General features: G+C 38.6%; 1 long non-coding RNA gene across 1 annotated transcript; it reads right to left on the reverse strand.

The window, feature by feature from the left end:
• Nucleotides 1-27,660: 27,660 nt before the first annotated feature.
• LOC132345839 (uncharacterized) lies at nt 27,661-48,573 on the reverse strand. Its single transcript, XR_009495423.1, has 3 exons — nt 47,998-48,573; nt 46,291-46,450; nt 27,661-27,741 (listed from the first exon to the last, which is right to left on the reverse strand). It is a non-coding gene; the product is annotated as an uncharacterized lncRNA (long non-coding RNA).
• Between the last annotated feature and the right edge of the window lie 12,375 nt (nt 48,574-60,948).

Genomic DNA, 60,948 nt, shown 5'->3' on the forward strand with positions numbered 1-60,948 from the left:
AAACCACACCATTCTCTGTGAACAATGACCCCAAGGTTGTCTTTCACAGAAAAAACACCATCCAGCCTGTCCTCAAGTCTGTGGGCCCTTCAAGAACAGGGCCCGTTCCCTGTAGATTTCTTCTCTTTGGTCGCAAAAAAAAAAAAAAATAGTAGGAATTTTCTAGAGAGAGAATGACTTTCATAGGAATACTGACTTCCAGCATATGTCTCTCTATATAGGTAAATTATCTTTCCACCTTTAAATTGTGTATCTTGGCAGGATGTTGACAATAATAACAAACATGGAGACCAGGAAATTATATAGAAAGAAAAACAAAACAAAGTAAAATAGGAATATAAATATTTAGTATATATATGACTCACCTTGTTTTCTGCCAGTTAGAGTCAACTTTTTTTTTTCCTTGAAATAGTTGAAGTCAAAACAGAAGAAAGTGTTATGATGGTATAACACATTTAATAAAGTCTTTTGTTTAAATCACCATCACACTTTTAAATTACACTTTCTAAGTTTGACTTCACATCTCCACGATACCTAATGAGAGCTGTGAATCAAGTAGTTGCATAGATTTTTTTTTCAGAATTATAACATTGTATGCTTAATGTTACTCATAAGCTTAAAACAACTATGATGGAATTCTTTGTGATTTATTTAGACCAGCGGCTCTCAAACGTAGTGGGTATCAGGGTCACCGAGAGGCTTTGTTAAACACAGATTGCTGGGTCCCCATCCCCAGATTTTCTGATTCAGTAGCACTGTGTAGTATTTGAGAATTTTCATTTGTTAAGAAGCTCCCTTAGAAAGGCTGAAAGTGAAGTAAGTAGTGAAAGTGTTAGTCGCTCAGTCATGTCTGACTCTCTGCAACCCCATGGACTATATAGCCCACCAGGCTTCTCTGTCCATGGAATTCTCCAGGCAGCCATTCCTTTGAGTGGATAGTCATTCCATTCTCCAGGGGATCTTCCCGACTCAGGGATCAAACCCAGGTCTCTTGTATTGCAGTTGGATTCTTTACTGTCTGAGCCACCAGAGAAGCCTCATCCCCAAAAAAGGCTAGTCCTGCATATTTTGCAAACCACTGGTTTATGCTAATACTAGTCTGAATCCTTTCTTTCTATTGGTGTAAAGAGCCATCTTAACATATAAGCAACCTCTGACACAGACCATCTGGCAAGAATCAGATTTGGATTTTTCAAGCGTCTGGGGAAAATTATTGCGGACAATTTCAGTTTGCCTCTTTTCAACAAAGTCTCTTGATCCAGGTGAGCCTCAAGTGACTCCCAGATTGATTGTAAAATCTAATTCCAAATCCTAGGATATTTGGAAAATACAGTATGTTTGTAAATGCAATTGATCTTGTGAATACATTACTAGTGTCCTTAGAAAAGAACAGTTCATAGCTCATTTATGTGAATACTGCTTAATGTTCATAAAGTGCAAATAAGAAATACTGAAAAGAAAGAAGCAGCACTCAACAGTTTGGTTATTAGAAACTACCTGGGTGGCACCCTTCATTCAGCCTTGCTCTCATCCTGTAACAAAGTCAGTCTCTTTGCCAAGTAGTCAAAATAAACATTAGCCAGACAAGAGAAGAAGGAAACAATGTGGAAAGACTTCCATAAATAATTACCTTATACCTATTTGTAACATTACTGCAGTTTTTATGCACAATAGAAGTAGTCCCAGTTTTTCTTCCATTAAAAGAGATCAGAATGGTAAATATAAATCATGCTCATTTACCTCCTCTGTGACAGAGGCAGCTTCAACAACACAGCTTGCTGAGATTTATTGCACCAGACAACTGTTTAGGATCCATGGAAGCTGTTCGGGGCGCAGATAAGCACAGCCTAACCTGAGAAATGCTAAGTCTACTTCGGTGTGGTCTGGATGAATAGGCATTCTTCCTGGACTATTTCCTGAATGGAAGTAATCTGTTTTGCAGTGGGTCTGAGTGCCTTTTGTTACAGACACTCTATGTTCTGAACCATAAGCAGGAACTTCAGGCTTCGATGCCATCAAGCCTCCCCTGAAAGGCCAGTTAACAGCTGTGAAAGAGTTAGTGAAAGCGTTTGTCATTCAGTCGTATTCAATTCTTTGCGACCCCATAGACTGTAGCCCACCAGGCTCCTCTGTCCACGGGATTTTCCAGGCAAGAATACTGGAGTGGGTAGCCATTCCCTTCTCCAGGGGATCTTCCTGATCAAAGGATTGAACTCGGGTCTCCTGCATTGCACAGCTATGAAAGGACTTAATAATTTAAAGTGAAAATTCATGATTATGAGTCTTAAGACCATAAGTGCCAAAAAGCATTTTAAACAGAAGACTGACAGGCCTGTCAAGCAGTAATACATCTGTATTTGCATCTGATCTGAAAGCACTTATAAAATCTGCAAAGACAAAAAGAAAAGAAATCAACTAAGGAAAAGTTGTCTTGGAGCAAAAGGTTAACGACGCAGCAAACTGCCTAATTCTGGCAGGAGAGCCTGTCACCCCAGCTTTTCAGTTGTCACCTAGAATTAGATATCATTTGGAACAAGCTGTCTTAAGGGTTATACATTTGTTTTCTTATAGGATAAAGTAAGGGAAGGGGGATGAAAAGCATACACTTCCTGTCTTCTTCACTGCGATGGAGCCACAGATGCGGGGTCTAAGATGCAGACTTTGAGCAGCCTGTCACCTCGGGTAGACACCTCCTTTGTCACCACTTTTGCCACCAGCTTCCTTCTGGTCTCCTGTGGTATTCGTAATTATTTCTTAGAATAAGGGGTTGGTGAAAGGTCTCAGTTTTATTAGATCGACCATAGGTCAAAGTCTCTGTTGATAAAGTGTGGACAGTGAAAGCCTAAAATATTTGAACCTTGGACTTCTTATTTTGTTCCAGCATAATAAACCTATATATGAAATCAATCAACTAGGTCTTACCAAGGCCTATGCCAGTTTAGAGGGAAAACAATTAAAATGTTTCTCTTATCATTATCTGCCCATTATTCTCAACTGGCACCATGTCTATAACATAATGTGAATTTACTGGGTTTCATTGGGAATTTGAAGGTAATCTTATTACACTATATACTGTAAGTGTGGTAAATTGATCACATATATATGCCTTTGTAAGAAAGAGGACTTTAGAGTAATTTTACACTATCTTCCAGATATTCTTAAGTCCAATTTGTGTTGTAATTAACATAAGGAGAGCTCTCTTGAAGCTATTTACAGAATGAAATGTCTCTAGGGGTTAGTAAATTGCATGCTTTTGAGGTAATTTCCTAAGGAAGAAGCTTTTATACCTAAGGATGAAATCTCCTGGACACCTCCCATCGAGCTACAGTTGACTTTCATGTACAACATAATAACTACATGTCAGAGAGAGTGATAAACTGTGTCTTCAAAGAAATAGAAGCCCATGAGCTTTCTTGCTTTCTGTCGACACGATTAACATAAAATTAGCCCACAAAGATGTTGGAAAATGTATTTTCTTTTGCAAAGATGGGTGATCGCTTTTAACCTTACAAAGCAACCATAGCTCCTTGTTTAAAATATTGTATTACTGTTTGGTTGGGAAAGAAAAAAATTCTTCAACAAAGTAAGGGTTTTATAAAAATATAGACTTTAATAAAAAAAATTGTATCATGTGTAATGAAAAAAACAAGTAAAAAAAAATCTCTTGGTTGAAGTTTCCAGGAACTTAATAATTATAGGCTATAAAAAAGTAATTCCTATATAGGAGCCCAGATCCTGTATATCAGAACTTTGAAAATCCTAGATACTTTTCATGTCTTCAACTAGCATATCATGTGGCGTTCTAGCCTATCTTCTATCTGTCCTTCCTGCAATGCTTTTCAAATTTACACTATAAATGAGTATTATTGCTATTCATGAAATGTCTATCTGTGGTAGCTTAGTGTGGATACGTATATATACATATATATATGTATATATTACAGGCCTGAGAGTTTTGTTTTTTAATTACTGAGCTATTCTAAGCACAACCAAATGCTACAAAAGAAGATCTTGAACAAATTATCCTACTAAAAGCAATTTATATAAAAATATAAAGTAGTTGGAATGACCTTGTCTCAACAGCAAATATTTCTAGCCATAATAGAAACCAAAGGAATAATCATATTATCTTGGGAAATTAATTCAACATAAAACAAGTTTAACTCCTTAAACTTTAAAAAGAAGGTTTTATTTGAGAAATTGGGTGTCATAAGAATATATTAACCTTCTGTAGTGTTTCTTGAGTTTGTAAAACACTTTCATATACATTACCTCTTCTATCTCCATAGTAGCTTCATAAGGTGGGCAGCATAAATCATCATTTTGTATGTTGGGAGACTGATGCCCAAATTAGTTAGGTTACTTGTCCAGGTTTATGCAACTCTCAGCTATGCCTCTGATTCCAGCCAAGTCAGAGTGAACACTTGAGTATAGATGTTGACCCACTTCCTGCTGCTGATGACCATCCTCAGACATAAGCTGCTGAATGATCGCTTCCTTCCATAGGTTTCTCTGACTCTTGTAGGGGATGCTGGTTTCAAGGGAGCCCACTCAGCATCCAGAGTTGAGCCACCAGAAGTGTCAAGAAAGAAATACCAAGTGGGACAATCTTCAAAAAAATGGGAGAAGGTGGACAATGGATAAAGCCTCTTCCTTTTGTGCTCTGTGAGAAGTCTTTTAGGTGGAGATTTTGTGAGCCTTTATAAGACTTCTGAGAAGGCCACTGGCAACACGGCATTCTCTACCACCCTTAAAACAACACTCTCTCCTTCCATGTCCCCTCTGCCTGGTTCCCAACTTCTGTTCATATCCCCAGATAAACTGCCGTATCTCAGACTCTACTTTCTAGAGAGAATTAAAGTTAAAAATGGACACCTAAATTAAAGTCAGAGTAGGTAGTTGGAAATAATACAGCTTTGGACCTCAAGAGAGAAGTAAACGTTTGAGACACATAATAATTGTTTAAAAGTAGTATGTAGGGAATTCCCTAGTGGTCCAGTGGTTAGGACTCTGCACTTTCACTGATAAGGGCCTGAGTTCAATCCTTGTTCAGGTAAATAAGATTCCACAAGCAGTGTGACGTAAAGCTTTAGGAGTATATGGTAGAAGATAAAGACAGAAGAGGGAGAATCCTGGAAAGAAAGAAGGGCTACAGGCAGAACCATAGGGAAGAACAACATCAATGAAGGACAGAGAGGAAAAATATCTAACAAAAGAGAAAGAAAAAATAGAGAGGTAAGGAAACCAGAAGAAGATAGTCATGGAGGCCAAGAAAGGAATTTCTACAGAGAACCATTTTCCACCTGGGTTAGTGCTGTGTTCCAAGATGTCCAACATGAAAGACTAAAGAAAAGTCGGAACAATACAGGAAGGAGAACCAGTGTACTTTGCAGAACATATATTTGGTTTCGTGTTACAGACTGTAGCACACGAGCAAACGGATGATTCCAGGGCTTCATCCCAGTGGCTAGCAGATTCGTTTCTAATTGTGTCTTCCTATAGCCTCAAGCTGAAAAACGCAGTTCACAGTAGGTATCTCTAGGTATTTTCCTGAGCATGCTTTACAAAATAGAATGCCAGCTGTCCAGGGAGTTTATCATCCTATCTGGTCAATGACAAAGTGATCTAGAATACCACCATGAAATAATTTTTCAATGTTATTAGCTTTCTTTGTGAAAGTATGTGCTGAAATCCTCTGTGTGTGTGTATGTGTGTGCATTTAAAAAGTTTGGAAAAACATATACCAACATAACAGGGGCAATCATTTAGGATGGCTGGAAATTTTTAGTTTTCAAAAAATTTTTTATGTATTTTCTGAGATTTATGGGAAGGGTATGTTTTTCTCTTAGAATGAATATAAAATCTATAGAAGAGTTTAGCCTAAATTGAATTATGGAAAAAATATTTCCTCCATAAATTGTTGACTGCTTAAAACATCTTCTCTTCCATATGTTGTCAGTTCTTCTATCTGAAGCCCAGATAAATGGGGTTTTGTTCCAAAGTAGTTATCTGCAGGTGGAAATAAATGTGGTACAGGAATGTCTCCTTGCTGGCTTAGTATAAATACATCAAGGCAGGAAAACTGCACATTAAGGCAGCTCTTGTTGTTGGCAGATTAAAATATTTTGGTCTTTATTGTAAATATCTGGGGCATCAACTGGGGATTAATTTTCCCCTTTAAGGAGAGGTGTCAGGGGAAACTGACAAAACTTAATCCTAAAACTACCCAATTCTGAATCAGAGGTATTCTCCTCAGAAGGTGATGGTTGTATTTGTTTTTTTTTTGTTTGTTTGTTTTCTTAATTCCATTTCTTCAGGCTAATAGATGTGTCAACTTGAATGCTATCATTTGAAATTCTGAATGTTGAATGAGTTCAGAAGTTAGTTGATTTTCTCTAATAAAAACCTGACATATTTTCTCTTTCGAGAGTTTGGACTCTATAAAATGGAGTATAAGAAAAACTCTTCATCTAAAGGCTTTAATTTACAAGAGATAACTTGTGTCTTCAAAGACACGGCTTTGAACCCTCTAAAGATTTGATGTTGGGAAAACTCTGAGAGCAGTAATAGTCTTTCTGGTTTACTGTACAGGACACCAAATCTCTCCTATCAGTGATTTTTAATTCCTCAAGGCTAAGAACTCACTCTACCAAAAATGGAAAAAAGACAGAACTCTGTGTAATATTGATAGTTGCTGATTAGGGAAATATGCAATGTCAGAAAGCTATTTGACAGAAAACAAAATTCATTATGTCTTTGAAATAAAGGTTTTATTTTGGAAAATTCCATCAATATCCACATAAAATGTAAGTCATTTACCCGAGAGTCTAGACAATGAAGAGGCTTCCCTGGTGGCTCAGAGGTTAAAGCGTCTGCCTGCAATGCAGGAGACCTGGGTTCAATCCCTAGGTCAGGAAGATCCCCTGGAGAAGGAAATGGCAACCCACTCTAGTATTCTTGCCTGGACTATCCCATGGAAAGAGGAGCCTGGTGGACTACAGTCCATATGGTCACAAAGAGTCAGACATGACTGAGCGACTTAACTTTCAACTTTCTTTCTAGACAATGAAAACATCAATAATGGAAATTTCCAATTTTTCTCTATGATCATGAAATTTTTTACATCTCCTTTGCAATAACTGAAGGGCAATTTGATATAATGTACGATATGAAAGGAAGATGTCATTTTGTAGGAGCAAATCAGCAACATTGACAAACATGGCATTTGTCAACTGTATGGCATTTCACGCTACTAAAATGCCCACACATTGCTCTTGCTCTTTGTATATTTTGGCAAGTAACAAATGTTTTAAAGATTTAAACTGCAACAGCTAAAATGCCTATTTTTATGCATCTTCTTTCTTTCTTAATCTATATAATAGAAAACCCAAAAGAATACATCCAGAAAATTTGGGGTATGCTTTTTTCAAATTGACCTATCGAAATTTTGGAATTAATTTGAAGGAGTTTATTTTCATCTAGTCTGAATAAACACTGTTCTACTTTGGAAGATGTATGTGGAAGGGGAAGTTTTTGAGACCTTACTGTCTATTTTGTCTCTTTTTGATTTTTCCCTCCCCTGCATTGTGGTCATGAAACACATTACATCAGTGGAGACCAAGAGTAAGGACTCTCTCAAAGTGAAAGTCGCTCAGTTGTGTCCGACTCTTTGCGACCCTATGGACTATACAGTCCATGGAATTCTCTGGGCCAGAATCCTGGAGTGGGTAGCCATTCCCTTCTCCAGGGGATCTTCCCAACCCAGGGATCAAACCCAGGTCTTCTGCATTGCAGGCAGATTCTTCACCAACTGAGCTATCAGGGAAGCCCTAGGACTCTCTTAGTCACAGTACGAAGTGAAATCACCACAAAAGCTTATTGATTGGCTTCCCTAGAAAGTCCAAGCATGGCTAGAACCGAAGTTCAAATGTTGTATCTCGGCCCATCTCTACTCTGCTTTTCTCTGGACTGTTTCCACTGTCTTGTGGGCTCCCACACCAGCTCCCAGCAACTCCAGAAAGAAAGCCTCTATCCCTATAGTTTCATCTGTCCTATACTGGGTCTTACTGACCTGGCTTGGGTCTTCTGTGCATCTCTTACCCATCACTATGGTCACGGGGATAAAATGCTCTTGTTCATTGGAATTGGGTTATGTGCCCAGCCCAGCAAACATTCTTCCCATATAAACCAAACAAATTTACAGTAGGGAAGAGGTATACTTCCCAAGGAAACCAAGGTGCTGTTACCAAAATAAGGAAAAGTTACTGGGCAGAAAAAAAGCAAATATGTTCAAATCTCATCTCAGAAATTTTTATACAAATGAAAGCAGATGTTGCTTGAAGACCACATTCTGACAGATCTTGAACCATATGGATCCAGGCAGCCTGGATCCAGAGAGCAGTAAGCCCTGCAAGGGAACCAGTAGGAAATGCAGGGGCCTCCCCATGCTTATGTGCTACACACAGACTGAGGACCCTGGTACAACCAAGGAAAAAGAATCCCAGTGATGATTATGACAGAATTTCCCATCAGCCTAGTATGTTAGGTGCTTGGTATTTGATAACTAAGATTTATGTGACCACCCATATTATTCAGCAACGATTCTGTACATGTCTGTTAGGTCTAATTGGTCTTTCCTATTGTTTACATTCTCTGTTTCCGTATTGATCTTTTGTCTGGTGGTTCTCATTGACCTTTATAAGTCTCAGTTCCTCATCTGTAAAATGATGAGAACAGTACCTACCAGCCTACAAGTTGATATAAGCGTCAAAAATGCTACTCCTCATAAAGTGTAAATATGCTTGACATGAAGTAACTGCTCTTTAATGTCAGCTACTACTATTAATCCCCAAGAAAGTATGTGAAGGTCGGAGTATATCCATCACCATATTTCAAACATCAATGCCAAATGCTTTGCCAAAAGACCAAAAGGTGTAATTAATTGCATTGGAGAAGGAAATGGCAACCCACTCCAGTGTTCTTACCTGGAGAATCCTAGGGACGGGGGAGCCTGGTGGGCTGCCATCTACGGGGTCGCACAGAGTCGGACATGACTGACGCGACTTAGCAGCAGCTGTAGCAGCAGCAGCAGCAGAAGAGGAATATGACTAATTTTATTTGTATTTGTAACCCCGTTGTCAGCTGGGAGCCTTCCTATATCCACCTGTAGCCATAAACCAGTCAAGAAGTCTCTGGCCCTCACCTAGATGCTCTAAGATTTAGGAATACTTGGCATAAATTCCTAATCTTCCTGACCTAGAAGTGTCCAGTGCCCTGCCCAAGCTCCCTACCAGTTTCTAGCAATTTGAACTCTGATATTTTCCCTGAAATTGTGTAGGATGCCTTGTTTCAGGTCATAGTTCCAAAATTCAGTTTCTTAGCTGCTTTCCACAAAAGATCAATTTGCAACACAATTTCATGCATTCTAAAGCTTTCCTAAAGTTTCACAAGGTCATGGGAAGAGGTCACATCCCCTTCTACTATCTTGCTAAGCCCACCCTATTCACTTTTTTCTTTCTTTTCTCCATCCTCTCTAGAGTAATAAACAATCCTTACTCATAATCTTGGAATGAACTTTTTACTTTCAAGTACAATTATCAAGATATATTTTCCAAATAAATATAGGTTTCTTATGAGGAATTCCATTGCAAATATTAGACAAATAATGTTTTTAAGTCCATGATTTTCTGTTAGGCTTTATTATATACTCCCATTTGGTAGATAGAAATTGTATCCTTTCTTTATAAAAGTTATAGGGCAGGAGTGAGAGTTCCCTGCCCCCCACCACAACGCACAGCATGTGGGATCTATCTCCATTGCCCAACCAGGAATCAAACCTGTGTTTCCTGCAGTAGAGTGCAGAGTCCTAACCACTGGACCACCAGGGAATTTCCAGGAGTGAGACCTTGGGCAGAGATGCTACTGCAAATGAAATAACATTCCATCTCATTGTGGACTTCCCTGGTGGCTCAGATGGTAAAGCGTCTGCCTGCAATACGGGAGACCCAGGTTCAATCCCTGGGTTGGGAAGATCTCCTGGAGAAAGAAATGGCAACCCACTCCAGTATTCCTGCCTGGAGAATCCCAGGGATGGAGGAGCCTGGTAGGCTACAGTCCATGGGGTTGTAAAGAGTCAGATACGATTGAGTGACTTCACTTCACTTCTCATTGTACCAACAATGAATGCCAAGAGTATATAAATCTGTAAGAATTTAAAGTGAAATATTAATATGTTTAAAACTGAAAATTATCATGATTATATGTGTTTACAGTTGACCAACTTTTATCTCTGTTTTTAATGCTGATATTTTGTATAATTTGTATTTATTTCATTAAACTCTGGAGATTGTTACTAAGACAAAGAACATGATTTTCTGGCCTATAGGAAATCAAGATTCCCTCAAACTGTCTGTATTTCTGAAAGAAGAGAACTCTGAGATTACAAAATTATTTACTTAGAAAGTTAGTAGATATAAACTCCAGGAAGATAGAAACTTCTGTTCACTGAAGTATTGCAAGTTCCTGAACAGCATCTGGCAGGAACTCAGTCCACTTTGGAAAAATTAATTAACATCTAATAATTTATAGAACTTCATATTTATCCAACACACATTTATTATATGATTATTTTATGTATGGCTATTTCCATGTGAATTAGACTTTCAGTGTATCCAATTTTTAAGTTCTCCAAATATTGAAACTTCCTTCACTTTCTTAGTGAGACTTACAGCTCTTCTAGTTAAGAAGCTTTCCCTGACAATCAGATGTTTCATTTTTCTTTTTATTCTTCCACACTACTCAATCCTTCAGTTTCCTTCTCAGTTGATCTTTACTATGTGCAGTATCTTTTCTGCACTATATGACTTGGGCTGAAAAAAGCATGATATTCCAGCTGTGAACTCTTGAGTCATTTTTGCAAGGACATATCGGTTCTCTGGATTAAGCACAATAATTAGTTCTAGTTTTTGTTGCATTGAGTTTTTATATTTTTCACTGACATAATTGCTAATGAGAATTACCTCTTCTTTTTTAACCTTCATTTGGGGCTTTTTCAGGATGACTGTCTTTTGAGTTTTCTTCAGTATGTTACTTAAGCTAATACCTAAACAACTTCTACAACTAACTTGGAGAGTCATTTTATCTACATTATCTCATGCAATTCTCACAAAATAAAATCTCTGTGACATAAATACTACCATTGTGGCCATGATGTAGATAGAGGACAAGGTCACACAGCTGTATCTGAAATGTGAACCTGTTTGTTGTGACCCAAACCCTTAACCATTTTGCTCTTGTTGTCACACATTAGATTGAGTTTATTTACACTGCCTTTCCTTGACTACTTGTGATTTAATATTTAAACTTCTGTGCTTATTGCTGTTCTATATCTAAAGGACAAAATCTTAGAACTTAATTTTCTCCACGCTTGGTATAGTTATACACATTCAATTCGGAAGTAGATGTTTGTTGGTGGCATACCAGATATCCATTTCTCTTTCCCCTTCCTAAGAGCAACAAGATTTTCCTTTTGGGGATTAATCTCCCATTGTGCAGCAGGCATGTGATTTGAACAAAATTGACCCCACTTCCTGCTTTAGGTGTGGACTCCGAGTGACATCAATTCATCTATTAATGTAATCCCTGGTGGCTGAGGAAGGAACAGTCATTTAGATTACAAGCAGGACATGACACTCATTTGATTTCAGAGACTGGTTTCACTTGGTCTAGGGTGAAATTCAAGTGTTTATGACACGGTGAAGGGAAGAAAGGCCCTTCTCTGTCTCTGGGTAGCGTCGTATATGCAAATGAAACCTGCAATTGCTGCAAATGTTTGGTTATTATGATTGAGACCGGTCTAGACAAACCGAATGCATAAAGTGAAACAGGATCAGGTGAACTGATAGGAATTTTAGCCAGTTTCCTGGTCAAAACATGACTGAGAACCACTCAGTACAGAGGAACTAATAATTGTATGATATATGCCAGTAAATTTTTTCTGACTTTCGTTACTTAGAACTGACATCATCCAAACTGATAGACCGACTCTTGTTTCTATTTCTTTTAAATTTTCCTTTTCTTTTACTTTACCAAGAAGTTTCTCTCAAATTGCTTCTTTTGAAGGATACATTCTACATTTAACTTTGTCCTGGGAATAACATAAGATTTAAAACCTTATTTAAATTAGTTTCTAGAATTCTCTAATATCCTAGTTGTTTCCTTTTTTGGTGAATTATTCACTTGAAATTCTTTCCCTGAAGCCTGTTTATTAGTGTACTGAATTATCACAGTTCAAGGTCATCATAGCAAAGTTGCCTCTTAATTTCACATTGCAAATTAATTAGTTCCTGCCAATAAGATATAAATATAATATAAATATTCCTGCCAGTAATCTGTGAATACAATATGGCTTTGCATCCATTCAGTTCACAAAAACCACATAGTCTTAATGCAAAAGGAGCCTTTGTGGTTGTTTAGTCGCTAAGTCATGTCCGACTTTTTGCGACCCCATGGACTATAGCCGGCCAGACTCCTCTGTCCATAGAATTTCCCAGGCAAAAACACTGGAGTGGGTTGCCATTTCCTTCTCCAGGGGATCTTCCTGACCCAGGGATCGAACCCGCGTCCCCTGCACTGTTAGGCAGATTTTAACCACTGAGCCACCTGGGAAGCCAGAAAGGAAACTTAGAGGTTATTTAATCTGGCTTAGGGCTTCCCAGGTGGTTCTAGTGGTAAAGAGCCTAACTGTCAATGCAGGAGACTTTAGAGGTGCAGGTTTGAGCCCTGGGTCGGAAAGATCCCCTGAAGGTGGGCATGGCAACTCACTCCAGTATTCTTTCCAGGAGAATCCCACGGACAGAGGAGCCTGGCAGGCTATAGTCCATAGAGTCACAAAGAGTCAGACAAGACTGAAGCAACTTAGCACAGCACAGTAATCTTGCTTAATTATTTTACAGGTTGGAAAATTGGAGCCAAAAGGAATTAAATGACCTGTCTAAGGTCACACAGTTAATGACAGGTCTCCTGTGATTCCTGGTTCTTGCCATTAAATTATGCCTCCTGGTGTGCAGTGAGGCCTACCAGAATTGAATAAATACAACCCAGTATTTCGGGAGACTAGTATAATTCTGCAATGTCTGGTGTAACCAGTGTGCCATAAACCATGGAAGCAACATAAAAAGGGCACTGAATGAATTGATTTTCAAGTCTCAGTGGAAATTAATATAATTTTCTGTGGTTTAAACTCTGTTTGAACTTTGACAATCACTGAAAATTAGTTTTTAATACATTTTGGATCATAAAGTTGACTTCTTAATGCTAAAAATTTTTCACTGACGATAAAATGTAAATTTATTTTTATAAAACAAGAGAAATTTTAAGTGCAAAAGAATTTGATTTGGGGTGGACTCTTCTTTCCCTACTTTAAGACAGTGATATTTATATATTAAAATTATTTTTCATGTACTTCTGTAGCACAGATAGATGTTCCTCTTTTTTCCTCCTCTTCTGTGGTATGGCTCTCAAAATCTCTCTAATCACCAGAATCAGTCTGGGAGATTTCTAAAATTGCAGATTCTCAGCTGCATCTAGAACCAGAAACTCAGGAGAGTTCAGATATCTGTATTGTTTTAATAGCTCCTCTGGTGATTCTGCTCGGAGAAGACAATGGCAACCCACTCCAGTGTTCTTGCCTGGAGAATCCCAGGGACGGGGGAGCCTGGTGGGCTGCCGTCTCTGGGGTCACACAGAGTCGGACACGACTGAAGCGACTTAGCAGCAGCAGCAGCAGCAGCAGCTGGTGATTCTGCTAGTCGGACAAATTTAGGAAGTATAGCTCTATAGCATTCTATGCAATACATGTTTAGAAATGTCTTACTGTAAGAAGAAACAAAAATACATCAGCGTACAAACACACACATCTATTCTGTGAACAGTGGATGATGACTACAAAACCTAACATGATAAATAGTCACATCTTCCTTGTTGGTGAAAATAAGTGGGCAAAAAAGGGCAAATTTCATTGACTCTTAAGACACCATTGACTCAGAAGCACCATTATTTCTGTACCACTGAGGGGAAAAAAAGTTAAACTGACAAGCCATCACTTTAAGATGCCTTGTGATTTCAGGGATGATAAAAACATGTGTCTTAAGATTGATGACGTACAGTAATTTCTGCTCTTGTCATTGGAGTTATAATGGTGCCTGCCAGGTTGAAAGTGAATAAGAGAGATTAGCTTCTAGGCTATTAGGATAAGGGGAAATCATATTAGTGCTCCTAGCAAGGCTACTAAGACATCTCTGTGGATCTTATATGCATCAACTTCCAAGGCTTTTCTGATAACCAGAAATCTATCCTGCTGAGGTATGAGCTCCCATGACATATTGGGGAGCTCTGGTTAAAACTTATGTTGAGATGGGGCTTTCATCTACAGATCTTACTTTGAGGCACGTCATCCCTACTCCCAGCCCACCCTACACACACTTCTCAGAGAGGTCACAGAGAAGCAAAGCATAGAAAGCAGAACATGCAAAAGAAAAAAAAAAGTGACTGTTCATAAGAGTGGCATTCAATTGTTATTATGCATAGAGATGAGAGAATCTAATTTTAAAGGGTTTCATATTATTCTTGCTTGGACCAGAATCCTGGTTGTACTTCAGGTTTGGCTGCTCAACTTGGTTCCTAAAGCCAACTATAGAAATGCTTTTAGTTTGTCTCACAAAAGAAAAGCCATGATTTAAATGGAAAGTTTTGGGTTTTAATAGGTGAATAGTTATTTAAAAATATGGACTAAACTTACATTCTAAACAAAGTAAAGAAAGTGAAGTCGCTCAGTCGTGTCCGGCTCTTTTCGACCCCATAGACTGTAGCCCACCAGGATCCTCCATCCATGGGATTTTCCAGGCAAGAGTACTAAAATGGGTTGCCACTTCCTTCTCCAGGGGATCTTCCCGACCCAGGGATCGAACCCTGGTCTCCCACATTGTACGCAGACGCTTTTCCATCTGTGCCACCAGGGAAGTCGTTAAAACAAAGTAAACCTCTTATCCATTCTTCCTCCTTGCTATTCATTGCAAATAACAATACATCTGGGTTTATCTGCCTTCTTTTTTTCAAAACTACCTGTACTAATTTTGTGTACATCATATCCTTCCTTCCTGATTTATAATATTCTTGTTATATATTTTAGCATTCTCTCTGGCTGCCCTGCTAACAGGGTTCCTTTGGTACTGAGGATACTTTATGCTGTTGGCTTTCCTGAGGAGTATGAGACTTTTGGATGGTACGCTCATCTTTACCATCGGGAGTCCTTATCAGATTGTCTTGACACAGCTATTCACGGAGTGTCTTTGGGAGAACATGAATACTGCTGCCGCAGTTTGCACGCCACACTGTTTTCAGTGAGGAAGGGGGCGGGGCAAGATATGCCCCTCGGCAGTGTCTGTTTTCATGATCTCAGGTGATTCCTCTTTTAACCAGGCTTCCCTGCCCATTTTCATTGTTTCTAATTGGAGGCAGACTTCCTCATTGGGTTTTGGGGTCCAAGGAAGGAACATGAACAGAGCTCAACATTCGTTTCTACCCTCAATGATCCTATCCCATGTCCCAGCTATGCTTGGTTTCCTCTAACTCTGTGGCTCACCGCTAGTGCTCCCCTGCACACTGGCCCACAACTTCTCTATTCGACTTGAGGTCATCTGCTTTCCAACATTCATGGGTTCATCATTGGTTTCAGTCTTCTAAGTTTTACGTAATACTGTCATGAGCAGTTATACGTTTATGCATGTTGAATGGGTAGTTTGAGAGGTTCCGTGAAGGAAGGTGGAATGTCAGTTGGCTCTCTTTTCAGCTCTCTGCTTCATACTGCAGTAAACTATGGTTCCTAGGTGCCCTTGTTTGCTTCTGCGTCATTTTGCTAATGACACTGGCCAAAGATTGGAAGATTGGAAGAGGGGAAAGCCAGGGTATTTTTCCTTCTTCTCTCTGTTTCTTTTGGCATCTTTACAATAGTTCTGCTTTCTCTGTGGCTTCAATACCCATGTACCCCCATGTTTTAGGATCCCAGTTAAAGGCTAAACCAATAGCTGTATGTTCTACCCTCTGAGCTTTGTTCCCAGAGCTTATAAATAGTGGCTTCCTGCTAATGTATGCCTTTATTTCTCTCATCATGTCCTCTTTTCCTTCTCTGCGTTTTGAATGTGTGCTAACCAATCCCCTGTACTAAATTCCTTTCATTTAAAATTCCTAGAATAGTCTGTTTTCTAGAACAAACTATTACCTAAAATAGTATGTTTTCAACATAGCTGGTCCATGTTGTCAACCCACCATCTTAAACATTTAGAAATGTTAGTAATATTTTAAGAGCACAGTTGAAGTGCTATTTCAAATCACCTAGGAAAAAATGAACCTATTTTCTACTCTAAGTCTATAACTCCAGAGCTGAGTAATTTGATAGAGTGTTTGGGACCATTCTGGTCCTTACATAGTCCTCCATTTCCCAGCATACCTGCAAGTGTGCTTTAGTGACAATCATAATTATTTATCTAATACTATTTATTTCCATTTTTATATTTGCAACCTGAAAAAAACTGTTTTCAACATGCACTGCACGTGTTTTATGTTCAAAAGAATTTCAATGTCAACTCTGGCCAGTTGATGTCAACTCATGGCAGTTTGGTGCTGCCATGCTTGGCATGAAAGACATTGCTTCAGTTACCCAAAGCCTTTAATTGCATACTTTGATTTCTTTGGCAAGCACTTTTTTACCCAAGAAATCAAAATTGTTGCATTTTCTTTGTCCAAGGAGAAGTTTCTCCTTACAGTGTCCTTGTCTCATGGCAAGTGAGGAAGAGAAAACTTCCAAGGGGCTACTGTATGCAACTGATATTTCTCCAAGGCCCTTTTCTTCTCAAGATTCACTAGTTACTCTTCTCCCAATTTACACCTTGCTTTCAACTGAAATTTTACATGTAAATTGATAATGATGTATTATTTTATATAGAATGATTTATGATTACCCAGTTACTAGTTCAGCATATTTTTTAGCTAGAGATTTTTTTAAGGCCAAGCTTATTTTCTTCTCTTGAATGTTTATACCTCTGAACTAAACAGAAGAGCTTTAAGTCATCCATGTGATGGTTTGTTCCCAGGTAGTTGTAATTAAGCAGATCTATTTTAAAGTGACCTGCCATATGCACCCCACTCCAGTACTCTTGCCTGGAAAATCCCATGGACAGAGGAGCCTGGTGGGCTGCAATCCATGGGGTCGCTAAGAGTCAGACATGAGTGAGCGACTTTACTTTCACTCTTTGCTTTCATGCATTGGAGAAGGAAATGGCAACCCACTCCACTGTTCTTGCCTGGAGAATCCCAGGGACGGGGGAGCCTTGTGGGCTGCCATCTATGGGGTCACACAGAGTCGGACACGACTGAAGCGACTTAGCAGCAGCCATATGTGGACACATCTTATACATGAATTATAAACATCTATTATAATAAAACAGGACAACTAAAATTTCAGTTTAGATCTTCCTTCTCTAAATTTCTAAAGCAACTCAGATTTTTTTTTATAGGACCTGAGAAAGTGCAGTTTGATAACCATTTAACAGCTTTTGAAAACACATAACAGCTTTTGAAAAATAGCCTCTGACAAAGCAGATTCCAAACACAGTTTCACTAGAGTTTTTACGAGGACTGTCATTTCTTTGTTAAATCACAAAATCAGAAAAACAAAAACAACAAAAAAAAAACCTTGTTGGTTTACTCAGTCTAAAGTATTTCACAAGGGTAGGTCCTTTGAAGATAACTGAAGAACAGCTACAAATCAAGAAAACAAAGTTTTCATTTCCTCTGGAACTTAGAATAGCTGCTTCTTCGTTTTGCACGATCTCACCCACTGAAAGTTTCAGCCACTGGTCTGACTGAGGCAAAGTAAGTCATATACTGTATCTCAGATATTTGCTCTGGCGGCCACTGGCTTACTTCTCAAGCAAGCTAAAGCAAGGCACTGTGGAATATCATTGCCTTTATGACTAAGACGCTCTACAAAGGAAGTGGGCAATGTATATCACTTTTATACTGATTGACTCACCCTTCCCCAGCTTTCCATCTGGAAGTACCATTTTCAAGCAATTATCCCAAATACATGGAGGGCCAAATTGGCAGGTTTGTAAGTACTTATGCCTCAGAAACCTTTATTCAAGGCAAGGCTGGGTTCCCCTGGGACAGTCAATGTGGGCACAGTTAGCATTGGCTTTTAGTCCCAGCTCACTCCTTCCTGCCTGAGTTTCTGAGCCACATTTGCTTTAATCATTCCAGCCCACTGGTTCATTGAAAAATAAACACGGAGGTGATAATTAATTAGCAAGGCTACATATTCCTCTCCTACAGCAAGTTAAGAGTCTCTTCCTGTCAGAAATTGACTTTCTGGAAAGGAGGTGTGTAATATCCTTATGTTTGGGTTTATACCGGTTCATTTTTCATCAGATCCTCCAAGCTTTGATACCTGTGGCTTAATACTCGTAACAGTTTCCTTGGATTTTCAACTTTATTCAGAACCGGTATAACTTCCACAACAAGTTGAGAAAAACCAGATGAAAGATTTCAACCACATCCACTCACCAAACTAATTTGTTGCTGTTTTCTTAAGTTTCTGAATCCCATCTGTGTGACCTGGTCTGTGTGAGGCCAGATTTAGAGATGGGTGGGAATGTATTGCCTAACTAAAGGAGTGTTAATCATTTTCACTAAAAGAGAACTTTTTGTTGCTACTTTACTGATGAAATCTTTCTCCCAGGGCAGAAATAATAAAATCCCTCCTACCTGCCTGTCTCAAGAGAATTCTAATCTGTCTGGGAGACAACCATCCCTGCAAGAGGGCTTTTACTGAATCCTTCAGGGGGTGGTACTCCTCTGGAAAGAAGCAACTGGTTAGGAGAGCAAGCACTGAGTTTGGAGGTTCTGGGTTCTGGTTCTGGTTTGCCATTTATATCAGTTGTGACGGTGGAGAATAACAGCCGTCATTTACTGACCAGAACCAATTTGCCAGGCATTTTCCATTCATTTCTAAAAATGTCAATAATGCTACAATAATCATCAACCCCCTACTTTACAGATCAAAATGCACTAAGGCACAGAGAGATTCAGTGACCTACTCACGTACTAATAGCTAACTAGCAATTTGCAGAGCTGGTAACTAGCCCTGGGTTTGATTTTTCAGACTCCAAAGCCTCCTGCCGTTTAGCTATACAATGACAAGTAATTTTCCTTTCCTGGGTTTTAGTTTTAATTTATTTTAATCTGAAAAAAATAAGATGAAAATTGGATTAAACCTTAAAAACCCCTTTGAACTCAGATACCCTGTGATTCTAAGCCTTAAACTTGTAGAGACAATACACATATTTATAAAATGAATTTGGGCGGCGTTGGGGAGGAGTTGGTATGAGATTAGGGTCTGGAATTAATCTAGGAATGCTTCTGGCCTAAAGGGTTTTCCTCTGGAATAGGCAGGAAGAGAACTGCGTAGGGTGGCAGATGGGAAAAGGTCTCTGGATTCAAAGTGAGAGACCATTAGCAGGTCTGACGGGGTAAATGACAGACTCTATGGACCAAGGCATCCATGCTGAGGAAATGGGGCCTCATTCAGTATTCTTCCCTCCATGGGAATTCAATAAACATTATTGACCGACTGGCTGAGGCGAACTGAACTGCAGAATTGCTTTGAAGCCCACAGTTACAAGCTATAATTGAGAAACTGTCAAGAGATTCAAATTCATGGAAAACCATGAAAGAATAATGTTTCCATGTTTCAGAGCTTGCCAAAATACAGTTTCCTTTCTGCTGTTCATTTCCTCCCCCTTCTAATTCATTTTTTAAAACTTTTCCATCAAGGAGAAGTCTATTTTGTAACTATGAATAATTAATGTCTAGCATCTTTCTTTCTTTTCAAAATGTTAGCAAATGTTGAGAATTGTAACTTTTCTAGTATCCTAGGGAGAAAGGGGCACCAGTTGTTAAAGAGGGCTCTATTTGTTTTCCCTGTTAAAGGTCTGTATTAAGAATGGAATTCTAATAGTCACAGTATCACTAGCTACAAATGTAAATACATGCAGGTTGAGAACTATAGTCCAACTCTGTGTAGTGAGTTCTCCCAGTCTTTTCCCTCTAACACAGTGTTATCCACTCCTGAGTGGCTTTGAACCTATAAAACCTTTGAAAGATGTAATCTTTGAACCTATAAAACAATCATATATACCATATGCGAAGCACCTTTTGTTAGACACTTTTTGTGTACTATTTTTAATCTTGAAAGCAGTTTTTAAGGGAAAAGAGCTGCCAGGACACAGTCACATGCCGAAGGTGGTAAAGCCAGGTTCCAAGCCTGGTCTGTTTGACGTTGATCCCTTTCTACCCTTCCTCTGCACCTTACAAGATAGGTATCGACCAGCAGGTACCTGTGTTTGTCCTCTAAAAATATCACTGATGTGATGTTTAGTGATTCTTTCAGAGAATCTTTAGACTAGTTCCTTATAGAATCACATAAAACTTGCCATAAAGCTCAACCATTTACACCCAGATATGTCTCACACCTTGGCCTGGAATGAAATTTTCCATTTTGTAGTTAATGGGTGAAATTTTAAAGAAGGGGCATAGGTGTGAAGAACTGTTTACCAGAATGTTAAAATTACTCTTTAAACAGACCTCTTCATTAAGAAGTAAAGGCAAACCTAGAATCTGCTACATTCTCACACAGATTAATAACTGCCTTACAAACAGGGCACAGCGTGCAGACACTGTTGCTCCCAGAGAATTCTGTTTCTTGCAAAGATAAACAATAACATAGGCACTGCTAAAATCAAATGCATCTGTTTAAACATACATGCCTCCATGCCCATAAATGTGTACATATGGTGTATTTGGTTGTTTTCATTTGACAATTTTTTAATTAATAAAAGCCACTCACATCTTGACTCTCTAAGAAAACACAGTGCTTGATAATATTTTAGGTTATCTAATTGTGTGCCTGTTCAGTGGCTCAGTTGTGTCCTACTCTTTGCGACCCCATGGGCTGTAGCCTGCCAGGCTCCTTCGTCCTTGTATTTTTCAGGCAAGAGTACTGAGGTGGATCCCTCCTGTAGGAGATCTTCCTGACCCAGGAATCAAAACTGCATCTCCTGCATTGGCAGGCAGATTCTTTACCGCCTGAACCACCTGGGAAGCCAGGTTATTTGATTAAGTAGGTCGAAATACAAGTTTGCCCTTCCCAAAGGATCAATGTAATATAAATATTAGGAAATGTACAGCCTAATTCATCTTAAGGAAAGGAACTAGAGGTCTCAGAAATCACAATAATATGTTCATTTCACTTTGGTGAATAAAAATTATAGATGCCATGGCGATTTCAACAAAGCTAAGAAAATAGTGTGAAGGCAGTCCATGAGGAAATTAGAAGAACAGTCTTCTTGATCTCCTGACTTTAATCTGTTGCAGTTTATTATATATCTCCATGCTCTTTGAATCTCTGTGAAAGTTGTTTCCTTGTTCTTAAAGCAGAAGTTAGGCAAACACTAAGAATGAGACAGAAGTAAACAGATGTGTTCAGGCTATAAGCTCAGGGCTAAATCCCAAACTGTAGGTTTTTCAAGTCAAAACAAATGTGTAAACAAAGAAAATGTCTTGGTAAACATCACCAACCCAAGTCTTCCCACAGGCAGAGAGCCTCAGAAAGCCTCAGCTATAAGACTCCCGTGGAAGAATGGAGTATTTAGAGACATTAGGTAGGATAGCCTCAGTAAGCAGATAGCATTTGGATCAATAAGCACTCCAAAAATAATCACTTCAAAAGGTTTCTTACTGTTTACATCAGATTTATTTTTCTATTCATGAACTTACTCTTGCCACAAAGATAACAAGTCATTTGTTCAAAGTAGAAAACTGCCATTATTTTATTTATTTCATGCCTTCAAAGTTAATACAGTGTCTTCTTTCTATGGCACCACTAATAAACTTGGTGTGTTCTTTCTTGGTAAATTCTTAAAGATAAGCATTCAATAAAGACAGAAATTTTAAATTTCTTGAAATCTATGGAGACCCCTTTTTAGTTTTTTTTCTCTATAATGCCTCACTTTTCTTGATTTTTAAAGAATGACATAAAGTTTAGACTCAGAAGAACTTTCTTTTCCAATTCTGAAATGTAATTAGAAAACCTTACTTATTAAACAGTAATTGGATACCATTTTAGAGCCGTTTCCCCTCAAAGTGTTGGCAGTATATATGGGCGTCTTTGAAATTCTCTGGCACATTGGACAACCTAACACCTTTAGCCTTTCCTTTCAGGGGAAGAACTTGCCAATAGATCTGTTTCCCTACAGTTTTACTAAGAAAATAGTGATAAATAATATTTTTTATATCAACCCAGGGAGGTAATCTAAGTGCTTTGAATTATTCGCTCACTCTTCTGAAAATGTTTAATGTGTATTTCCCTCATGTTTTAAAATGTATCCTATGAAACTGACCTACCTGGTCGTTGCAGTGGACCATCTCTAGAATGTGAGCCACATTCACAGAAGTAGCTGCTGTAATTGTCTGGTGTCTAAGTTATTGTTAACTTCTACCAGTAGCATGCAAATGAACTTATTTACAAAACAGAAATAGGCTCACAGACATAGAAAACAGACTTATAGTTTCCAAAGGGGATAGGGCAGGGGGAGCTGTATTAGGAATTTGGGACTAATATACACATTACTCTGTATAAGATAGGTAAGCAATAAGAACCTACTATTACAAGATATTGAGTATAGTTCCTGGTGCTATACTCAATATCTTGTAATAACCTATAATGGAAAAGAATCTGAAAAAGGATAGATAGATGGATATGTATAACTGAATCACTTTGAAACAAACAAACCTTATAAGTTAACTATGTATGTAAGCTAAGTCTCTTAAGTCATGTCCAATTCTTTGTGACCTTCTAGACTGTAGCCCGCTAAGCTCCTCTGTCCATGGGATTTCCCAGGAAAGAATACTGGAGAGGGTTGCCATATCCTCCTCCAGGGTATCTTCACAACCCACCTCAATTTAAAACTTAAATTATAAAAGAAAAAACCAAACCTTCATTTGTTGATACTAGATTAGGCAACACACAATCAAGCCCAATAGACACAATCTATTCCTGCAACAAATCCCCAAAATAAAATGACTGTCTTTATGTTATCACATATAATGTATGTTCATTCCATCCATTGGTGTGATTTAAGTTCTGATTTCTAGTCTGTCTTAGTAAAGGAAGATATGGGGGAAAAATATGTGTTGACCAGAATTCTTTGCAGGGAAGACACTGACATGCTTCATAAAAAAATTTCATAAACACTTGGGATTAAAGATACAAGTAGGCTGCTCTTCAAACTGTTCTGCTAGACAAAGTGGAAGAATTTCCTGGTTATATCAGAGAAGAATGGACAGGAGTGGAAATTAAAGGAAAATGGGAGGAGAGGAGAAAAAAAAGAGTGCAGACAAACGGTTGCTCCTACACAGTGAGACCCCATTCCCCTAATATCTCCCATAAAGGTGCGGAACTCCAACCTGCTTCACTTCACATAGATCGACCAGTAAATTTATCCACTTTTTAACTTAGTTTTTAAAACAGATGACAGGAGGGCAGCTGGGGCTACACATTGTAACAGAGAAGTGAAATAGACAAAGAAAGAGGAGATAAGCATTAAATTTTAGGAACTTTGAGTCAAATTTTATTAATACCTCAAGGGGAAAATAGGCTTCAAATGGAGTATGGTTGCATACAGTTTTCCCAGAGCTTTTAAAACACCATTTAAAAGACTGTGAGATTAGTCTCATCTATAGAAAATTATCTCCTGAAGGATGGTACTCACTGCTGTTTGCCCTACATTCGTATGAACCTTTTTTTTTTTAATTGAATATTCTGATATTATACAGACTTACCTTTTATGCTTATAATCCTGAATATTCTTCAGTTAGATTTTAGCTGAGATAGTTATGGACAAATAGAGGCATTTCAGGTATCTTTTTTAAAAACTATTTTATTTTTAATTGGAGGATAATTACTAAACAATATTGTAATGGTTTCTGCCTACATCAGCATGAATCAGCCATGGGTATACATATGTCCCCTCCCTCTTAAATCTCCCTCCCACCTCCTTCCCCATCCCACCCCTCTACGTTGTCACAAAGCACTGGCTTTGAGTTCCCTGTGTTATACAGCAAATTCCCACCAGCTATCTGTTTTACATATGGTAATGCATAAGGCAATGGCACTCCACTCCAGTACTCTTGCCTGGAAAATCCCATGGACGGAGGGGCCTGATGGGCTGCAGTCCATGGGGTCGCTAGGAGTCAGACATGACTGAGCGACTTCACTTTCACTTTTCACTTTCATGCATTGGAGAAGGAAATGGCAACCCACTCCAGTGTTCTTGCCTGGAGCATCCCAGGGACAGGGGAGCCTGGTGGGCTGCCGTCTATGGGGTCGCACAGAGTTGGACATGACTGAAGTGACTTAGCAGTAGCAGCAATGCATATGTTTACCCTCTCAAATAATTCCACCTTCTCCCTCCCTCACTGTGTCCAAACGTGTTCTCTATGTCTGCATCTCCACTGCTGCCCTGAAGATAGATTCATTAGTGTTAAGTGTCCTTTTATGCAAAGATTTCAAAATAATGTACATCTCTCAAAATGTTTAACATTTATCAGGAATTACATATTTTCAAAGTATGAGGATAAAGTAATTTATGAATTCTCTTTATGCTGTTACCATGTGGCAGTCCCCACAGGCGAGCTGATAAACAGAAGTGCTTGTCACTCTTTTTGATGTATATGGGGAAATTCATCTTGACTTATGCAGATTATTCCAGGTAGTTGGGAATGCTTCTTTGGCATACAGTAAGGTTGTCCTGATGTTAAAGAAATTGGAAAAAGCATCAGAGAGTGGCTGGCATAAGATATGGAACTTAAGTGACAGGACTACAACAAGTGGAAATGAGGAGGTATTATACAGAAAGAGGGAAGTCACGGAGATAAGAAATCAGATGTGTTGTGGGGGAAGAGCCCATGGTCCCATTCATCTGGAGAGTGAGGTACAGGAGTCGGCCTTGGGAGCCGTTCTTGGCACCAGTGTGGATGTTCTCATGATGAAGCAGCAGTCAGGCTCCTTCAAGGAGTTTTTTATGCAGCAGGCGTTGACAAGAGGAAAGCAGAAAGGAAGAAGTTGGAAGATGCCAAGTGTTGACTACAGCTGGCAAATGGGTGTGATTGAGACCAAAATTATTAACATATGACTACTGCCAGCCTTCACCATCCACTGACTGGCTCAAGAAGAATCTTACTTTTTTATGTCATTTCTTCCCTTTCTCCACCCACAGAGCAGGGCCGTTCCTTGTAAGTTCCATTCTTTAGAGTCTCACCATCTAGAATGGAAAGTTGACAAAAGAGTACATAATCAGAGAGGCAGAAGAGGGCCTGTGCCATTGTTACTGGAATATAAAGGAAGACAACAAGCTTCAGGAAAACCCAGTACACAAGCTGAAAACAGCTTTTTTTTCTTCCTTTTTTTTTTTTTTTTAATTCTAAGCACAGTTAGGTAATCAGAACCAGAAGGTTAAGGAACATTGTCTGCAGGGGGTAGCTCAGGACCATTATAATTTGGACATAAATATAATTTATATTCATTGGTTAGGGGGATTGGGGCTATTATGGTAGTTATAAATAACAGACTGGGAGATTTTGCTTAATTAGACAAAGATTAGGGGGACGTTGAGGGCTCCTGAACAAGGCAGTGATGTGATTAGTATTCTTTAGGAAGAATTATTTAGCAGCTTTATCCACATAAATGAAAGAGGAAAAATAATGAAGACAAGTGAAATCTGATAGGAGGCTTTGCAATATGCCAGGTTAAGGATAGGATGGTGAGGAGTAAAAGGGGAGAGAGGGGATAGAAAAGAAAAGATGGCAAGGTATTTGGAAAGCAAACAGCACCATTATGAGAGGCAAAGTAAAAGACATAACAATTTGATGTTTGAGGCCTTAGGAACTGAAAGAATAGAAGTGCCATTAACAGAAATGAGGATACCAGAAGGAAAAGCTGACTTCAGGGTAGAAATAATTAGCTCAATTTTACATGCGTTGTTTTTGACATGTATCTGGGTGAGAATGTCTCCTGGACAACTGTAAATGTAAGCTCAGAGAAGAAAGGCCTGCAGCTGTCTCTCAGCTTTCCCCATGGTATCTCTGAAGCCCAGAGTACAGTAGGTGACCAATAAACACTGCTGAATAAATGAAGACTGAGTGAAAGTCTACCAGTGCTCTGAGTTCTTACGATACATGACTGCAGTTTTCTCATGATTATTTCTCTTTATTTACAGATTCGGCTTTATACATATGCATCTTAGATCTCCATTTCCAGAGTGCCCTCAATACTTACTTGTTGAATTAATGTTAGTAGCTGCTCTTTTAGTTTAGACACAACCCCATTCGCAATTCTAATCTCCCTTTAGTATATTCAAAGAAGGGAAAACTCATTAAATGCAATATTAATAAAAATAGATAAATATACATATCCGTAGTACTTATTTTAAGGAAAAAGCAACACATAGAAGTAATTACAGGTGAAAGTGAAACTATTAGTCACTTAGTTGTTTCTGACTCTTTGTGGCCCCATGGACTGTAGCTCACCAGGCTTCTCTGTCCGTGGGATTTCCTGGGCAAAAATACTGGAGCGGGTTGCCATTTTCTTCTTGAGGGGATCTTCCCAACCCAGGGATTGAACCTGTATCTCCTGTGTTACAGGCAGATTCTTTACTGTCTGAGCCACTAGGGAAGCCCAGGTATTAATAACTAGTCATTTCAACACTTGGTTATTCTATTTGGTTAATAGCTTACCTGAAGTTGTCAAAAATTACATTTCTTTCCAACCGCAAGGAGCCTGAAAATGACCTTTGGGCAACAACTTGGAAATGATTGTTTAAAAGGTAAATATGTTTTAATTTCATAAGTGGGTAGAGCTTTCCCATACTCAGCAGTTAACACATGACTCGTGACTCCATGGCACAAATTTGTAGAGCAAAGTGTGTGCAGGTTCAGTTGTGTCCGATTCTTTGGACCCCAATGACTGGAGCCCACCAGGCTCCTCTACGGAATTTTCCAGGCAAAGAATACTGGAGTGCGTTGCCATTTGCTACTCCAGGAGATCTTCCCGACCCAGGGATAGAACCCACATCTTCTGCATCTCCTATACTGGAGGCAGATTCTTTACCACTGTGCCGCCTGGGAAGAGCAAATAAGGATCACAAAACTGACTGTCTTACAAGGCTCCTGGGATGTAAACTTTCCCCAAGGTCTTCTCTCTCTCCTCCTGCAGTGTGTGAGGGGCTTTATAAGGAACATGGTGCTTCTATTTCAGAAAAATGGCACATCCTATTTTAAAAGATTTGACAGTATATGAACAGTATATATAATATATTTATACTTAAAGGGTGTCTTTGGTCATTTGGATGATTCACTAGAGATGTTCCTGATAAGTATGGTTTACTAGAAAAATATAAATTCAAATTTTTAGTCTTCAATGATTTCCCTCCCACCCCCACCCCTTGGGCTGAGATGACTTCATGAAAGTTAATTTAAAAAAAAAAAAGGCAAACCTTGAAAACATCTGGTGTTGAGTTCAGAAATTAGAACCAGATATGCTTCCTTATCCGTATTTCAGTTCACATAAGTAGCCTGCCAGAATTGTGAAAGGAAAAAGGTTTATTAATTTGATTTTTGTCTTGTTTTTGAAAAATAATAGAAATATTTTAATGCTCAAAGTAGTTATGGGTCTTTTTTAAAAAAGTATATAAACCATCCCTGAATATACATTAGAAATATTAGAATTAATATAAATTTTAGATAATAGCATTATAATAATTCACATTCAAAGGATTTACCAAGGGAATCCTCTAAATCACAAGAGCCAAACAGTATAAAGGGCTCATAGACTGCTTTAAAAGCAGTTTTTCAAATAATTTACAGTATATAGATTCCCAAATAAAAACTGAGAAAGCAAATAACTATTTAATTTCATTATTTTTTGAGCATTAGTAGACATCCCATTCAGAAAGCCATCATAAAAGAACAGCTAGAATTTTTGTTTTCTAAAACTTCAACAATAATCATTATCATTAAAAGAATAATTACAGATATGCACAGAAACATTGGGAAAGATATTGATAGAATTCTAAGCTGGTGTTTAAAGTTTACCAAGCACTATGGAGTTTATTTTATTTTACATTTATAGTAAGCTTAAATTAAACGAAGCACATATTATTTCCATTTAACAGATGTTAAAATTGAAATCTTCAAACACAATGTGTTACAGTTACTTTTGTAGAGCCTATAAGTACCAGAACCTAGAATATGTCTACCTTAGAGCTTTTTCTATTACATATTATCTTTCTGCATGATGAAAATCCAACAAACTGTATCTCTAATTGGTTGGCATTAGAAAGCTAGCTTTTAACTGCACTCAATTCTAGAAAAATCAACCTGAGTGAAACATCAGCTTTAAAAAAAGAAACGTATTAACACTGTACTTGAAATATCTGTGTGGTAAGGAATTCATTAGATCAGAAATTCATTGCTTTGACAAGATATCTTTATTAATGGATTTTTCCAATTGATTTTTTAAATATGATTTTTTAATTATCAGCATAATTTTTTAGTTAATTTTTTAAATGGTGTATACTTGATTTACAATGTTGTGTTTGTGCTGTATAGCAAGGTGAGTCTGTGATACATATATCCACTCTTTTTTAGATTCTATTTGCATACGAGTCATTACACAGTATTGAATACAGAGTTCCCTGTGCTATTCAGTAGGTTCTTAATAGTTACCTATTCTATCTATATCTATTCTACCCTAAATAAAGTAGTGTGTATATGTCAATTTCAATCTCCCAATTTATCCCTCTTCTCCCTTTCCCTGTTGGTAGCCATAGGTTTGTTTCCTTCAACTGTAACTCAACTTTTGTCTTGTAAATAGATTCATTTGTAATATTTCTTTAGATTTCACATATAAATGATATCATATGATATTTGTCTTTTTCTGTCTGACTTCACTCAGTATGACAATCTCTGTGTCCATGTTGCTACAAATGGCATTATGGCATTCTTTCTTTATGACTAAGTAATACTCCATGGTATATATGTACCACATCTTCTTTATTCATTCTTTTATCAATAGACATTTAGGTAGCTTCCATGTAAATTGTAAATAGTGCTACAGTGAACATTGGGATACATGTATCCTTTCGAATTATGGTTTCTCCAGTTACATGCCCAAGAGTAAGATTGCTGGATCATATGCTAGCTTTATTGTTAGTTTCTAAATTTATCTCCATACTGTTCTCCATAGTGTCTATACCAATTTACATTTCCACCAACAGTGTTGGAGGGTTCCCTTTTCTCCACACCCTCTCTAGCATTCATTCTTGTAGATGTTTTTAAATATGATTTTTACTTTCTACTTTTTCAGTTGTTTTACATGTAAGTTTGTCCATAATCTTTCCATTTCAAGCAATTATACATTATAAAAATATGTCCTTTGTTCATTCAAATGTACAAAAAGATTAAAAGTGTCTAATGCATATGCTACATGAGTCTGATTTATTTTTCTTTTGTGGGGGGAGGTGAGAAGCCATCTTTTAAATTCTGCTCTACATCTTACAAAGGAGAACATTGAAATGGAATGTTTTCCTTTTTTAAAATAGTGTTTTTCCTGGTGGTACAGCTCTTGGCTATTCTGTCAAAGTCTGGTCCAAAGTCTTATTCCAGTACTAGATTATCAAGTTTTCCAAAATCAGCATAAACCCGGGAACATTTTGCCTTTTTCTTACTCCCTCCCTAATTAATAGCAACAACAATAATAATAATAGATGTCTTCCATTGTTATAATTTAGTGTTTCTGGATGTGGAAATGTAGTAAGGAGGAATGAGAAATTTGTGATATAATGATAATGCATGCTTTTCTATACTTCATAGTAAATACAATTGGACTGACTCCTCAAAACCCATGACATAGACAGTGAAATTTGTATTCTTTCCATCCTAAAGAAATAAAAGTAGGGACTCAGAGAAGATAAATAAAATGTGCAAGCTGATATAGCCAGTAAATGGCAGAGTGGATTTAGAATCCAAGCATCTCTACTCTGCTACTGGTTTGCAATGTTTACACAATCAAATTCTCTAATTCTGAAGCTACATTCACTTTGAATAGCCAGATAAGACAAGTGCAGACCAGTCTGAAATTCAGAAGCTCTGAATTCCTGTCTCCACCCTAACTTGGAATTCTCAGGAAACATGCATCACAATTAAGGGCACGGGTTCCAGAGGCACCTAGACCTAACTTTACATTCCCATTCCTCCATTACCACCTCAAGGAAGCTTCACAAGTTAGTTTCTCCAAGCCTTAAGTTCCTCATCTGTAAAACAAAGACTGTTATGAAACTTAAATACAATAACAAATGTAAAGTCTTGGCCACAATAAGTGTTGCATAAATCATTGCTACTAGCACTTCACTTTATGCTGATTTCTCTTTTCCCAATTTTATTTATATATATATATATATACACACACACACACACACACACACACTTTTGGAGGAAAGTGAAAACCCATATAGGTTTCATTGTGCACAAATGCTGACCACACACAGAGAGCTCTCCTCTAGGCACTTACATTTTAACTCTTAGACACCTTGGAATTATTGCACAGGTTCTTGAATGTAGATGTACATGAAGAATTTCTTTGAATTGAAAAAGTAGTATGTCTTACAGACCTACGTGACCATTTCTTTTATCTCTAGGCTTTTTATCTCATAATAAATACATTGAAAATTTACTAAAAAGCTTTACTGAATTCCAGTATAGAATTTCCTGATGAACAAATAGAGTATCAGCATAATTATAGATGGGATTGGAAAGCACTGCTTTGTGAAAAAATACTTAACGTTATTCAAAAGGGAATAAACACTGGCTTTCAAACTTCAGTCAACCTGAATTTATAAGTATTTCTAAAATCAGGTAGTCTAATTTGATATTGATTCCTTGAGGATAGAGGATTCCATTTCATTTATGGATCAGATTCATTTCTTTAAATGTATCCTAACAACTAAATATGGATCAGGTTTGGTGAAATAATCATATTCAAAAGCTGAGTGTGAAAGAATTGATGCTTTTGAACTGTGGTGTTGGAGAAGACTCTTGAGAGTCCTTTGGACTGCAAGGAGATCCAAGCAGTCCATTCTAAAGATCAGTCCTGGGTGTTCTTTGGAAGGAATGATGCTAAAGCTGAAACTCCAGTACTTTGGCCACCTGATGCAAAGAGTTGACTCATTGGAAAAGACTCTGATGCTGGGAGGGATTGGGGGCAGGAGGAGAAGGGGACTACAGAGGATGAGATGGCTGGATGGCATCACTGACTCAATGGACATGAGTCTGGGTGAACTCCGGGAGATGGTGGTGGACACGGAGGCCTGGCATGCTGTGATTCATGGGGTCGCAAAGAGTCGGACACAACTGAGCGACTGAACTGACTGAACAATGAATACCCTGTTTTTTCCTTGCTCTTTTTAATTCTGTTGTCATTCCAAAAATATAGGGTTGAAATACAGTAGCAAGAAATGTGATGGTGAGAAACTCAAGTATAATTTCAAGGGATTAATTCAAACATACCTCAAGACCTTTGTAAGAATATTAGTTGGTGGTGATTGCATTAATATACTTGTGTACATAAATTCAGAGTGTTTCTGTATCACTTACCATGTTCTCAGTAACAAGGAATTGGCAAGGAAATGGTGACCCACTCCAGTACTCTTGCCTGGAAAATCCCATGGATGGAGAAGCCTGGTAGGCTGCAGTCCATGGGGTCACTAAGAGTTGGACACAACTGAGTGACTTCACTTTCTCTTTTCACTTTCATGTATGGAGAAGGAAATGGCAACCCACTCCAGTGTTCTTGCCTGGAGAATCTCAGAGACGGTGGAGCCTGGTGGGCTGCCGTCTATGGGGTCGCACAGAGTCAGGCATGACTGAAGCGACTTAGCAGCAGCAGTAACAAGGAATAAGGTTCAAAATGGATTATACATTAAGGAAAATACTGGCTTTCATAGCTGGAAGTTCCGGGGTTAAGATGAACCTTGAAGGAGGCTTTGTCCAGTGGTTCTGGTTGGGTTCCACCTCCCTGGTGGCTCAGTTGGTAAAGAATACACCTGCAATGTGGGAGACCTGGGTTCAATCCCTGGGTTGGGAAGATCCCCTAGAGAAGGGAAAGGCTACCCACTCCAGTATTCTGGTCTGGACATGACTGAGCAACTTCCACTTTCACGGTTCTCTTAGCTGTGTCCCACTCCCTACATAACATGATCCTCAGGACGGAGCAGAATAGCATCAGAAGATACAAGCCGCACAACAATAAATGACCACAGCCTAGAGAAGAAAAAAATAGCTTTCAGAACTCTTCCATAAAAGAGAGGGAACTTCTTTCCTAATCTCCCTTCAAAGGTGTTTGGCTATAATTGAGTTGCATGCTCATTTGTATACCAGTGTTTGAGGTGGTAGAGTAATGGAATTATGGCCATGCAGTATAAACTGCCCCTGAGGTTCTTGGCTGCATAATAAAAGGGTAATGAATACACAAAATTGGGATTCTCTTGGGAAGAAATAAGTAGAGAACGCGTACTTCTACATAGGCAACCATCAGTATCTTCTACCTCTTACAGGCAGATTCTTTACCATCTGAGCCACCAGGGAAGCCTCTTCCAATATCTACCCATTTGTTTTTTTAAGAGGTATTAACTGAGATAGTTAAGATCCTGAAACATAAATATTCCTTCTGATATACACTTGGAAGAAAACTACAAATGTTTTAAGTATTAAATAAATTGGCTTGAGCTATGAAATTCTTATACTGCTGGCAAGCAACCATGTCACAAGGCATGGACAAGATTAAACTTTAATGGATAACTGGGATAAGTCCAAGTAAAGGAAAGGAGGCCTCTGCAAATATGTTTCATGCTCATATAAGGATGTATATCGCCTCTTAAAAATATAAACCAGAAGATTTCATGCAAGCTAGCATTAAAGAGGAAAAACAAGTTTTCTCATGGAAAGCACTCAGCTTTGGGATAGGCACCCAACAACGAGATGATATTAAGATTCATATAATGCCAGCTACTACTATGGTCTGAGATTAATTTTAACCAGTGATCTGTTCAGAACCCAGTAACAAACAATACTTCCTTGGAAATGAGATTTTATTTACAAAGAGATTTATATATGACAATATTCACCATGATTTTTTTTAATGAAAAATAAGGATTTTCAGAGTCTAATAAAACCAAGAGGAAGACAAAGATTTTCTGGAAATGCTGTTTTGGAGTGCTGACTGCATCAACGTACAAAATGTGTATTTTTATTTTTAGAATTTATTTTTACTCATGCCTTATAATTGTTCTTAAAACAATTACAAATCTCTTTCCAAAGAAGAAATTGTGCTCTTCTCTAAAACTAATTTAACTTTGAAAAATACTTTATATTAACTGAGTATTTAAGTATTTATAAAATGGATAGTATATCCAGAAAGAATTAAAATACATAGTTCCTGCCCTCAAAGAACTTAAAACTTATTTGAGGACATCAGTCTAAAATATAAGAAGCAATAGCCAAGAAAATATAGCATGTAGTTAATTGTGCATCAGGGCACAGTGATATAGAAAAGACTGGATGAAGAATATCATACCAAAATTACAGAAGCCTTACTAACATCATACTAACATCTCTCGGAATATTCACCATGTACCAAATGTGTTTAATAGCTTACCATTTAATCCCACTACAACCCTATACATTGCAATCATTAGCATCAATATTTTACAGACAAATGAACTGAGGCTTAGAGAGATTCACTTGCCCACGTTGAAAAGTTAGTAAAAAGCAGAACTGGGAAATGAACCCATATAGTCAAATCCTACCATGTGATTGCTTAGCTACTAAGGTATTCTGCCTTCATGGAATAAGGCAAACTCAATGAGCGTTTTGAAGACTTAGTGGTCCTTCTAAATGAAGGAGGATGGAGAGAGGTATTTTAAGAAGGAGGAGCAAAACCAGTGAGGGCATAGTCGCTGGAGTGTCCATGGTACGTTTTAAGGCCCTTAAAAGAAACTGCCCAAACAGAATCCAAAGTTTGAACAACATTGAACGTGAAGACAAAATTGGACAAATTCAGTGGAGTTGGGTTACAGAGATTACAAAGGCATTGACGAGTTTTACAAAACAATTTTTCAGTTTTTTTTTTTTCAATATAAAATAACTGTTTGAACTCTTTCATCTCCTCTCTGTCTCATCCTCAGCTGCATCTTCAAATTCCAAAAGACTTGAAATAAATCATGGGAGACCACCCAACATCTTTCAGACCTTTAGATTAAACTCAAAAGCACAGAAGTGTTCTTAATAGCTAAAAGGTTAATGCTTTTCAATCCTGGATCAGCCGACTCTAAGGAGACAACAAGAGACATCCTGGTGACCTGGAAATCCCACAGGCCCCCCCAAGTGACCTCCCAGGGGTACTTCTCCACATTCCATATACTTGGCAGTCTGGTCTCACCCTGTCAGTTTGAAATGGAATGCAGTCTCACACCCTGTCAGAACAGAGGTTTTCCTACACTGAAGTGGAAATAGTTCCAACCCTGGAACAGCTTATACATGCATGTTTATAAACATGTGGTTAATCTCTGGGAGAAAACACAAAAACTGGCCATTGTGATTGCCGCAGGGAAAGATAGTTGGGTAATTGGGAAACATTCAAAGAAACTTACTTTCCATCTCCCTACCTACCCCTTGACTTCTCTTTGAAGGCTATACATGTATTATTGTGTATTTGAAAATATGTTTATTGCAAATGAATTAACTTTCTAGTGGCTTTTTTTGCCTGTCCCACAATGCACTCAAAGCATCATTGCCAGCCAGTTCCCCAAGGCACAGCTCTTATCACTCCCGGCCCCTAGTCACAAACCTTCAATGCATGCCCACCACTAATAATGAGTTCTCAAGGTTCACAAGAATTGATTTCCTGATATAATTTATGTTTCACACCACATTTTGAAGTAGGTTATGCCTCATATGACAAGTAGTAGTATGGCATGTAGTGAATTTTAAAAATTTATTCAGGGCTACACAGCTAACTGGTCATACTGCTGAGACTTGGCCCTGGAATACATGCCTCTTTCTATGATATCATACAGTTTCTTACATACAATATATTAAATTAAATCAAAACACTTTAGCCTACCATTGATTTCCAACCTTCCTGAGAAGTTTTCTCAGGCAAATCCCTAACATCTATCCTTTGCTCCAGGGAAACTGGTACTTAAACACGGGTTCCTCAAATATCCCTCACTCAACTCTCACTGTACCTTTCTTTGTTTTCTTTCTGGTCCTTTAGAATGTCTCCCCACTTCATTGGTCACTTATGAAAATCTTCCACAGTTAACCACAAGTGGTCCTCCTCAAGGCACCTTTCCTGAATTCCCCCAGTTCTCAACTATTCTCTTCTCCATACTTTATTGCACCACTCACAAACTACATGTTAGTCTTAAATTATAATTAACTTGGTGTTTGTCTTAACCTAACTAAAAACTATAAACATTGAGAGGAAAGATCATGGCTCTCCATGTTCATTTTCCCAAATATCTAGGAAACTAGTTTCACTTATTAGAGCCTCAGAAACATTTGTTGAATTCAGTTTGCTAACTGATATTCTGGAACACCAGGGGTGCATTGTAAGATGAAGTGGACTTTGGCAAGAACCCAGAAACTGATTTTACGGTAGAGATCATGAACTGGTGATCTGTGACACTCTGAAAGACGTGTGTGTTGTTAGCACAGAGTCATTTCTTTTGAGGGTTTAATTTTTTATTTGCATTATTTTCCAGCATTAAAAGCAGAAGATCTCATGTGAAAATCTAAATTTCTAAGTTTTAAAAAAATGGGAAAATCTAGCAAGACAGAGTCTGTCCTACCACATGAACAATTAGCTAGAATTAGTAAAACCTGCCCGTTTTCATGATGATATAGGCTGTCTGGTGTACCAAAGCCCACCCACCATTCATGGTTGTCTTACACTGAGGGAGCTATACTAACTTGTGATGCCTGTTGGATGCTATATATTCACATTTGCAATTCCTATTTGAAATGGTGATGCTTTTTCCTTCAGAAAAGAGTCCCTAAGTCTCATTAACTCTACAGAGAGCTCTGTACCTCTTTCAAGAATGGCCTGGTGAAAGAGATTTTCTCAACCATCTTTGAAAGAGTAACTTATCCTCCTCATGTAGGAAAGCCTCAATTAGAAGTTAAGTCAGGGGACTTCCCTGATGATCCAGTGGCTAAGACTCTGTTCTCCCAATGCCTAGGGCCCAAGTTGGATCCCCAGTTGGGGAACTAGTCTCCACATGCTGAAACTAAGAGTTTGCATGCCATAACTAAAGATCTTGCATGCTGCAAGTCAGACCTGGCACAGACAAATAAATAAATTTGTTAAAGATTTATTTATTGAAATTGGAGGATAATTACCTTATAATATTGTGATGGCCTCTGCCATACATCAACTGAATTGGCCATAGGCATACATGTGTCCCTTCCCTCCTGAACCCCCCTCCCACCTCCCTCCCCACCCTATCCCTCAAGGTTGTCACAGAGCACCAGCTTTGGGTTCCCTGCTTTATACCTCAAACTCCCGCTGGCTATCTATTTTACAAATGGTAATGTATATGTTTTAATGGTATTCTCTCAAATCATCCCACCCTCTCAATATTTTAAAAGCAGTTAAGTCAGTTGTTACATTTGGGTATATTAATGGAAATAGAGAAAAATTCTATACAAAAAAACAAAATGTCATTTGAACTACAGACGTCACACTGAGACATGGCCAGGGGAGCGACCTACTAGTGACCCATAAGCAGGGAGTAGAACACTATGCAAGTGACAGAATTCCATAGCAAGGAGGGATCTGAAGAAAGGCAATCCAATGCTTTTATTATATTTTTTCCCCATAACTTTTTTTCCCCCTCAAGTTCTTTGTGCCTGTTATCACCTGTATGCTTACAAGCATATTAACACAACAAATAAATGAATAACAGGCAAATAGCAATAGGAGAACTCAGAAATATGATCTCTTTATCATTTTTACTTTTTTTTAAATTTTATTTAACCTTACAATATTGTATTGGTTTTGCCATATATCAAAATGAATCTGCCACAGGTATACATGTGTTTCCCATCCTGAACCCTCCTCCCTCCCCATACCATTTCTCTGGGTCGTCCCAGTGCACCAGCCCCAAGCATCCAGTATCGTGCATCGAACCTGGACTGGCGACTCGTTTCATATATGATATTATACATATTTCAATGCCATTCTCCCAAATCATCCCACCCTCGCCCTCTCCCACAGAGTCCAAAAGACTGTTCTATACATCAGTGTCTCTTTTGCTGTCTCGTATACATGGTTATTGTTACCATCTTTCTAAATTCCATATATATGCATTAGTATACTATATTGATGTATTTCTTTCTGGCTTACTTCACTCTGTATAATAGGCTCCAGTTTCATCCATCTCATTAGAACTGATTCAAATGTATTCTTTTTAATGGCTGAGTAATACTCCATTGTGTATATGTACCATAGCTTTCTTATCCATTCATCTGCTGATGGGCATCTAGGTTGCTTCCATGTCCTGGCTATTATAAACAGTGTTGTGATGAACACTGGGGTACACGTGTCTCTTTCTCTTCTGGTTTCCTCAGTGTGTACACCCAGCAGTGGGATTGCTGGATCATAAGGCAGTTCTATTTCCAGTTTTTTAAGGAATCTCCACACTGTTCTCCATAGTGGCTGTACTAGTTTGCATTCCCACCAACAGTGTAAGAGGGTTCCCTTTTCTCCACACCCTCTCCAGCATTATTGCTTGTAGACTTTTGGATCGCAGCCATTCTGACTGGCATGAAATGGTACCTCATAGTGGTTTTGATTTGCATTTCTCTGATAATGAGTGATGTTGAGCATCTTTTCATGTGTTTGTTAGCCATCTGTATGTCTTCTTTGGAGAAATGTCTATTTAGTTCTTTGGCCCATTTTTTGATTGGGTCATTTATTTTTCTGAATTGAGCTGTAGGAGTTGCTTGTATATTTTTGAGATTAGTTGTTTGTCTGTTGCTTCATTTGCTATTATTTTCTCCCATTCTGAAGGCTGTCTTTTCACCTTGCTTATAGTTTCCTTTGTTGTGCAGAAGCTTTTAAGTTTAATTAGGTCCCATTTGTTTATTTTTGCTTTTATTTCCAATATTCTGGGAGGTGGATCATAGAGGATCCTGCTGTGATGTATGTCGGAGAGTGTTTTGCCTATGTTCTCCTCTAGGAGTTTTATAGTTTCTGGTCTTACGTTTAGATCTTTAATCCATTTTGAGTTTATTTTTGTGTATGGTGTTAGAATTTTATGACATTCCTACCAAATTGACTTTTTAAATCTTCAATTCTCCAATGAGGGCAAGCCCCCACTTAAATTTTCACAATTTGTACTTTGAAAGAATTATTTTTCGCATGTTGGGAAAAAATGATGTATTGTAATTTTCCCCCCAATAGTCCTTCATTTTCCCTCTGGGGTAATGCTAATCACATGACAGACTTTTTTTATATTTAAAGATGATAATCATGACCTCCCTGATGACTCAAACGATAAAGATGCTGCCCACAATGAGGCAGACCTGTGTTCTATCCCTGGGTCAGGAAGATCTCCTGGAAAAAGGAAATGGCATCCCACTCCAGTATTCTTGCCTGGAAAATCCCATGCACATAGGAGCCTGGCAGGCTACAGTCCATGAAGTCTCAAAAAAAGAAGATTAGGACATGACTTAGCCAGCAGTTCTTATTAGTCCATGGGGTCGCAAAGAGTCAGACACAACTGATCAACTAACACTTTTACTTTCTTCATCATGTTGCCTCAAAGCCTCCCATTCTTCAGGTGAAACACCTATGGCTTCTGGTTAGTAAGACTCTCTTCATCCCCTGGTTGTTTCTTCTCTCATTATATTCCACCAAATTCTTGGCAGCCCAAGCTGGCCAGAGTATTACAGATATTATCATGTCCAACAGAGCATAGCAGAGGATATTGAATCATTTCACTGTAATAGCTTTATCTATGCAGTCTTAAAGCTTAATTAGTTATTTCGGCAGCTGCAAATCTCTGTTGACTCACATGTGGTTGCACTCGACTGCAACCCCCAACTTCTGTTAAAGTTCATCTTTACCATCATATACTTCCACAATTGGACACTTGGACTCCATATCTATCCCTATTAAGTCTCATCATGTTTATATTGGCCCATTATTCCAACCTGTCAAGGTTGGATTCGATTCTAGAACTCTCTGTTCTTTATTTCTATCTCTGCAAATCTGATGTGTATGTAGTAAATTCTTCCCTCCAAGTCAGTACAAAATAAGCAGAGTAGGAACAGACTTTGCTTCAGGTCCTCCTTCCTGGTTTCCAGATTCAAGGTGGCCCCTCAATTTTTTTGAGAAGAGCCATTTACCTGTCAATGGCCTACTCAGCTCTGTTGTCAGCTTTCTACCTGTCTTTAAGAATGCTCTGGGAAAAGAATGTTCGAGTGCACATGCATGCACATAGATATATACTTTCCTTGGGAGAGGATTCATAACTTCCACCAGAGCTTCAGAAAGTTTCCTGACATAAAAAATATTAAGAAACATTAACTTTGTAAATTCTCTGAACACCCAATATATTAAAATATCTATTTTTTAAATCTCTAATGATCATTTTTTATTGAGTGCCTATTGTGTGCCAGGAGAGCTCTAACTATTGAGATTTTTAGAACACAACAGACCAATCCCCTGCCTTCATGGTGTTTACATTCTAGTGAGGCAGAACACTAGACCATAATGACCAAGAGTAATAAGGAAGCCAGTAGTATGTTTAATACTGATAAATGCCAAGGAACAAAAATAATGTAGTGGATATGAAGTGTTGAGCAAGAAGGCTCCCTCACTGAGATGACATTTGTATTAATACAGCAGCAAATGTGAGGCACCCTGTTAGACCGGACACTTAGTCTACCCATGAGCAGCAAAGCTGCAACAGAGTAAGCCAGGGGAAATAGTGGAGATGATTTGGGAGAGGATTGTGGGTGGGGAAGCCAGAATGGTCCTCCAACATAGGTTGCGGGGAGAGGGATTCCCCCTCGGTTGCATTTGGAAATGTAGGGGAGAGGTGTTTTTAGTTGTTACAATGACTCAGGGACCCTACTGACACTTAAGGGGCACAGAGACACTCTGTAGGGTTGTTTTGTATGGTGGGAAACTGTTTTGCCTCCAATGCCAACAACATCCCATTGAGAGACCCCAAGTAACTTTAGCCATTGTATAAACTCTGGACTTTACTCTGAATGAGATGGGAAGCCATTAGAGATCTCAGTGAAGAAGAATGAATGGTCTAATGCGTTTCTCAAGGCTCAACCTAGCCATCCTGTTGGAGATGAAGGAGACCACGGCAGAAGCACAGAGATCAGTTCAGAGATTGTCACAATAATCCACGTAAATGATGATGGCTGGACCAGGGAGGTAGGAAGGAGGAGATGACAATTGGTTGGATTCTGAGTAAATACTTAAGATTGACAGGTATTGCTGATGCAATAGAAGTGGTATGAGAGAGAAAGAGAAGAGGATGAATCCAAAATTTTAGGCCTGATAAGAATCTATCAGTTGGAAGGATATACCTGTCATTTGTAGTTGTGATGGAGCACAACTTTAGTTGGAAGTGAAGTATTAGGAAGAAGGCCACATGACATAGCCACTTAGACTGATGGATGAATGCAAATATATGAGTATGTATTGTATGTAGATACAGTTACAGAGAGATAAAGATACAGATATGAGAACTGACATAGACAAAATATAGAGGTAGAGACAGAAAGAAATCTAAAAGAGACCAAAAATGTTAACACCAGCTATCTCTAGTTGTTTTAGATTTAATCTGCAGGTTTTTCTTTTACACATTTCCTAGATTAATTACATTAAGCATGTCTTAATTTTGTGAAATGTAAAACCTTTGAATATCTGCAACACCACTTCATACAGCTTATTTATGAAAGCAACAGAGATCTGCTTCGATTTTTCTTTTCTGTGGACTCGGCCCCTCTTCCTCCAACTGCTTACTCATCAGTTAGCAATGGACTCCCTGCTTGCGAGGCCACTTGTCAGGATTTAAAATCTTAGCCTTACTCTACTGTGGTCATTATAAGCATGCAAGACATTTCCAGACCCCCAAGATTTTCATTCTGAGGAGAAATGAGGGAATTGTTAGCAGCTGAATCCTCTTTGAAAGAGCAAGCCACACAGATTTATAGAGCTTTAGGGGATCGTATGAGGAGCAAAACAATTGTCACTCAGGTCCCCTTTCCTGGCAGCCCCTCAAAGCTTACCAAGTGAGAACAAGAGTGCCCAGCTGCCCTGAACAGCCAGAGAGAGTGAAATTTAAAACTCGAATTGCTTCTCTCTTCTCATTATGTATTATTTGTCAATCATGGATAAAAAGTGGTTTTTGCCCTCCAGCCGCTAGCCCTGGGGCGCACATATCACTCAGCAGTGCCACTTTCTTCTGGAACATGGCAAGAAAAATCAGTGATTACACCTTTCGTTGAAAGGAAGTGTGGTCTTTTGTCCTTTTTTTTTTTTTTTTCTTTTTTCATTTTAACCTGATGGTTTAAACTAAGAAGGCAAGTCACTTAGAAAAAAAATTAGTAAACTTGGTTGTTATGGTGGTAGACATCTTAAATATGGAAATAATGTCTATTAGTACACAGATGCTTTCCTCTTTCCTATTGGAGCCAACATGTCTGAAAAGTACTTGATGGCTACAGCCTAGTGGGAGAGGGAGATTGTACTCCTTTGTACCAGACCTTGCAAATAAGCAATAAAATGCACATTATCAAAATGCAGACTTTTAAAAATAGATTCATTTTGATGCCCACCTTTCAAGCTTGTTTTACGACATCAAAACACATTGCCCTCATTTGTACGTTTCACTCATGTGACAATGGAGCCCTTTTTAAAATTTTTTCACACCATTTAGGACTCAGTAACTTTTTATTGTACTGTATAGGGAGTGACGATATGAAGCTTAGATATATTTTCAGTTGCTATGATAAATATACATTAAGCCATACTGCACACAGCTTTCTGTCTAATATTCTTAAACAATGTACCAAAACATCACCTCAGTTATTCAAGCACATTCTAATAGGAAACATCAGCATCTCTTTGTGTCTAAAATTTGCACCTTTGACTTGTATAAAGGAGAAAAGTCCCAATACAGCAATGCTGAAGTTTTTAGATTTCTTTAACCAGGAAAAGTGCACTGAAGGCATTAGTAGGCACAGCTCTGATTCTTTTTTAAGTTAAATACCACTCACCAAACAATTCAAAATTCAAAAACTATATGTTTTACAGGTGGATCAAAATGCTAACATAATTGATGACCTTCAATGAAACAGATCCTGTTACAGTAAGACAATATTGGCTCCCTACCATTCTTTTCTTTTTGTCATAATTCTATCTAGGAACAGAAATTGATGCCAACTGGAAAAATCCAATCATGGAAGCCCCAGCAGGTTCAGCTTCCCCTTTCATGTTCTAACTTACATGGCAATGTGAGGTGATCACATTGTCATAAATTTTACAGAATGTAGGTCAGGGCAGGAAGGACAATCAATAGTTTGGGCCCACCTACTGCTTCAAGCTTCTTATTTTCTGTGGGCAGGATATGGACCCTGCAGTAAGTTCAGGTTCAGATGGAAGGCACTGAACTGGCTAGGCTTCCGGCCAAAGCTGTGCATTGTCAAGGCATTTCACATGGTTTCCATCTAAAGCTACAGAAGACTGGGGCAAGTCTGTCTGCATGAATGTGTGTGTGCAGATTGCCACCTCGACTGGTTCTGATTTACACCTAATTCTCTCCAGGATCCCTAGAAGTGAACTTTGCTGAACTTCGTACAAGTTCAACCTTTGTAACCAGTCCTGAAATCCCAAAAGTGTTGTCTGGAATTCAATTTCAAAATAAAGACATGTCTTTCCAAGTTACATGTTTCCAACTATTGTAGAGTATTTGGCTCCAATATCTGTCATGTCTAATGTGGTACATTCCTAAATATCTAGGTAGTGTAAGAGAATTGGAACTTAGAGGAACAGCATCATGGAGTGGGTGGTTGCAGAAGATCTAGAGTTTCAAAGTGCGTCTCATTCAAGGAAGCTTCCAAATACCTGAGGATTTTGCAGTGGCCCTTGGCAACAAGTATCTATTAGTTGCTTTTAATGTTCTTCTTTATATCTCTTTTCTCTTCCCAACTAATCCATCAAAACCGAGATAATAAGTCCAAACTGAATGCTTACCCTTGCTCTGTTGATTCTCTGGGTTTTCAATTTTATGCCTTTGTTCTCTTGTCCTTTACCTGAGCTACTTTTCTCTTTTTGCCCTATGTTCATAATCTCACTAATCATAAGGCTCCATTTACAAGCTCTTCATCCATGAAGCCTTGCTTGACCCTATCAACAGGAAATCATCCCCCCTTTATCTGAACTTCCATAACTCTGAATGGCATGGCATCATCATCCTGTATATGTGTGTATATTATCTCCCACACTAGACCATAAGATGCCTGAGAGCAAGACTATCACTCAATTGTTAGAAAGATGATGGAGTCACTCAAATGACATTCGTTGAAAGAATAATGAATGCATAGATGGATATTCATTCAAATATATAGTGACAGGAGGACATAAACATAGGCAGCATCATAACAGAAGGCTGCAGGGACAAGAAGCATTTAAAGAGGAAGGACACTTTCAGCGTCCTCCCTGCCTCTGTGTCCTTCAGGTTAATGCCCACTTCACCGCTATGTGAGCCTCAGAAGGAAAAGCACCTCCTGGTCCTCACTCAAAGTTACATCTCCAGCCCCTTCAGCACAATAACTGGTCCATAACAGATACTCAATAAATGTTTGTTTGATTGAATAACATATTGAATTTTTAAAAGCAAAGACTCTTTATATAATGTAAGCCTCTAAGCTAGAGAAGGGAATTTTAGGGACATCAGGAGATGATAAGATTAAAAAAACAAAAACAAAAACCTAAAGCATCTTACGGTAAACCACTAAAAAAATGGTCTCCCAGTTTCTACCTGTCTGACCTTGTCTGAGCCTCCTTGAGCTTTGAGTTCTCTTCCTGTTCAATGTCAAGTTGATGAGACAGCCACAAGGGATAATCTGTGTAAACTCAACCACTCTCTCATTAGCCCAGAAACAGATTATAAAAACTGATACTGGCTCTTGAGAGTTCTTCTGTAGAGTACTCTCTTATTTCCAGAATGGCTCCAAACTTGATAAGATCCACGCCTTTGGAAGAGAGATTAGCATCAGACCCAGTGGGGATTTTTAATCACATTAAAACAAGATAACATATTATCTGAGAGAAAATTAATCCTCATTTCTAGGCTGTGTTATTTATGCAACTTGACAGATGGGAATTCTTTTAAATAGTTATCTGGTCCATTTCATTTCACAGGCTTTATTGCCTTGACATCTAAATATCTTTAATTTATAAGCATTCAAATGGTTCTTGATTAAAATAACTAGCAATTTTATTAGTTCTTGCTTCATAAAATAAGTCATATAATCAAACTCCTAAAGATAGCATATTGATATCATATTTCCAATTAGATTTCCAGGTTTATAACATCAGGTACCCAAAGATGACAGCATAAATAAATTCATTTAGCTCAGCACTTACAACTTAATATTAGTTGGAAGAGATCTGCAGAAAATTGCCTGGGATGAAGGAAGGTGGATACATATTTGAGTGAACTTTGTAAAACAAGTAACTGCTTGTTTAAAATTCCTTGCATTTCCAGACAGTTCTTGTGATTTTTGATGGTATCATATCCTATTTCAAAATATGTAAAACCTTTATTTATAGAACCAACTATTCACACCTCTTTTCACAAATGACTTTAAATAGATTCCTCCTGAGTATGATTTCATTAGAAGTGAAAAGGAAAGTTTACAATATTAAACAAATTTTATCTACCTGGTTATGAAAAAATGAAAAGTATAAATGAGATAATAAACAGAGTTTAAGATATTTCAAATACCTTCTACAAATCTAGTAAGTATCATTCATATGTCAATTACTTAGCCAGGAAATATTTCTCAATCACTAATATTAAGTAAAGCAAGTATAGGCAAAAGCTATTTAAATCCAGTTATATGAAAGTTAACATTCCTATATTATATCAAATTACACCCAATGAGTGACTAGTTCTTCTTATTTACTTGGAAAGCTCGTCCCAAAAGCTCTCTGTTATCTGGCTTGTTAATGTTTATAATTGTAGTTATAATAGCAATCAAATTCCTATAAAGTCACTTAAAGCATATTAATATCACATTGTCAATTAAACTACAGTTTTACAGTGTCAGGTACCAAAAAGTTAAGAGTATAAACAAATTCATTTAGTTCAAACACTTATTTTACCTTAAAATGTTCTACTTTGTGTGTGATATGAATTCTAGCAAACTACTCATAAGATGAATTCTAATCTTCAAAAACAAACTACAAAGGCCTGCATAATTACATTACTGACTTGGACTAATGCAGTAAAACAGTTTCAGAATTTTGATAAGGAAAGCATTCACTCAATATTTTAGGTAATCATTAATTTTTAATGTGAAAACACAAAGCATTACCTCAATGATGAGTTCAAGCTTAATCGTAGGTTCCAAAATGTTACATTAGTTAAAACATGACAAGCAACCACACAATCAGCATTTCTTTTTTACCCTTACTTATTCATGGAAATGCTATGACCAAGCTAAAGCTACGCTATCACATATTCCCCTTTTTGAAAGTTGAAACTGATAAAGTAGGTAGAATAGCATTCTCACTTCATTTTACATATGAGAAATTTGAGACTCAAAGAATCGAAGTTCCTCAAGACCACACAGTTGGTAAATAGCAGACCCAGAGAACCAGATTGGCAGAAAAAGAATTTACCAGCAAAATTAATGAAGCATTTTACACTCAGGTCAGCCAGAACTACCAGTTCTTCATTTCCTATATTTTTCCAAGAACCCTTATTTGCTTTTCTGTGGATCAACCTAATTTGCTTCTACTCTACTCACATGGTAGCATGGCTTATATATGTGATCCATTTATTCCAGTCAGATGTTATTTTTCCATTATCCTTGGATTCAAGTGTTGGTATCCTTACTCAGCTTTTGCTTTTGTAGGTTGTCAGTCAAAGGTCTTATAAATTTTTCTTCCTTTTAAAGTACTGTGTACCTGAGAGAAATTAGAGGAGCAGAAAAAAGTTCAGCCACGTCAAAAACATATCTTAGAGAGAAATTTGCTTTGCATGCTATCATTTAACAATCACTTGATTGATACTACCATGTATCTGAATATGACTGACAGAGTCAAAGCCTAACAAGGAAGACATATAATAAGCCAGAGATGACTACACGTACCGTGGTATGTGCTCTAATAGAAGCAATGAATTAGAGAGCTTCCAAGAGTAGGTACATAACACTGCGGGAGTTAGGGAAGGGAAATAGGCACGGGACAATTGAAATAACCATTGAAATGTGACGAAATCAGCAAAGAAGTTCAGTCCAGGCAAAGTGGCCCAACCTGATGTGGCACTTTTAAGAATCTGCCCCTTACTGGCATTATAGGATGGTGTTCCACAGAATTTCCCCCCTGCGTGCCCATTTTTACTAAATTTGTCTTCCTGAAACACCAGTTTTCACCAGCTTTGTATGACTCATCTGCTACTATAACTTGGCCTCCACCAAATCCGCTAGATAAAGGAGACAGTCTGTCTTACACTTTGATCCTAGCAACGGTTTATATCTCAGCATAATTGTGGGGAAACAATTATGGATTACACCGCACTCATTCAACCCAAAGTCTAGCAACTTTCAAGGATCCATAGCTCCTTTAAGCATTTTTCTATCAAGTCTTCCTCTTCCTCCTGGGCAGGACCTGAAAAAATGGTGGAAAATCAAAATATCCTCTGGAGACAGACAAAAGTTGAATATGGCTAAGAATGTTTGAGAAAAAGCAAATACTAGAGCTAGAAAGGTTAAAACAACAAAGTAGTAAAACTTTTCAAGCCCTGAGCAGTAATTAGGTGTCAGGCATCATGTCAAGTGTGTTTTGCATTATCTAATTTAATCCTTCAACTTCCCAGGTGGCTCAATGGTAAAGAATCTGCCTGCCAAGCAGTTTGATCCCTGGGTCAGGAAGACCCCCTGGAGAAGGAAATGGCAACCCATATCAATATTCTTGCCTGGGAAATCACATGGACAGAGAAGCCTGGTGGGCTACAACCCATGGGGTCTCAGAAGAGTCAGACATGACTTCAAAGATAAACAACAACAACAGTTTAATCCTCACAACAATTCATGAGGTAGATCCTGTTACTCTCCCTATTTTACAAATGAAGTAACTGAAATTCAGAGAGGCTCAGTACTTCCTGAAGATCACACAGATGGTAAAAAGACCAGTCAGGCTCCCACTGACACTCCAGAATCCACACTCTTAAGCTATATGCCTCTCAAATACAGGTCATTATATTATATTCATTAGTATGGAATGCGGATTTACAATCCAACGTGACCTATATTTGGAATGAGCCATTGAAGGTTTTTAAGCATGGATGTATTTGGACTTGAATTTTGGAAAGATCATTCTGGGGACATAAGATGGGGTGAAGAGAATGGACAGAGTTCAAAGACCACTGCCGGACCCTGTGGTGATGAGATGAGGCCCTCAACTTGTGTGGTAGCCATTGGCAAGGAAATGACAAGAAATATTTGAGAACTTACCATGTGTGAGTGGATGAGGAAGGGGGATTGAAGAGGATTCCAAAGTCTCTGGTCTAGCTGGCTCTTGGAGGTTGCGAACAGTATCAGCAAAGAGAGAGAACTCAGAAGGAACTGGTTTAAGAGACAAGATGGGGAGTTATATGACAGCCCACCACCAGACACACTTCCCTCTGTGGTCAAGCTTGCTTGTGTTCAGATTGTTCTTCCAAGTCAACTTTATAACTGATTTTTTTTTTTTTTTAAGTAACTTTTTTGGAGATCTTTCAAAGAGGGTAAAATCCACAGAGACTAAGAGTCTGGACAGTCTGTTCTGATGGGTCTGGCTTCACTTTCCCTTCCTACTCCATTTTCTAGAATAGTCGTAGGCACTACAAAAAGAATCCACTAACATCATCCAAATGAGCTTCTAGGCCCTACAGGAAAAAGCCCACCCAGCAGGTTTTTAATTGCCTTTCCATCTCACCACCCAGACATCCTTGTTATCATCTTCTTTTTTTAATGCCATGACTCATCAGACCACCAGGTAAAAGCCCCAGGTCACCAAGCCAGCAGCCAGGGAGGGCATGGAAAGCGGAGACAATGACTCTTACAGTCTCTTATTTGAAAATGATTTTGTAGCTTACTTTTGCTGAGCAGAAAGCACCTTTTGAGTGGTCCAATTTATTGAGATACCACAAGGATGACACAGTTGAAAATAAGCCTAATATGAAAATATAACTTGGCTTCCCACGTGAAAGGAAACAAAGCTAGTGACATTTCCATAGAGCCAAATATTTCATCACAAGAACGAAAGTCCTCTCTGTCTTAGTTCTAGGTCATGTGTCAATAAGAGGGTTGTTATTTTTTAAAACCCGTGTCATGTGACCCAACTGAATCATCTATAATAATTTTGGGGAGTGAACCAGACAACCAGGACCCTCTCTCAAACACAAATGCTGAGGCCGACTCAAATCAGCAGCTGCTTTGTGTTTCTGAATGAGTTGTTGTAATTTAAATGTCTCATCCCATTGGGAACTAAGGGAGGTGACATAACCCAGAAGAAGCTCGGAAGTGAGAGTGTTTGTAGGGGTGGCTGAACTACGTGACCTTTAAGGCCTGCCCTCCAATTCTGTCTTCAGGAGTCAATGGATGTACTTCAGGAGTTTTTGGCGTTCAGGGCAAGCTTCTTGGGAGGTTTATTTGAAAGAAAAAGAAAAGTGAGGCTGCAAGTAGGTGGGTATGACGAAAGGTTTTTCTTTACATCATCTTCCATGGAAAGTATTTTTAAGTAGCTAGTTCAATGGTGAGTGTCTGTTATACTCTGTATTATGAGAAAAGAGGGAGTTCATCTTCTTGGACAAAATCCATACTACAATGCTTGAGCAGCAGTAATAGGCAGAGATGAAGCTGATTCTAGGACTTTGTTTTAATTCCTTTAAGAAGAGTATCACTAAGCACGCTATATTCTGTTGTTTAAAACACAAAATAGAGATAGTTAAAATGGACCTGGGACATGATATACAGAATGCCACTTCAGTTTTGTGGTCAAATGAAGGGCTAATCTTAATTTTTATTCTGAATTGTACAGAGTCGATTTTTCTGTGTACTAAATGGTATCATTTAGTTAGCATTCAATAATGCCTAAGTAAAAAATTGTATGATTCACTCAACAGATGCAGAAAAGCATTTGATAAGATGATAAGATTCAACACCCTTTTAGAATAAAAATCTTCCACAAACTAGACATATCATACACTCTTAAAAGGAAGAAAATCCTTATTGTTTGCAATAATATGGATAAACCTGGCGGACATTATGCTAAGTGAAATAAGACAGATACAGAAAAATAAATACTGCATGATCTCACTTATATGTGGAATTTTATAAAATCAACCTCTCCAAAGCAGAGAGTAGTTTGGTAGTTACCAGAGGATGGAGGATAGGGAAAAATAAGGAAATGATGAAAGGATACAAAGCTTTAGTTATTTAGGATGAATACACTCTGGAGACTGAATGTACAGCATGGAAACTATTGTTAATAATACTGTATTGTACACTTAAAATTAGCTAAAAGAGTAGACTTAATCTTTCTCACCAAGTGAGTGAAAGTGAAGTCGCTCAGTCGTGTCCAACTCTTAGCGACTCCATGGACTGCAGCCTACCAGGCTCCTCCATCCATGGGATTTTCCAGGCAAGAGTACTGGAGTGGGGTGCCATTGCCTTCTCCAAAAGAGGGAGGGAAAAAAAATAGTATGAGATGATAGGTATATTAATTAGTTTGATTGATTATGGTAATCATTTCACAATGTATATATTTATCAAAATAGCACACTGTATACCTTAAATATACAGTGACAATTTCAATTTGTCAATTATACCTACCTAAGGTTAGAAAAAAAATAAAGAAAAGAATGACTAATATGCTTCCACTTGGAATTTGGCTTGTTGTATTATATTCCAGTTTGAGGAGGAGGGCACAATGTAAGATTTAATTCCTCACATTGGCTAAATATTCCAAGTGGGGTTTTCACTATTTATTGTATTATTAATCTTTAAAGAAAATTTATCAGCATGATCTTTTGTTTTAGCCAAGAGCATTTTATAGATTTATATTCATTCCAGTGAACAGTAGTGTGTACAAAAAATATCTTAGAAATTTTCCAGCTAGTTTAGGGCTTTTATCCAAAAGTTAAGATTGCTATCAAAGCTAACATTTATGGAAAGATCATGATGAGATTAAGAAAACATTGAGATTTTGTCTCTATAAAAATAAATGAGATCTCTGGATATAAGGGTCTAATTATCACAGTAGAAAGTCATGTGCCATATTCTAGACTTTATCATGAACTCTGAGTTTATGTTCTAAGTGATATATACTACTAATTTCAATTCCAAAGGATCTAGAAGTTACTCATATTTAATCATTTATGTTATATATTGAACCAATTTCTCACTCTGTGAGAAGTGCCTGGGAAGTTTTATGAGCCTGAAATTCCCTCATAGGCCATCTCGTGTGTATCCAAGGATTCTGTGTTATTTGGATCAAGGTGATCTTTTTACAGTCTTTGACATACCCCATGGCTTCCAGTGATTTCTGATGCTCTGTGAAAGTTTGGATTTGGGAGTGCTTGCCAAATGTGTCTCGTGGACACCAGCAGACATGGAGTCCTGCCCTGCTCTGTTCTTGCCCTCTCTTGACTCCCAAATCCAGGACTGCTGGCAGGATAGTTCATCCATAGCTCAGCTTGGAAGCAAAGCACACCCAACCAAGCCTTAAGGACAGCTTTCAAAATGACCTTTGGAGAGTAAATCTTCTCAAGCCTTCAATTGGGATTCTTTTCCAAACCAGTGCTGCTGCTTATTTGATGGGCTCAAATTGGAACAATTTCTCAAGTACTCTGAAGATCTCTCTGACCATGAGGAGAGAAGCAGAAATATTTCTGAAGCAGAGAGCAGAGAAACCACTGCCTCTGCTGATCTCAGAGACCAAAGTGTCCTAGCCAGCAGAGATGATTCAGTCATATCAACTGCCTCCTACTTTTTCTGGCTTCTGATGGGCTTCAGTCTTGGGTTCTGTTCTGTTTTGTTCGTTTTTTTCTTGTTTTGACTTTGTTTCTGTTTTCTAGCTCTTGGCTTAGCTTGGCCTTTGTCTTTTATTGCTGAAATAGAACAGTTTAAAAAACAGTGATTAATGGATTAGTGTGAAATTGGAGGGAGCTTTTCAGAAACCTGTGCAGAGCATCCTTTGCCATATTCTCACATTCACATTCCCATGGCTTGGATAAGACATTAATGCTTGTCAAAGTTGCAAACTCTACATAGTAGAATTGATATTAATATGCTTTTTATTTATTCAGGGTTTTTCTTTCTTAAAAAGTTTCTACATATAGTGCCTCATTTGATTCTAGGAATGATGGGTACAGATGATAAGATAAATTTCAGTTCAATATGAAGGACAGTTTTCCATAAACTGATCTGTCCAAAATTGAAACAGCAAACTTCACAAAGAAATGAGTTCCAAGCAATGACGATGTTTGAGTAGATGGTAAACAATCCCCTCTCAGGGATTTTGTGTAAACAGCCTTGGTTTGGGTACAATCTTGGATTAAATGATACTATGATGAGAAAAAGAAAGAGAGAAAATGAGAAGAGATATATGTTAATTCAAATATATTGTCTCAGGAGAGAGGAAAAGATGAGAACACAGGTTACAGTTTTCTTAAAATCTTTGGCAAGATTATAGAACTCCAAAATGTAGGCTTAATATACCACATGTAGTTGAGTAATTCATCATTTCTTAGGTTGTGTTTCAAAAGCTCAGTAAGAGTCTGAAATAGTATAGGCTTAAATCATGGTCTTGAGAACTGACCAAAAACTGAAGAGTTAAGGGGAGAGTTAAGTGTAAGTGGGAGCAAGATGCATATGAAGACTGAAGATAAGCCCCAGGTATAGAAAGAAGGATGGAGTGGGGAGGGCAGATGTGGAAAACACTGGAATGGCCAAAATGAAGGGAGCAGAATTACCAACCAGCACAGGGCGGGGCTAGAATGAGGTCCTGCTGTATTAAACTCAAAACGAATCAACCAAATACCAAACTAGTTTGCATTAGTGCTCCCATAACTGGAAGAAGTACCTCCCTTTTTTCCTCCAAGACTCCAGTGGAATGTTTTAGTAAAATATCCACTTGGCCTAGTCCAACTTTACCTTAAAAAAATCATTTTTTAAGTTCTTAGAAGAAATTTTTAAAATGATTTTAGGGTTCTGAGGCAGGCAGGTAGGGCAGGGGACCAACACGTTTTCCTTTCTGTTTTACCAACGTGACTTTTGGAAAGTGTGATATAATGTAAGTAACATGTTGTAGTTCGGTCAGTCAGTCATGTCCAATACTCTGTGACCCCATGCACTGCAGCACGCCAGGCTTCCCTGTCTTTCACCATCTCCCAGAGCTTGCTCAAATTCATGAGTTGGTGATGCCATCCATTGTTTATAATGTAACATAAATAACATTACATTCAAGTCAGTTTCTCTTTCATATCTGACTCACATCACATACACGAAAAAAGGTTATGAAAAGTGTTCTTTGCCTAGCTTGGGTACATTTTCTATTGTATACCTGGATTGCCATTGACAGGAATGCCAGGCTAAAAATCCCAGATGTTCTTCAGATTTTATCATGTGTAAATGTGTCACCTGGAAAATGTTCAGGAAAGTTGCTCATTTTTTTCAGGAAAAACTGATTATAAATTACCAACAGGGCTTCGTAAAATGTTAAGCACCTAGGAATTCAGATCTTGCTGTTTTGTTTTGTGTTTTACCATTCTGCAATAAAAGAAACCAGCACTCCTTGGAGGAACATCTAATTCTAGGACTAGAGCAAGAAATATATAAAATGACCCTGGAGCATCTTACAGTGCCAGAAAGTAAGGAAGCTCTCGAAAAAAAAAAAAAGCAAAAACAACAAAACAAAAAGACCCTAAAAAGGCCACAATGATGGAGAATGTCAAAGAAATACAGGAGCCAACTGAAAACTCTCCCAATGGCCCAGCCAAAGCTGAAATGATTTGAGCAACAAAGTAAATACAGTTGTATTTGATAATAACCCAAAATATAAAATAAATATTTATGACTGAAAATGGCTATATGAAAATAGGATTGGTTAAAAAAAATAAATTGGATAAAAAGATAAATTGTTCATCCAAAAAGAATTCCACATAATTTATGTAGATATTCTGTCCTCAAGGAAATAGAACGTAACTCCCTACTCTGTTAGTTTGGATTGCACATCGGAATTAACTTCCTGGCCGAGAGTACTGTATGGAAAAGGTGAAAAAGAGTAGCTTTAGAGTGTAGAAGTTTGACAAATACCATCTGAACAAAGTGGTCAAGGTTAGTATCACAGTTATAAGTCATATGCATAGCATGTGATGAGAGGGCACTTTACCTTCATCTAGAGGCTCTTTAGTTCCTCTTTGCTTTCTGACATCAGGGTGGTATCATCTGCATATCTGAGGCTGTTGATATTTCTCCCAGCAATCTTGATTCCAGTTTGTGTTTCATCTAGCCCAGCATTTTGCACGATGTACTCTGCATATAAGTTAAATAAGCAGAGTGACAATATACAGCGTTGATGAACTCCTTTCCCGATTTGGAAAGGGTCCATTGTTCTAACTGTTGCTTCTTGCTGCATATAGATTTCTCAGGAGGCAGGTATTCCCATCTCTTTAATAATTTTCCACAGTTGGTTATGATACACAGAGTCAAAGGCTTTAGCATAGTCAGTGAAGCAGAAGTAGATGTTTTTCTGGAATTCCCTTGTTTTTCTATGATCCAACAGATGTTGGCAATTTGATCTCTGATTCCTCTGCCTTTTCTAAATTAAACTTGTACATCTGGAATTTCTTGGTTCACATACTGTTGAAGGATAGATAGCTTGAAGGATTTTGAGTATTACCTTGCTAGTATGTGCATGCGTGCATGCTAAGTCACTTCAGTCATGTCTGACTCTTTGTGACCCTATGGACTGTAACCCACCAAACTCCTCTATCCATGGGATTATCCAGGCAAGAATACTGGAGTGGGTTGCCATACCCTCCTCCAGGGGATCTTCCCAAATCAGGGATGGAACCCTCATCTCCTGCATTGGCATGCGAGTTTTTTTTTTTTTTTTTTTTTTTTACCACTAGCACCACTTGGGAAGCACCTGCTAGCATGTGAAATGAGCACAATTGTCTGGTAGTTTGAGCATTCTTTGACATTGCCCTTCTTTGGGATTGGAATGAAAACTGACCTTTTCCAGTCCTGTGCCATTGATGTTTTCCAGATTTGCTAGCATACTGAGTGCAGCACTTTAATAGTGTCATCTTTTATGATTTGAAATAGCTTGGATGGAATTCCATCAACTCCACTACCTTTGCTCATAGTGATGCTTCCTAAGGCCCACTTGACTTCACACTCCAGGATGTCTGGCTCTAGGTGACTGATCAACCATCGTGGTTATATGCGTCATTAAGACCTTTTTTGTTTAGTTCTTCTGTATATTCTTGCCACCTCTTCTTAATCTCTTCTTCTTCTGTTAGGTCCTTTCTGTTTCTGTGTTTTATCACGCCTATCTGCATGAAATGTTCCCTTGGTATCTCCAATTTTCTTGAAGAGATCTCTAGTCTTTCTGTGGCTCAGATCATGAACTCCTTATTGGAAAAATCAGACTTAAATTGAAAAAAGTAGGGAAAACCACTAGACCATTCAGGTATAACCTAAATCAAATCTCTTATGATTATACAATGGAAGAGACAAATAGATTCAAGGGATTAGATCTGATAGAGTCCCTGAAGAACTATGAATAGAGATTTGTGACGTTATACAGGAGGCAGTGATCAAGATCACCTCCAAGAAAAAGAAATGCAAAAGGCAAAACGTTGCCTAAGGAGGCCTTACAAATAGCTGAGAAAAGAAGAGAAGCTACAGGCAAAGGAGAAAAGGAAAGATATAAGCATCTGAATGCAGATTTCCAAAGAATAGCAAGGAAAGATAAGAAAACCTTCCTCAGTGATCAGTGCGAAGAAATAGAGGAAAACAATACAATGAGAAAGACTAGAGATCTCTTCAAGAAAACTAAAGATACCAAGGGAACGTTTCATGCAAAGATGGGCAAAATAAAGGACGGAAATGGTATGGAGCTAACAGGAGCAGAAGATATTAAGAAGAGGTGGCAGGAATACACAGAACTATACAAAAAAGATCTTCATGACCCAGATAACCACGATGGTTGATCACTCACCTAGAGCCAGACATCTTAGAATGCGAAGTCAAGTGGCCCTTAGGAAGGATCACCATGAACAAAGCTAGTGGAGGTGATGGAATTCCAGTTGAGCTATTTCAAATTCTTTAAGGTGATGCTGTGAAGGTGCTGCATGCCGTGTGCCAGCAAATTTGGAAAACTCAGCAGTGGTCACAGGACTGGAAAAGGTCAGTTTTCATTCCAATCCCAAAGAAAGGCAATGCCAAAGAATGGTCAAACTACCGCACAATTGCACCCATCTCACACGCTAGTAAAGTAATGCTCAAAATTCTCCAAGCTAGGCGTCAACAGTAGGTGAACCGTGAACTTCCAGATGTTCAAGCTGGTTTTAGAAAAGGCAGAGGAACCTGAAATCAAATTGCCAACATCCGCTGGATCATTGAAAAAGCAAGAGAACTCTAGAAAAACATGTACTTCTGCTTTATTGGCTACGTCAAAGCCTTTGAACGTGTGTATGACAACAACCTGTGGAAAATTCTTAAAAAGATGGGAATACCAGACCACCTGACCTGCCTCCTGAGACATCTATATGCTGGTCAAGAAGCAACAGTTAGAACTGGACATATGACAATAGACTGGTTCCAAATCGGAAAAGGTGTACATCAAGACTGTATGTTGTCATCCTGCTTATTAAATTTTATGCAGAATACGTCATGTGAAATGCAAGCTGGATGAAGCACAAGCTGGAATCAAGATTGCCAGGAGAAATATCAATAACCTTAGATATGCAGATGATACCACCCCTATGGCAGAAAGCGAAAAAGAACTAAAGAGCCTCTTGATGAAAGTGAAAGAGGAGAGTGAAAAAGTTGGCTTAAAGCTCAACATTCAGAAAACTAAGATCATGGCATCCAGTCCCATCACTTCATGGCTAATATATGGCAAAACAGTGGAAACAGAGACTTTTTGGGGGGTTCTCCAAAATCACTGCAGATGGTCACTGCAGTCATTAAATTAAAAGATGCTTGCTCCTTGGAAGAGAAGCTATGACAAGCCTAGACAGCATGCTAAAAAGCAAAGACATTACTTTGCCAACAAAGGTCCTTCTAGTCAAAGCTATGGTTTTTCCAGTGGTCATGTATGGATGTGAGAGTTGGACTACAAAGAAGGCTGAGCACCGAAGAATTGATGCTTTTGAACTGTGGTGTTGGAGAAGACTCTTGAGAGCCCCTTGGACTGCAAGAAGATCCAACCAGTCCATCCTAAAGGAAATCAGTCCTGAATATTCATTGGAAGGATTGATGATGAAGCTGAAGCTCCAATCCTTTGGCCACCTGATGCTAAGAACTGACTCATTTGAAAAGACCCTGATGCTGGGAAAGATTGAAGGTGGGAGGAGAAGGGGACAACAGAGGATGAGATGGTTGGATGGTATCACTGACTCGATAGACGTGAGTTTGAGTAAGCTCCAGGAGTTGGTGATGGACAGGAAAGCCTGGCATGCTGCAGTCCATGGGATTGCAAAGAGTTGCACATAATTGAATGAGTGAACTGAACTAGTCTTTCCCATTCTATGGTTTCCCTGTATTTCTTCGCATTGTTCACTTAAGGCTTTCTTACCTCTCCTTGTTATTCTCTGGAACTCTGAATTCTATTGGGTATATTTTTCCTTTTATCCTTTGGTTTTTGCTTCTCTATTTTTCTCAGCTATGTGGAATTGTACTACACTAATGGCATCTGGTCCCATCACTTCATGGGAAATAGATGAGGAAACAGTGGAAACAGTGTCAGACTTAATTTTTGGGGGCTCCAAAATCACTGCAGATGTTGACTGCAGCCATGAAATTAAAAGACGCTTACTCCTTGGAAGGAAAGTTATGACCAACCTCGATAGCATATTCAAGAGCAGAGACATTACTTTGCCAACAAAGGTCTGTCTAGTCAAGGCTATGGTTTTTCCTATGGTCATGTATGGATGTGAGAGTTGGACTGTGAAGAAGGCTGAGCACTGAAGAATTGATGCTTTTGAACTGTGGTGTTGGAGAAGACTCTTGAGGGTCCCTTGGACTGCAAGGAAATCCAACCAGTCCATTCTGAAGGAGATCAGCCCTGGGATTTCTTTGGAAGAATGATGCTAAAGCTAAAACTCCAATACTTTGGCCACCTCATGTGAAGAGTTGACTCATTGGAAAAGACTCTGATGCTGGGAGGGATTGGGGGCAGGAGGAGAAGGGGATGACAGAGGATGAGATGGCGGGATGACAGAGGATGAGATGGCTGGATGGCATCACTGACTCGATGGACGTGAGTCTGGGTGAACTCCTGGAGTTGGTGATGGACAGGGAGGCCTGGCGTGCTGCAATTCATAGGGTAGCAAAGAGTCGGACACGATTGAGCGACTGAACTGAACTGAACTGAAGAAATTTCTCTGAGATCAGTTTTTGCTGCTAAGGAAAACCACCTACACAGATAAGAAGTTTCTTAATTTTTCTCCATTATTACCTTGAAGATTACTTGTAAAAAGGAATGCTGGATACATACTTCTTGAAGGATTTGTCTGTGAGAAAATTAAAATGTATAATGAAATATGTGCCACTGTATAGAGCATTTATACCAACTCTTTTATGCATTTACCTCTGAAGTGGAGATTAGCTTCTTTCAAAATCCATTTGCAACATTTAAAATACATATATTTTAAGGCAGTAGTAAGCAATGGCACCCCATTCCAGTACTCTTGCCTGGAAAATCCCATGGACGGAGGAGCCTGGTAGGCTGCAGTCCATGGGGTCGCTGAGGGTCGGACACGATTGAGCGACCTCACTTTCACTTTTCACTTTCATGTATTGGAGAAGGAAATGGCAATCCACTCCAGTGTTTTTGCCTGGAGAATCCCAGGGACAGTGGAGCCTGGTGGGCTGCCATCTATGGGGTTGCACAGAGTCGGACATGACTGAAGTGACTTAGCAGCAGCAGCAGCATCCACATTATAGCAAAGTAGCTAGTTGAAAATGAAATGTTAACATGTTGGTTGTTTAGACTGTAGAAGCTATCAGGCAACAAGGGTGAACAATTAACATGAGCCAGCTCAGTTCGCTAAATGTAAATTTCCTCTGAAAGATCAGTGAAGAATGGGCTTCACTTGGTATGAAAAGCAAATGTGTGTGCTTTTTTTTATTTTGTTCAAAATTTTGGTTTTTAAATTATACTGTCTTGAATGAGTTATCTTGAAAAAAAATAAAAGCCATTCAAAATGCTTCAGTTTTACATAGCAAGGTAGGTGTGTCTGATCATAAAATTTCTAAGTTTAAATTAAAGTTTATCACTTTAAGAAAGATAAATCAATTGCCAATAAATATGATCATCCTTTGCCTTGAGTGGCTCTTAGAAGAAAATTATCCAACAGGAGACAAAGCCCTGTTTTTTTGTGTAAAAACCTTGGGAAAGGGGGTTTCAGTGAAGAGTTTGGCTTACTCTGATGGGTAGAACTGAGTATGAGATGTGGAAGGGAACATCATAAAAATATAATTTATACTACAGTGTAGAACCTGACTCTTCACACAATGACATCTATACTGGCCCTGCAAGAGATTCATCCTGAAATGGTAGGTAATAACTGGGACTACTAATCTATGTATCTTCGGGACTCACTGGCGGTCTAGTGGTTAAAACTGTGTGCTTCTACTGCAGGGACATGGGTTTGATCCTTGGAGAACTAAGAAACTAAGATCTTGCATGCTGCGTGGTGTGGCCAAAAAAAAAAAAAAAAGAAAAGAAATCTATGTAGCTACACATGCAGGAGACAGATGAGAAAACAGGTGCACAGAAAGCCCCAGAAATCTGCAATCTTACCATCATGCAGGGGGTCCTGAACTGGGGCTCTGTCCATCCCTGCCTCTTTTAACTGAGGTTAATATAGGACCCCCTGCATGACGGTAATTAACCTCAGTAGAGACACCTACCTAGTGTGCTGGGAGACTACAGACACTTAAATGCCTGGTTAAAAACAGTCCATTAGTGAAGTTCAGGTGGATTGATCCCAATTCTTTTCTTAAAGCAGAAGGAAGGAAAGATGCTTCTACCCTTTCATTGTCTCCAGCCGAGACCTCAGAGGCAGGAAAGCTCTGTCTCAACGGTGTCACTTGGCCACACAAATTCGATCTGATGGGCTCAGACACGTGTGCAAAGCACAACAAGCTTGTGAAGCAATCACTCGAGGCTCATGGTAGGAGTCTAGACGTGTTCGGATGCACATTAAGAGCAGGAGATGTGTGCTGCGCATCTCAGCATTTGTGCAGGACCGTCATGCTCACTGCTCTGCCTCAGGCAGAGCCAGCGCAGCATGCCCCCTTGTCTCCAGCTCTGAAACCCAAGTCCTGTGCTGAGGGCCAGAGGAGGGGGCTCTGTGCTCAGCTCGGCCAGCCCTGCTGTGGGCGGCTGCAGAAGCACATCAGTAATAATTTAGCACTCAGCAGCTGCAAGAGCAGGGGTCCCTGCCAAGTGCCAGTCTTTGATTCTCTTCTCTACCAGGCAGTAGCTAGTTCATTCCCTGGGCACCCAGCCACATTTCAGAGAAAGCAGGACGGCTGATGGCTGGGGTCAGCACAGACACCCAGCCCCCTGGACAAACCACCAATATGAACCAGCCTGCACCATTAACAGGGCTGAAGAATTGAGCCATTAGCCTGTAACTAAGAGGACACAGAGAATGATTTACTTAAAGAATTGTATAGCCAGTAAAAAGACAAAAATAAGAAAGTTCTAAATAAACACATTCTAATAAGCAGGATGTGATTTAGAGCCCTTAGCTTGGGGTAGGGGGTCGGGGCGTGGGCATGTTTCTAATGTAAGATCCAGTTTTGTTTACATGGATTCTGGAGCTCCATTGGTTTTCTAATTAAAAAATAAATAAACAATCCACCATTTCCTGTCAGATCCCAAGATCCCAAGGTGCTTCCCTGGAGCCAAATGGGCATCAGTCATTCCAAACATAAGATAATCAATGGACTGGAGTGTGCGTGTGGGAGGTAGGGTTTATAAAACCTTGGTCGCCTCAGCAGTGTGTGAAAGGCTCCTTGAATTACCACTGCCCAATAGAAAATCTCATTCATATCTTCCCTAGTTTTTCACCCTCAATCTCATCTAGATCAGATCTGATATTTCAACAGCAAGTTCTGTTTGCTGTGGCTTTATTGAGGCCCTCTCTTTTTATTCGAAATGGCAGCCCTTATTCCAAC

This window comes from Bos taurus, chromosome 7, assembly GCF_002263795.3.
Source record: "Bos taurus isolate L1 Dominette 01449 registration number 42190680 breed Hereford chromosome 7, ARS-UCD2.0, whole genome shotgun sequence".
NCBI lineage: Eukaryota > Metazoa > Chordata > Mammalia > Artiodactyla > Bovidae > Bos > Bos taurus.